General features: G+C 49.9%; 2 protein-coding genes across 5 annotated transcripts in view; one reads left to right on the top strand and one right to left on the bottom strand.

Annotated features, from left to right (window-relative positions):
- The window catches only part of LOC123762740 (leucine-rich melanocyte differentiation-associated protein), a 292,506-nt gene extending 276,189 nt beyond the window's left edge, over positions 1-16,317 (top strand). The window contains exon 9 of the mRNA XM_069332276.1: positions 11,668-16,317. Within this exon, the coding sequence (XP_069188377.1) occupies positions 11,668-11,747 (80 nt within the window). The 3' untranslated portion in view covers positions 11,748-16,317. The remainder of the gene's footprint in view (positions 1-11,667) is intronic.
- Positions 16,318-18,895: 2,578 nt separating this feature from the next.
- On the bottom strand, positions 18,896-44,100 carry LOC123762737 (cyclin G). Of its 4 annotated transcripts, none has more exons than XM_045749469.2 (6): positions 43,393-44,100; positions 32,359-32,537; positions 25,744-25,884; positions 24,264-24,740; positions 23,797-24,011; positions 18,896-21,579 (listed from the first exon to the last, which is right to left on the bottom strand). In XM_045749469.2, the coding sequence occupies exons 2-6, from the start codon at positions 32,479-32,481 to the stop codon at positions 21,375-21,377; spliced, it is 1,161 nt and encodes a 386-aa protein (XP_045605425.1). In that variant the 5' UTR covers positions 32,482-32,537; positions 43,393-44,100; the 3' UTR covers positions 18,896-21,374. The 4 variants fall into 4 exon arrangements, with proteins under 4 accessions (XP_045605425.1, XP_069188376.1, XP_045605424.1 ...); XM_069332275.1 differs by having other exon boundaries at positions 43,598-43,844; XM_045749468.2 differs by lacking the exon at positions 43,393-44,100 and adding an exon at positions 32,903-33,245.
- Positions 44,101-72,089: the final 27,989 nt, after the last annotated feature.

The following is a 72,089-nucleotide window of genomic DNA, read 5'->3' as shown; positions in this document are numbered from 1 at the left end:
TTCTCTGATGTTCTCTGCTCTTTACTGGTTCTATTCTGCATTTTCTTTGATGTTGCTGAGACCTTGCAGGGTAGTGAAGGTAGTAACGATCTTGATGATCCTGGAGCGACAATCCATCCATTTCAACATTCAAGCTCTGGATTGGGAGTGAACAAAAGGCACCAGAGCTGAGGTGCATCCCAGCAGGGTGCAGAGCATCAAGACGGTGAAGAATCGAAGGAGAACGAGAGGCGTGTGCAGGGCAGCCATAATCCAGTTTAGACAGTATGAGAGAAGAGCATAAATAAAGGAGTATGTGTCTATCAGCTTCCCAGGAAGTGTAGGACAAGACTTTAAGTAAGATAAAGGCTTTAGAGCATTAAAATTGGAGATAAGAGAGATGGGATGACCAAGATAAACAAATTTAAAAAATTAACCCCAAAAGTTTAGCAGAATCTTTATACAGAAGGAGACTACCATAGGGCGACAAAGGGAGATGAATGACCTGCCTCCCAGTAAAAGTCATAGCACAAGTCTTAGTCGAAGAGAACTTGAAGCAATGATCGGTGGCCCAGAACGACACGGCATCAATCACAAGTTGAAGCTGATGTTGTAAGAAAGGGAAGTCATCACCCCGACAGCAGAGGGTGAGATCGTTAATATAAAGGGACGAGAAAATGCCAGAGGGGAAGGCAGGAAAAAGACCATTCTTGAGGTTATCTTGAGATAATTTCGGGGCTTAGTGTCCCCGCGGCCCGGTCCTCGACCAGGCCTCCACCCCCAGGAAGCAGCCCGTAGCAGCTGTCTAACTCCCAGGTACCTATTTACTGCTAGGTAACAGGGGCATCAGGGTGAAAGAAACATTTTGCCCATTTGTCTCCGCCTCCACCGGGGATTGAACCCGGAACCTCAGTGCTACGAATCCGAAGCGCTATCCACCCAGCTGTCAGGCGCCCATTGAGGGCAACCATGAAGAGATGTTCAGAACACTACCTTGGGGAACACCACCATATTGTCAAAAAGAGTTGGAGGAAGTGCTACAAAGCATTACTTAAATGAACAGTTAGAGGAGAAACCTTGAAGAAAGAGACGGAGATTGTAACGATGGACAAAAGAACAGATGGGATAGAATATGATACCTCCAGGCAGTGGGCAGGTTGTTAAATTGTGCAAAAGATCAAGGGTCCTGGTAGTACAGTCAGGCTTGTCCTCAACGCACAATTGAGAATTCCGAATTTGAATCTCGGGGTGAGACAGAAATAGTTGGGTACATTTCCTTTAACCTAATGGGTCTGTTCACCTAGCAGTAAGTAAATACTCAGGAGTTAGTCATTTTGTTGTGGGGGTTGCATTCTGGGCAGGTTCATTAATTTGACCTGGGGGGGAGGGGGGGGGAAGAGCTACTATAAAAGCCTAATGTATATGAATACACTCTGGCTTCCTGTCCGCAGACACAATAAATTATTATTAAAAGCCTTTTCAAGGTCAAAAAGGACGGCAACAATGGAGGTTTTCACAGCAAAGATAGAACATATGCAGACCTCTTAAGGCCACTAAAACATCAGTTGTGCTGCGGCACACTGAACGCCAAATTGAGGAAGGGAGAGGTGGTGGTAGTGTTCTAGAAGCCACATCAGACATACATTGACCACATGTTTGAAAGGCTTCCAGATATGGAAATGGGATGGAAATCTTCAGGGTAAAATCCCGAGTACTGGGTTTCAGAATAGGAAGAACTTCAAGTCAATCCTCGGGACCTGACCCCTCCTCCCAAATACGGATATAAATATTCAGCAAACACTGAAAGGTGCATTTAGGCAGATGGCAAAGCATCTCATAATGAATGTCGTTTGTGCCCGCCATTGTACAACTGCAAAAGATCAGGGTGGACTGGAGTTCTGATAGAAGGGATCATTATAGTGGAACTGTAGATGGCTGTGAAATTCTAAGGAACAAGATTCAATAAGGGGCTTATGAGCACGAAAAGTAGGAGGAAGATGAGAACTGAAGCTAACATAAAAAAGTGAGAACCCAGTTCATTTGTGACTGACATTGGATCCGCCACAACAGAACCATGAAGGTGAAGGACAAGTGAGATATCAGGAAAAAACTTACCAGCTATCTTGAGAATTTTTCTTTCACATCTGAGGGAGAGAGGTGTCAAGCTGTAAGGGTGGAGACAAGATTTCCACTGTCATGCTTAGCTGTAAGATGGCCTTCTGGGCCACCATAATCGCCTTCCAAGACAAAATAAAGGAAACAGGCGTGTGTTAGTGCCAGTTTCTTTCCCAGACTGCATGCCGACAGTGGACAGCCCGGACACAGTCCGAATCCTATCACTTTCATGTGCCTCGAGAGGTAGAATAGGAAATAGAGAGGGATGGGGGGGGCTGCATTGAATAAGGCATCATAAAAAAAGGAGAGCTCAAGGAAGAGGCAGATCAAATAGGTGGGAAAGAGTAGCATGGAGGGTAAATAGATTCCGGTCAGCCTTATCAAACTGTCACTTGGGGAAAGAGAGGGGAGGGTGGAAAGAAAAGGTGGTTATGAGGATAGGGAAATGATTACTGTTATGGAGGTCATCAATGACCCTCCAGGTTAGCTCTAAATAATAGAACAGAGAGAAAGATTAAGACAGGATAGCGTGCGAATGTGCACGTCAACACGAGTTGACTCACCGGATTTCAGAACAGATAAAGAAGAGAGGACGAAAGGTTCCAGAAGGCAGCCTCAGATATTTGTCAGATCATCACCCCAGAGGGTTGATGAGCCAAGGAGAATAGAGGAGAGAAAAAATAAGAGCCAACATGTGCTTAAGAACAGAAAGAGAACGTAGAACATTTGGGGGTAGATAAATGCAACAGACTGTGTACCATTTACTCACAAAGATACTTAACGTCTGCACTGTGCAGAGCGCCTTGAGGTGCTGGATCGAGGTGCACAGAGCACCATGTGTCGTTTTTAGGCATAGGGAGCGATTCAAAACTCCCGCGGGTACACTGGGCTCACATCCTGTGCAAATTCCAGGTCACAGAGGGAAGGTGGGGGGGAAGCAAAGGAACCACAATAGCAGGGGGAAGGACTCAAGGGCGCGGACTGAACCAAGGCCGAAGTGACCAAGTACGACCCAATAAAAATGGGACAGCCCCAGGCCATTGGAGCAGGCAATCAACCTAGTGCATTGCATCAACCAAAATCGACAATGAAATGCAGACGCTGCCTGGCCCCTAAGAACTTTCGAACAAGAATGGGTAAATTGGAGTACGCGCTGGGAACACGTCTCGCAAGACTCAGAGTCGTAGGCGTCACCGATCTAACATGCAGAAAGATGGGCAAATGCTGGGTCACACTGGAGGAAAACACCAAGGGCCTCCCAAACCTCCACAGGGGAAACCCGAAAGGAAGAAAAACCCTCCAAAACGCAACCGAAGAAACCAAAGGAACCTGGAAACGAACCTTGGGGGGGGGGGGAGGCCAAACCACCACATTTGCCAGCGGAAAACTCCACAGAGAGGAAGGGCCAAACACATGACCCTGAACAAATCCCTGGCGAAAATTGCCAGAAAATGGACCAAAACCCGAGGACTGAAGGCGTGGAAGCCAGCGGAGCATGCATCCCACAGCAGACACGGGGCCCAAAACTAGAGGCCCAAATTCAAAAACACAAAACACAAGACCGGGTAAAAAAAAAAACCTTCCCAGAGGAGCAAAACAGGGCAGAAAGACCCTAAAGAAAGAACTAAACTGAGACGGCAACGGGAGGATAAAAACTCCTGACAAACGAAAAATGACCCCCCCCCCCAAATGCGAGCTCACATGCCCAGCAGTCATAATTTAAACAAACCGCAGCACCACCCTGCTGGCCAGACAGGAAAGCCACCAGGGTGGTGGCCGAAAAGCAAAATGATCACCAAAATGAAAGGAGAATCGTCCAACGAAAAGTGGAAAGCACGTCAGCAAATGGGGGGGAAAACAAAGCAGATGGGGAGGGTGAGGTTCAGCCTACAGGAAGTCCAAGCAATGGTGCTGCAAAGCCGATTGAGCCCTTGTATGTTAACCAGAAGGAATAGGGCTATATCTGGACAACTGAGAGGTGTACAAGCGCAGGCACTTAGAGGAGGAGGACCACCAAAATACCTTAGGGGGGGGGGACTAATAGTCAAATCAGGCAGACCTCAAAGCAAGAAACAAAAAGAAAAATCCAACAAAAACACAATCGCAACAGAAGGAAGTGGCCAGTCAAAATCAACGGAATCTTACAATATAAGAGTTGGACATGAACAGCCAATGCAGTCTGATATGCAGCAACACCAACAAAGAACTATTGAGCAGCAGAGATGCACAGGTTCCAGTAACAAAAGAAACGGGCATGAGCAATCAATGTAGTCCGATGTGCAGCAATACCAACAGCGAAGTGATAGACAAGAGAGAAGCACCATGAGAGTTCAACCATGCAGGAGATGAACACGAGCAATGAATGCCGTCTGATTTGCCTCGGCACTACTTACAAAGTGGAGAATATAGAGGTTGATTTCAAAGAGGAGTTCTAGTAGGACAGGCAACACCAACCACCATCTGGCTATTACGAATATTGCAGGGAAACATATAAGGTCTTGGAAATAAAAACCACACCCCTCAGGTAGCTCAATTAGTACGAAAGCAGATATCATTGTTTTGGAAGAAACACTTTCCCAGCCAAAGAATCCTTCAAATTAGCTGGATATCAGCAATACAGTATATTATACCGTATGAACAGGGGAGACAAAGAGGGTTAATGACCCTAGTCAGGAACACCATACCCAGTCAGAAAATAGACCCAGTTTCATGTGGGGATGGAGTAGAGGCATTAGCAGTAACAGTGAATATGGCTAATGTTGAGCTCCTCATATTACACATGCCTTGGTTACACACAAAAATGTAATTATTGCTGGGGATTTTAATGCTCATCATCAAGAGTTAGGTGTGATTGGGCCTGCCAATGCAGATGAGCACCATTTAGCAAGTTCTGCGAGAAATACCTGATTACACTTCCCAACACTAGGGAACCCCAGTTGTTGAGAGCCGGGACCAAAGAACCAGAGCTCAACCCCCGCAAGCACAACTAGGCGAGTACACATTCAAGGAAATTCTCTTGATCTTATGTTCATCTCAACAGCACTCAAGCAACAGACGAAGTGGGAAGTAGACCCGGTGATCACTATGCTAATATCACCATACTAAACTTAGAACAATCTCCTACACCACCTAGTTGGAATTTGATAAAGGCCAACTGGAATATATACCAAGTGGAAATTGAAAAATGGCATGCTATGCCAGCTAAGGATTTGAACATACACGAGACCAATCTCCAGGAAGCCATTGCAGCCACTGCTGCAAACAAAGCTATTCCAATCATCATTCTGGGAAACACAAAATGAAAGAACTATTGGTTCTACAGTAAAGTCAACATCTTCATAACACATCTGAAGAGAAACCCCACACCAGAAGGAAGAATTCTGCTAAGAGCAATGATATCTGAAGCAAGATAAGTGTCTATAGAGGTTAAGGAGGCAAAATTGTTCGAGTAGTTTCAAACTCTAAATGAACATAGTGTAGTCTTGACAAGATATGGGGTCAGATTAAAACCATATCAGGTCGACCAGCCCGACCACAGGCATGTATTCAACCATTGCAGGAGGGCGAAAGACTTGCTGTCCAATTTGCAGAAAGAGCGGCTTCATATCAGCTTCCTGCAATGGTCAAAAGGCAGCAAGAACAATTAAAACAGGAGAGGTTGACAGCCTTTCATGAAAGCATACCTACAAATGACGAACGTGATTGTTCCTTCACCAAACATGAACTAATCGGAGCCAAAAAAGGAGAGGACATTGCACCAGGTGCTGATAACATTACATACTCAATAATTGCAAATGCAATCCTGACAATTTCATACAAGCCTGACATTCCTACAATTTCCTGACTAACAGAACCCAATATGTAATAGTCAACAAAATTTATCCAGTCCATCAACCATGAAGAGCTCGGTCCCCCCCCCCCCCCCCCCAGGAACTGTGCATGCTCCAGTACTTTTTTCTTATCCTCATATCGGACATAGACAAGGACACAATCTATAGTACCGTATCATCCTTAGCAAATGATACTAGGATTTTTATGAGAAGACAACATAAAGGACACAGCAAACCTCCAATCAGATGTAAATCAGGTCTTTCTATGGGCTACAGAAAATAATATGGTGTTTAACGAAGATAAGTTCCAGCTCCTGCGGTAAGGAAAAAATGAAAATATAAAAACGGAAACCATGTACAAAATGCTGTCAAATCATAACAGAGAACGAAAAGGCAATGTAAAGGATTTGGGTGTACTCATGTCGGAAGACCTTACCTTCAAAGAACACAATAAAGTAGCCGTCACATCTGCAAGAAAAATGAACGGTTGGATAACAAGAACCTTTCACACTAGAGATACTATACCGATGATGATACTTTTCAATATGCTAGTGCTCTCTAGAGTGGAATACTGTTGCACAAGATGACAGCCACTTTCAAAGCTGGAGAAATTGCTCACATGGAGAGTGTGCAGAGATTCTTTACTGCTAGAATCCACTCAGTAATACTTCTAAACTACCGGGACCGACTGAAATGCCTAAATCTGTATTCTCTTGAGTGCAGGCGGAAGAGATACCTAATAATTTACGCATGGAAAATAGTAGAGGGGCTGGTCCCAAACCTGCCCACACAAATAACACCGCATGAGACCAGAAGATATGGCAGGATGTACAGAATACCCCCGTTGAAAAGCAGAGGTGCAATATGTACTCTGAGAGAGAACTCTATCATCATCAAAGGCCCAAGACTGTTCAACATGCTTCCACTACACATAAGGGGCATAACTGCCCGACTCAGTTATGAGTCGTAAGAGTTCAAGAGAGAACTTGATGAGCACCTCCAAAGGATACCTGATAAACCAGGCTGTGACTCATACATCAGGCTGCGAGCAGAGACATCCATCAGCCTGGTTGACCAGTCCATTAACGAGGAGGCCTGATTGAGGACTAGGCCTCGGGGACGCTAAACCCCGAAATCATCTCGAGGTACCTCAAGGTAAGGTATGCAGGTCATGCTGGAGAACAAGGAAAATTGGACATTATCACTGCACTTTGGGAGCTAGGCAAACTAGCTACCTCTTTGAAGAAATCAACTTCATTCTGATTTCAAAGCCAAAAGAACCTGTCAATTACAAGCCCATTTCATTAACATCATGCATTAGTAAACCTACAGAACGGATGGTCTTAAATAGGCTCCTGTGAAAGACTGGAAGCCTGCACAAGCACATATTTGGCTTCACTAGGGGAGTAGGATCTGCCAACTACATAGCAACATTACTAGGAACAGTTAACTCAGGTCGGGCTATAGTGATCTTCCTTCATCTAGAAAAAGCATTCAAACTTGCAAGCCCGCAAGCAATTTTCGCACATTAATAAGAAAGGTGTTAAGGGATAAATGCTAGCATGGATTCAAGATTACCTTTGGCACAGGTATGCCAAAGTAAATCTGCAAGGGCAAGTGTCAAACTACCACTTGCATGAGAATGAGACTCTACAAGGAGGAGTCCTCAGTTCTAGTCTTTTTTAACATCTTTATGGAAAACCTCGTTTCCATGACATTTGCATGACACTCTTCCTCCTGGCCAGGGGGCAAAGGTTGAAGTTATTCAAAATGATGCAAGGCGAGTCATAATAGGGGCTCTCAGATGGACTAAAATACTGAATCTAAGACTAGAAACCAAAGTAACGTGTTAAAAATAATGGTAAAAGGGATTGCTGCCTGCATGCTAACCAAGATATTGACTAGACCACGAATCATTCACTTAAAAGATACAATATCTGGTGCACTAGCTCGAGACAGAAGTGCTTCCAACAAATGGGCCCATTGTGCAATAAACACTTATCAAGTTCACAAATTACATTCTAGATCACAAAAACAATCACCGAGAAGGGTGTTAACGAAATACATGCAGACTTCGTTATGCAAGCCCCTTGGGAATCTCTGCCAACAGACTAAGATTATGGCTCTTGAAGGAAAAAAGAACCAGACTAATCCTAATCTGCTAAGTAATATTGCACACATGCATATAGAAGCAAACTTGGCATCTGACAGCTTCACATACTTCACAGATGGATCAGTAGACCAGCAGGGACAAGAATCTGGAGTTTCAATTAAAGCGGGAAATTCTGTAGTTATTTGGAGACTCTCAAACGGGTGTTCAACTTTACAGAGATGCTAGCCATTCAATATGGCTTTGGAACATGCTCTTGCTGAACACCGACATGTTATCATACATACATATTCAAGAGCTGCCATTGAAACCTCGCAACAAGAACACATACCTGACAACATCCATCTGATCACTAATAATAATTTACCGTGTCAGAAACAGGAAGCCAGGTTATACATACAGTACATACTAGGCTTATATCAAGTTCCCCCCTTCTCCACCAGGTTGAATAATTGACCCACCCCAGGATGCAACCCCACAAGCTGACTTGGTAATTTACCAATACATAGGTACCTGTGTACTTATTTACTGCTAGCTGGACAGGGGTATGAGGTGAAATTAAATGCACCCAACCAAATGCACGCAACTGTGACGTCTGGGATTCGAACCCGGAATTCTTGATTTTGAGTCAAGAACGAACCAGACTGTACTACCAGGACCCTAATAATGTCATGACATTAATGCAAACACTCAGACTCAGGTTCTTGGATACTTATCAACTGGGTGACAAGCCATGTAGGAATAAATAAATAATAATGACAATGCAGATGAAGCTGCAAAACTTGCAACTAAGAGAAGAAATTAGACATTTACATACACAGTCTATCACAGATTAAGCAAGTAATTAGAAGTAGAGCAATGAAGAAGATATATAGTGACCACAACACAGCAACTACATCAGGATCTGCAGGTTGGTACAAAAATTCAACCAACTATGAACCACTCATTTTGATGAATGGAGCAGGAGAAAAACAGAAGTGCACTTGCATTGCATCAGGCTTGGATACCCATGTGCATGTGGGAAATAGGCTTACAGGTTCCAGAAGACGAGAGGAAATGTCAACACTGGAGAAATGCTCGACAGATGACTCGAACATTATCTAACACAGTGCAGTTACAAAACAAATAAGATTTCAACTACGATTCTACAGAGAAGTAGAACACATTGGGCATAATCTTACTGGTTATCTTGGAGATTATTTCAGGGTTTAGCACCCCGTGGCCCGGTCCTCGACCAGGCCTCCAATTTTGTTACACATCCCCAGGAAGCAGCCTGTAGCAGCTGTCTAACTCCTAGATACATATTTACTGCTAGGTGAACAGAGGCATCAGGGTAAAAGAAACTCTGCCCATTTGTTTCCGCCTCCACCGGGGATCAAACTCAAAACCTTATGACTACGAATCCCAAGCGCTGTGCAGTCAGCCGTCAGGCGCCCCCTGATTGAACATACGAACATACCTACTGAAGCGAATATAAGAGTCAAAAACACTGCCAAAGTCAGACAGAAACCATTAACACATAGTGGATCAGCCAGAGGCTTAGGACCTGAACAAGAATATCCCTGCAGAAAAAAAAACACAAGGGAGGGGTCAAATGAACGTATCAGACTGCAAGATAGAATGGCCTTGGGTCTTGAGGATATATTTAATATCCTCGTGGGAGTCTTTCATGTCCATATCACCAGTCACAACATGGTGCGGGAAAATAACTGTGCCAATGCTGACATTTAACCGGGCATTTCTGGAGACCCAGCCAGACTGGGCGGGGTTAAAAGTGACATAGGTGTCCCCTGTATCAACTGGGTGTTTTATGGATGTGTAAATTATCAGGAACTGTGTGACCATCGTGACAAAAGATCAAAATACTTAGCGCACTTAGCAGGACAGGGCACAGTTACAAACCCAATAAGATTTCAACTTTGATTCAACAGAGCAGAAGTTATTAAACACATTGGACAAAATCTTACTGAAGCAACCATACGAGTCATAAATACTCATACTCTGCCTAAGTAAAACAGAAACAAGCAACACTTAGTGCGCCAGCTAGAGGCTTAGGGCCCACACAAATTTCCCTGCAAAATAAATCCTGGAATTTAGATGAGTGTGTTCATCTACACTCATCATCTTTAGTTCATTAGTTTCGTTCATCATCTTTATACGAGTTCAGGAATCATGCGTTCGAGTGGGGGGGGGGGGAAGGGGTTATGGAGCTGAGCCCCCCAAGTGAAGAGGGGGTTAAAAGGCACAATTGTCACAATGAGAACGAAGTCACTTCAGGTGACGAGGAGGTCACCACTGGGGGCTTGGGACTCGATCCAGCCACTGAAGTGGGAGGGGAACAGAGAGAGTCAGTTGGGAGAGTCAAAGCAGCAGCTTGGTCTGGGCCAAATGTAGTCCACCTTCCATCACTGGCTAACTCAGCAGCCTGGTCATGAGTTAGATCCTCTCTTAGAGAAGTCAGTTCAGTGTCCATACAGCATTAATTTCAAAAGTCTCGGTCTTGGAGCCACGGGACACCACCTACGAGGGCAGCCAGGGAGGGCAAGCACTGGCCAGTACAGGAAGGGGTACAGTGTCCCAACCTGTGCTCCCCCGAAACGGAAGTCCAACTGCATCGTATATTCTTCCATACTGGTGCAAAGATCTCCTTTTTGCCTCAGCCTGGGCACCAAAAACATCCACCAAGGCAGCCCCTCACAGGTGACCTTTTCAGTGGGGAATCCGTTGAACTGAACAAGATTTCTACAGGCGTGTACCTTTGCATGTACAATCCCTGGAGAGGAGGCCAAAGTACTGTAATCCCCATTGGCCCCAGGATGTCATATGTGAATTACCTCACCATGACAAGGTGACAATCTGGAGGGAGATGTATTCTCTAAGCTGGTTTTCTTTCTGGCTTTCCACAAAGGAACACATTTCAGACAGACTTTATATGCTTTGGCAGTCAGTTGTTTCAACTGGGTCATAACATAACTTTTCCTTGCATGGTATTTTTATTTTTAGAAGTTTTCCATTGAATGCTGGCAAGTTTCTTGTTTTTTTCCATTCTGTCCTTTAAGCATTAAAGCTAAACTTATTGAACAACCCCTCTCAATTTTTATCTTTTTTTTTTAGATTTATTACAAGTAATAATGTTAGTTTGCACTTCAGCGAGCTTGTGATCTGAAAATGTGGACATCTGAGATTGTCCTTGGCAATCGTGAAGGCATGTCAATGACATGCCTTCATGTCATTGTCTATGTCTTCACACTGTTTGGCTAGTGACTAGCCCCACACTCTTCTCCCAACTCCTACCTCTCCTCATCTAAATTGAATTTTCTCCAGCTGCCATAGCTCCACATTCTGGCACTCATCCTCCCAACTCTGCCACCATTTTCCCCATTTTCACCCCTATTGGATACCCTCCTTTTGTCCACATTCCTTTAAACAGTACCCTTTCCCCACATCACCTGCCTTTTCCTGGTGCAGTGCCTCTGCATCGATGGTGGGTTTTGCAGTAAACATGTTTACAATTATTCTATGCCCGTAGTTAATGTACAGTACTGTATATTAGTTACTGTATGCCTACAGTAAGTATTCATTAGACAAAAAATGTGGCACAAGTGTAAACTTATTGTAAATTTCTACCGGCAGGAGCATACGGAATGCGGCGATACCGGTACTTGGGTCAACATTCCGAGGGCAACCGCTTCATCAGAAATGAGGCACTCTGAATATTCCTTCACTAGACGGTCATCGTGTCGCCTTTAACAAGAAAATGAAGGATGACCTATAATCCTAGTAACATTTTTGTATCATGCTACCCTCGCACTGCACACCTTTTATAATGACATTCCCGTGGTGCGCCGAAAATAAATTGTTCCAAAAACATAATTTTTAATTTTGATATTGTTAATTAGCATCTAGGAAGCACAAACATCCAAGTAAAATGTCTCTACCTCTTGTAGTTTAGCTGTAGTGGCCGGGATAAATTGCACTTTTTTTTTTTTTTTTTTTTTTTTTTTTTTTTTTTTTTTTTTTTTTTTTTTTTGGTCAAAATGAGGCGAGTTGCCGCATGGAAATAACTTTGTCAATTTATTTTCAATGTTTCTCACTTAGTTTTTTTCACTAACATTCAACATTCATAACATTCTAACAATCATTGGTTATTTAATTTCAACAATAGGTGGATCGACTGGGAAAAAATATAGCCCTTGCAAACATTGAATAGGAAACGGTCTTAAGCGACAAAACTCCCACACAGGGAAAAGTCCAACTGACAGCTGAAGCATACATGATCTGTTTGAAGCATGTGCCTGTAAGAAGGGTCAGCAAGAGGACCACTCTAAGAAAGAGAACGCAGACAACTCTACATTAGGGGAAAAAATCACGGAAATACTTAACACTTTCGCTGCCTATATGCCACATATTGTCATAAAACCAAAATACCGAGTATGCGGCATGATGCAAACGGTGTCATGCCAAAATTTTTGCAATTGCTTATGAATTAAGTATAAACATTGTGGGTGAGTGAGCTTAATACTGGGTTGTGTGCTCACTGGGAATGCTCAGCCTACCTTCCAGTGCGATTTGGGTGCCCCACCGGGCCCACGAAAGTGTCAGACAGACACGATTATCACAAGAAAAAAGAAATTTAAACAGGGAGAACGAAGAATTAGAGCAGATGCTGAAGCGATCATATGAGTTTGAGGAAATGGAATTGGAACATACAAGAGAAGGAAAAATCCAAAATATTTTTTTACATATGCAAAATCAAAATCAAAAACCCTCCATTAGTATTGGACCTTTACTTTCAACTGAAGGTTTGTACACACAGGACAACAAAGAAAGTACTGTAGTGAAATTCTAAAATGCCAGTATGAGGTTTAGCACCCCAATAAACAACCTGAAAGTTGAGGATTCAGACAGTCTTTATGAATGACATCCAAGCTGCAGATAATATAACCGATATTAACATTAACTCGGAAAACTTTGAAAAAAAATTAACATGCCCATGCACTCAGCCGCTGAATCCTGACTTGTGGAGTTCAGTACAATATTCAGAGAAATGTGAAGTACCAGTAGCATGAGCACTCAGTGTAATATGAAGAAAATACAGGGGAGATACCAGCAGCACTTAAATCAGCAGATATAGCTCCTTTGTGCAAGGGACGTAGTAAAGCTCTGGCAAAAAATTATAGACCAGTTACATTAACATCATATGTAATAAAAGTCTTTGAAAGTGATTAGGAATAAAATTTCCAGTTTTATGGAAAATAATGAACTTCACAACCCAGGACAACAAGGATTTAGAGTGGGAAGATCCTGTCTGTCAGTTACTCAACCATTATGACAGAATCACAGAAGCCTTAGAGGAAAAGCAAAATGCAGATGTTGTATGTACAGACTTTGCAAAGGCTTTCGATAAATGTGACCATGGAGTAATAGCCCATAAAATTAGATCAATAGGAATAATGGGCAAAGTGGGGCATTGGATTTTAACTTTTTGTCAAACAGAATACAGAGAGTAACAGTCAATCGAGTAGCATCAAGCCCAATTGTAGTGAAAAGCTCTATACCGCAGGGGACAGTCTTGGCACCACTGCTATTTCTCATTCTTATCTCTGATATAGACAAAAATACTAGTCACAGCTTTGTGTCATCCTTTGCAGATACAAAATCAGCATGAAAATTGCCACTGTAGAATACACTGAAAAAACTACAAACTAAACTAAATAGTCTTCAATTGGGCAACTGAAAAATAGCATGATGTTTAACAGTGATAAGTTCTAGATACTTGGGTATGGGTGGAAACGAGGAACTTGAATGAAATACACGGTACAGGACACAATCAGACCTACTCATAGATGGAAGGTAACAGGTAAAAGACCTGGGAATTATGATGTCTGGCATACCAGGACCCGGATTCATGAAGCAGTTATGTAAGCGCTTGCGAACATGTACATCCTTTCTCAATCTTTGGCGGCTTTGTTTAAAATTATTAAACAGTTAATGAGCTCCGAAACACCAGGAGGCTGTTTAAAACAATAACAACAGTTGATTGGGAAGTTTTCATGCTTGTAAACTTTAATAAATGTAAAAAAAGCTGTCAAAGATTGAGGAGAGATGTCCACGTTAGTAAGTACATGTACTGTACTTGCATAACTACTTTATGAATCTGGGTCCTAACATTTATTAAACATAACCGAGCAAATATAGCGGCGGCCAGGAAAATGATAGGATGGATTTGAGAACATTCAAATCCAGAGACCCACAGCAATGCTGATTAAATTATTAGTGCTGTCCTGCCTTGAGTATTGCTTGGTACTCATTTCCTCTTTCAGAACAGGAGAGCTCTCCAAATTAGAGGGAATCGAGAGAACATATATGGCAAGAACAGAAAAGATTAAGCATCTAAATTACTAGGACCATCTTAAAGCTCATAATATGTACTCTCTGGAAAGGAGACGAGAAAGTTATCAAATTATACATGGAAGATACTTAAAGGCCAGGTCCCAATTTTGCACAGTGAAACAACAACATACTGGAGCAAAAGATACGGAAGGAAATGCAGAATAGAACCATTGAGTAGAGGTGCCATAGGCACCATCAAAGAACACTGTCTGAACATCAGAGGTCCACAGCTGTTCAATACTCTCCCAGCAAGCATTAGAAATATTGTCGGAACAAAGGTAGATGTATTCAAGAGGCACTTTGACAGGTTCTTGCAAGAAATGCCAGACCAACCAGGCTGTAGTGGATATGGTTGCTCAAAGCAACAGCCTGTTGGATCAAGTTATCACAAGTTGAGCCTGGCTTCGGGCCGGGCTCAGGGAGCAGAACTACTCCCGAAACCCTCTTCAGGTATGCTCTAGGTAACAAGTTGTATCTATGCTTCAAAGATGGTGTTCATTATATATAACTGAAAATATATATTTATATGTGTATAAATATATGCACACCATTGGACATGACACACATTTTGCCTGAAATATATAATGATAATCACTCACAAGCCACTTTTAAAATTTCAGTGGCTCATAGTATGGCTACCCTGTACGTTCCTAAGGCCTTAGGAACGTTAGGTAGGCCTTAGTAGGGCCACATTACTAAGGTTATGGAAGGAAAGTGAGGGACTCTTGTATTGTTGTTAAAGATGGGGGGACAGTTACTGGAGGCCTGAGGAAGCAAACTTGAGCCCTTTGTATGCCTGGAGGTTTTGAATCTTATGATATACTAACCATCACATGTTGGCTGGTGCACCACCACACCCCTTAATGTGTGGGGTTGTGCAGTGCAGGTGTTAATGACAGTGCTCCTCACTTTAAAATATATACATTTTCTGTAGAAATAGCTTTTTTTTTTTTTTTTTTTTTTTTAAGAATTATCTATGGCTTTGTTTTAAAATACATTCAAGCTAGTTTTATCAAATTTTATTATATTATTTTGTGATTTGCATATGTATATGAAATGGGAAAAGGCTTTCATGTATATGTAATATCAAAGGCAGAGAACTTAACCATAAAACAGATAAGATTCTTGCAGCATAAACAATGAAACTGTCTACTTGCACATTCCCCTGGTGGTTGGTGGTTTAACAATGTCACTAACATGGATACCACAAGTTTTTCATTTAACAAAATGATATTTCAACTTCTAGAATGTAACTTTTGTAGTTTAAGTCCATTTTTAGCTTCTGAATGCCTAGTTTGAATTACGTTTTAGAATACAGATTCATTGTGTATAATACCTTCAGCAGTTTACCCCTGGCAAACTGCTGAAGATATTTAAGTTCACAAAATACTAAAGTATGGAGTACGTATCAAACCACAGTATTGCAGTTATATTATGAATTGTTCAATTGGGCACAAATTATCTCCCTGTGGATCTTGATAATATTAAACTGCAGTGCACAGCAAAATATATAAACTTGATTGACTGTATATACCTGGTCAAAACCTAGGAAACTATTCATTTAACCAGAAAAAATATAATGAAACCTATTTTCACTTTCTACATTATTGAAGGTTAATGGACAACAATTTCATTCCATGGATACTGGTAGCATTAGTTAGGTGAGCACTGTAAGAGGATGTGTGTACGTGTTGTGTTATTAATAGCATAATATCCTTTGATCTTTTATACTAAGCATTTTACATACCTGAACTGTATATCTTTAAAGGTGGTATGGTAATAGTTATAGCCTTGGTATCATTTTCAGTAGGTGTTAACAATTATTTGGAAAGAAATATTCATATGTCAAGTACACTATTTATATTTTTAGATAATAAAAATACAACATTATTATGTTTCACCAAACCTCAAAATACATTTGCAGTGTCTTAAATGTTTTAGCTTCCTCCTTTTTCTACTGAAACATTTCTTTTTTTGATTGACCTTCCTCTTCACGATAACCTTCCCTCCTCTTGTTTAACTTTCCCTCTCTTGGTTCTTTTGACCCTTAACTTTCATCTTCTAATTGTAGGTGTCAAGCCAGCACACTTGACAATGGGACGCGCGCATGTGCTAAAAGTACTGTAAAACGTGAATTGCGTGTGGCCTCAAACTTGAGAGTTCTCATCAATTTGAAGTTTCTACATATTGTCTGGCAATAAATGCAAAGCAAATCCAATGTGAAAATACCGAAATATCTCAAATGGCAATTAAGAAAGTAAAAACATTTTAGTTCCCAAACAAAATCCAAGAAAGTTAAGTAAAACTAACCATTAATAAATTACAGAAATAAATAAGTGCCGTGTTGTGTGCCATTATGACTGACCGCAGTCTTTGGCAAGATATACAGAGTGCTTTTTACTGGCATACCCATAACATCGTACTAATGACAAGCATTCCAGCCTTCCAGGTACTCAAACAAGCATGCTAGGTTAGGGAGCATGCTAGGTTAGATAACCCTATAACCCTATAAGATAACCCTAATCCAGGTGCTTTAACCCACTGGACCAAAATATGCTATTAGTAATTTAACCTGGAAGCCTACTGAATTCAATGAAGTAATTATCGATAGAAGGCACCAAACCGGGAAGGCTATGTAGCACCAAATGAAGTCTTGATGCACTGAGCTGATGTCAAATTTGCTTTTACGAATTACCCCGCACACACACTGGTGTGGGTATAGGAGGATCTGGGACAGGGCAGAGGGAAGAACGGTGCCCAACCACTTGGACCATCGGGGATTGAGCACTGAGCTGCAAGAAGCGAGGCCTCTGCTGTTTGACTGGTTGGGTTAACAGATACAAGTGCAATGCAGAGAGCAGAGCACACATGACAAGCCTTTGCCCTTCTCATTAATGCAAGCAACGTTACAAATTAGCACATCCAATTTACTATATTGTATGCTTGATTGCAAGAAATTATTGTAAAGCTAGAAAATAGAACAAACAGCTCAGTTGTGACCAATTTTGTCAGCCAAAGCAATCACTTTGATTTGCAAGCTACTATGACATGCATTTACCAAACACACTGAAGTCAGAAAAAGCAGTGCATTGCAAACCATGGTAAAACTTGCCTGTAGAACAGCAATTCAGGGGACACACACAAGCTTTTTGTTTTTCTCTTCCCTAATGCCTTTAGTTACACAAACGTAGCTGCCTCTTTGCTAAGTACAGTATTGAGAATGCCTTCAACCTTCAGTCATGGGAGTGTTAGGATTACTGCCGTTTACGTGATCTGTAAAACACATTGCATAAACATTACAACTCATTGTTAATCTTTATTATTGTTTCACTGCTGTTCTCGGGAATGAATATGGATTTACATTAATCTACAATATCTACAACTGCCATGGCTAGTTGTAACTCTCACTAGCATTCCAATTCACTTCCCACTGTACTCAAATTGTATCTATACATCAAAATTATAGAGTATATTACCAGCCCATTCTAATTGCCACAAAATGGTGTACTAAAATGATTGAACCTGACCTATCGATCATGCATAGAAATTGTGCATGCAAGAGCTGCTATGATTTATAGTACCCACTATTTGTCTGTTTAGGATTTTAAAGTCAAAATGTGGTGTACTATACAAGAGGAGTCCAAAGTAGAGTACTCTATGGGTTTAGAAACCTAAACAATTAGTTTTGCCTTGTAGCCATTAACACTTATACAAGATCTGCACCTTAAGAGAAACATTTGAATAATTAAACATACCTTTGGAGATCCATCCAAATCACAAATACTAGTCAATTGAGGCATCATCACGGTGAACACTGGTTAAGTTAACAATGTCACTTTCATAGGCTAGAACAAAGGATCAATTACTGCATCATATGTTTATCAAGCTACACTAAATTCAATCAATAAACCCAAACTATCTTAAATTATCAAAAGACACTAAGCTATGTAAATTACCAGTTAATTTCAAGACTTACTTTTGCAGCCTTTCCTGGGGACTGTGCGCGAGGCCCATCTGTCTCCATAACCCACAGGATCAAAGTTATCACAGTTATGCTATTCCAGTAACCTTAATTTTCTATTATTTTATTGTTGCAGGACACTGAAATCATGAGCAATGATGTTTACATTTAATTGTGCTTAATGGCACCCCTGACTTTACATTGGCCTGGTTTTGCATTTCCTACCCCCATCTCCCTCCAGTATGTTGTAATTTTATTGTGCAATTTGGAGACCATTCCTTCCCCTATCTTTCTTTCATATATCGAGATTTCTTCATTCAAAATGTAACTTGCCATGTAGATAATCCCACTATTGTGCAACTGGAAACACTATCCATAAAAATTTGCAATACTACATATACACAAAGCTGGATTCAAAACAAATTCACACTGCTTGAGAAATGGGGAAAAGGTTCAGAAATTTCCATTTGGACTTTTTGTAACTGGAAATAAAAATAAAACAAGGTATTACAAAAATATTTATCTTTTTATTTCATTTTGTTGTGGAGAGGCTAGACCACTTGAGTGTATGACACAATCAACTACATTTTTTATTTTTGGCTCTTTGGGTTGTTGTCAAATGCCCGAGGCTTTGATAAATCCTTCAAAATAACTTACACCTGTACATTGTACACTGTATGTACATTAAAAATATAATATAAATGACACGAGTGCCACAACTACATTGAGAACACAAATCCTCTTTCCACAGTCCAAACATTAAAATTTCCCCATACCATCTGCGTGTCTGAAGATTAATAAGTACCAACACATACCTGAGTGACAATTAGTGAAATTCAATCCATAAATCCCGTTTTCCCCAGTCTAACTGCACGACCAAAACCAATGATCAAACACACTACTACACATCTAGGAAATATGTAGGTTTTGCAGTTGTATAGACAACAAAATACACAGGTTGGTACATAACTAACACCATTCAAAACGGGATTTAAAAACAAAAAATAATAATGTTGGGACTGAGGATTTAAAGCTGTAGTTTGGCTAGGGGCACAAAACTAAATCCCCACTGGTCCAGTAGCACAGAAATCAAGCTTCATCCAATGATGATGATTATACCTAGTGACTGTTCAGGTGGTGGCACTACTCATTGGGCTCAAAATGCTGTTGGTTTCATAATAGCTTACAAATGAATTAACGTAATGTTAGCACTTTTCAAGGAAACTGGAATTTACAAACATAATATGCTGTTTATATAATCAAAGAATACATTTCATTATCAACATACAGTACACATTTATATCATTAAATAAATACAATCCATAAAGGATAAAAAACAATTATATGCACTCGGCTCCATGCCCGGAGCCCAGCACCAATAAACTTCTGACACGTCTATAATTACTGGCAGGTACAATATTTTATAAGAAAGGGGTCTTGCTGCATTGATAATATACAACATCCCCAAATAATACATACTCAAAGTATTTTTTTTAATATCAACAGCACTGATGCTGGTGCATTAGGGTGGGGTGGGGATGAGCCACCTCCGCGACTCGTCGCCTAGATAGGTGTCCATCGCTCGGAGGCGGCCCACCAGCACCACACGCCATCCTTCGCTGTGCCACACTACCAGAATCAGGCTCCCTAATGGGGTAATGACCACTTTCAATGCCGTACCACTTTGGCAGTTGCCTGTAAATCAATAACTACAGGCACCTTCAGTTTACAATAAAATGAAGTTCCACCTGATGATAATTTATTAGGCATTTTGTTCATGCAAGGGTACTACTCCCTGGATTAAGCATTAAGGTACTCATCCTGTAGGATCCACAAGGAAGGCGCTCACCACCCCTAACATCTCAAAACATACACTGTCTGAGGATATCACAGCCTTGTGTCCTGATAGAACACGTCAAGTGTTGCTCAACTGATTTTTGCCTTGCTATTTGCGGGCATTAAATTTAAAGTGCACGTGTAGCAACACTGCATGGGGAGCACTGTTCATGGCACAGAACAATGCTGACTAGGGACTAGTGTAGCTTCTTTTGTCAATGATTGGTAAACCTGTCCCATATACGAATCAGCCAGGAAAAAATCACCACCTTAAATTTTGGCTCTATGACCAGGCAATATACCCAAAGAGATTAGTGAATAAATGTAAAGAATGGTTATTACAATATAACCTTACTGTTAGTATGTTTTGTGATTTTATGATTTTTTTGTACTTTTTCTTGAAGGAGATGCTGAATAAAGCTACAATACACTTACATACATCCAATAAAATACTATTTTTTGCACGTTTTTTTTTTTCTATATTCAGTTTTTCACTAAAGATCATACAAGTAAAGATGGGGGGCACTGACCCCTCAGCAATGATGAAGCAAAATGACAGACACGTAAGGTCACTAGACCAGTCCGAGTGGCAACGGGATTTTTAGATTTTTTTGGCTTTTTAGATTTCTGCGTGTATCTTATCTATCAACGCTAAAATACACGTAGAGGAAAAAAAAAAAAAGATTAAACAAACTCCTCAGCTATTTCTACTCCTTCACAATATCACTTTTCGGTGGTCAATTAAGTCAGCTTATATTTAAAATACATTTAAATGTAAGACAACCATGCTAAGAAAAAAAAAAAGTGTCTTACAAAGAAAAACAGGAACACTTCAGAAGTGTTTGAAGAGGGTAAAATTAATTGATCTAGTGCTCTTAACAAGCTTTGTGCAGTATGAACTTAGGAAGTGATGTTCATCAAGAACAAGGCTACCAACATAATTCAGGAACCTCAACAATGAACAGGACAAGAAATTGCCCTACAGAGCATGCTGTGCCTAGGTATTTGATCCAATATGGCAACATTCAAAAACTGCACATTTAAGAACTGAACAAAATTTAAAACTTTTATGAACATTGATTGTGTTACCTTAATCTCTTGATTAAAACAAATCTTGCTTCACTTGGTGCATTACACAAACTTCAAGACATTATGCAATACGGTTATGTTTCCGGTTAAACTGTGGGTAGGGCAGGAAAGCGGGAGTTTTCTTATGTGGGGATTGGCTGGGTGATTTTCTTGGGGACTTCAGTGAAGCAGCTGGAGTTGGAAGAGGCGGAAACTCTTCATCATAATCATAGTCCATCTCCTCCTCGGATGAAGACAGGTACATCTCCGAGCTTTCGCTATCCATCCTGAGAATAAAATATTAGAAAAAATTAATCATTAACATTTATAAGCAATGGCCCCGTGTAGTACCGAGGTACCACAGTTCACATTTATGTATACTATAAGTATGGGGTGCATAATCAACTGACTAAACGGTATACTATACTGTAATTCACAAGCGTGAATATGTATGCACATGTCTAACAGAACTTTCCTACATATTGATACAGCGACGCAGACATGTTTTTGTCTATTCCATAAAAAGTCAGGGTTATCTTGAGAGGTTATCTTGAGATGATTTCGGGGCTTTAGTGTCCCCGTGGCCCAGGTCTCGACCAGGCCTCCACCCCCAGGAAGCAGCCTGTGACAGCTGACTAACACCCAGGTGTTACTGCTAGGTAACAGGGGCATAGGGTGAAAGAAACTCTGCCCATTGTTTCTCGCCAGCGCCTGGGATCGAACCCGGGACCACAGGATCACAAGTCCAGCGTGCTGTCCGCTCGGCCGACCGGCTCCCTCGTGTCTTTCACATAATAATGGCACGTTTGTGGATGATAATAGCACCAAGAATTCCACAAGAAATATAATTTTAACAGATTCAGAAAAATGAGTGTCAGAAGTGGAACTAAACATATCAGGCACCCAAAAATTCTAAAAACAGAAAACATGTATTCTCATTACCTGTACATTAATACCACACTCTACTAAGCATAAACAGGCGTGCACAAGACTAACTGAAACCAGGATGTAATACCTCTACGGCAGCATTTCTCAACCTTTGTCCCAGAAATAATTTCAGGTTGCACTTTAGATACACAAAGGATTTCATTGTCAACTGAAAGTAGACCATTTGTCTATTCTTCATACTAGTTAAATGAGAAAAATTAAACAAAAATGACAAATACATTTTCACATGATTAGAATTAGCCTATTTATCACTGTCTTGTGGAACTCCTAGTTACAGTACTTTGGGTTCAGCAGAAGCCCAGTTGAGAAACCCTGCTCTATGGTGTTAGCAATCAACCCAAATCTAATATAATTTTTATAAGTAGAACAAAATTGAAAAGTTAGAAACCCCGACCTTGTTCACCAGCGTTCAGGTGTAGAATTGGTAGCCAGGTTAGAAAGGTCCATTACAATATATTGTCAAACTTGTGTATCAGTGTTTTTTTGTTTTTGTTTTTTTAATGGCTGGGAAAGCCAGAGTTATTTTGAGTGACAGCCGATTCATTAGGAGAGGAAGGTGGGGTAGACACAAAAGGCGACAGCTTAGCTTTCTATTCCAAAGAACTTGGAAAAGATGGTGGGAGGAAGAAGGATGAGGAGGCAAAATTCTTTGGAGAGGATCCGGAGAGAGGAGGCCTGAAAGTTGGGTGGCCTATAGGCAACGGTGTTCCAGCTTTATGGATACTCAAGAGGGATGAGAGATGTCAGCAGCAGGCCTGGAAATGACCTGGTGACAAATCTCAGATTTCAAGGATTAGAGAGTAGGATCTGTGCGAGGGTGGAGAGAGGCAAGATAGTACTGTAGTAGTATAAGAAAAGCATGAGATAGTTCAACCAGTTGTGGTCCTAAGTGAGAGGGCTGATTACACTTGGCACAAAAATATGCCATGTAGTCTTAAGTCATGGAGGAGGAGTCAGGCATGAAACTTTTTAGTGGAGTATCTACCAGTACACGTGTTAGCCCAACACTATATTACACAACCAGTCGATTGTGGATTTTGTACTTGATAATTTCACTTCCGAAGCATAGTACGGTATATGTTAACTAGCAGTCTTAAGGAAAGTGACAGTGTGCTACTTAAAGTGTCTCACCAGTGGGTGAATAAACAGTGAAAGGTGTAGTACCTTTCCTTACATTTGAAAAAGATTTTCACCCAAGTATACAGCAACCAGGGTGGTGTCAAGATGAAGGGGACATACCCAAGTTGTTAAGACATCAAGTCTTAAGACACCAAGAGCCCAATGGGTAATGTGTTCATCTGGGATGACCTAGACTGATGTTTGACTTCACTATCCTGCTTCAAACATTTTCAGATATCATGCTATTGCAATTTCAGTGTGTAATTTTTTTGTGTGTGTATCAAGTGTTTGCAACTGAGACTACAAGAATTAATCCCAGGTATCAGGATGTGAATGCAGATATTTACCAACTAAAAACCAACTGCAGTGACAACCACAAATCCTAGAAATGTTTCTACATAAAAATATTTAACTGGAATGTCTAGCACATCACTCACCTTGGCCTTATGATAGGAGGATGTGATGGACCCTGCATTTCAACAATAGTTGGAAGTCGCGTAGTGAATTTGTCTGTGGGCCTAAGCTGCCGCAGGGTCCTATTGGAGAGTTTCCAAACCAGACGTTGGCGGTGAGGGGAGTGTCTCTGATTTTCATACTGATCCATTAATTCTGCCACTACCTTCTGGCACTGGTCAAAGGTGTCATAAGTCACCTGAGAAAAAGTAGAAGATATAGATATAAATGTGTTTTATTTTATTATTTATTACATTAATAAAAACCATTTTTATTACAAACAAATTAGATTTTACAAGCACCTGTAATAATAAAATATTTACAAAGTTAACTTATTTGCTATATAACAAAATGGTCAGTGTAAATTACTGTACAATACTTCAGTACCATATTTCATAGAGGTGCAACATTTAAAACTTGTATTTGTTTTTTATAGTAAATGGTTCTTTACCTTGCATATATTTTGCAAATGGTTGATACAGGCATGATGAATGTGTTTGTTAGCATTATCTTGACTGAATTCCAGTGCTAGAAGGGAGAGTGCCAGTTCCGATGGACGAAAAGTGGCAGCAGCCGAATCACACTCTACAATCTCGAGCTTGTGAATGAGGGTAGTGAGGGGAGGTGGTAAGGTGGGGTGCTGGAGGAGTGGGGCAGCCAGGTGGTTATGGGCAGCATAGAGGACGCGTAGTAGTGTCAGTGGTGTTACTGGTGGCTGGCAGCGCAGATCTGTGGCCAGCTTGTCCAGAATGATGCGTTCCATGCGGGTCACATCACCAGACGAGCATTTGCACTGCGAGATGGTGGTCAAATCTCTACTATCAGGAACCACCTGAGGTATATCCCTTAAGTGGCTATACCCCGGGGTAAACTGGCATGACAGATGGAATGCACTCACAGCGATGCAAGACAAATGCTTCGGTTGTGCCTGCAAAAAAATAATACAGTAAATAAATAATGCTCGGATCAATCTTTTGTCAAAGAAATAATTTATAGTGTAATGACTGGTATATGAAGTCTTGCTTTAATTGAAATGTTTCCTTTTACTTTGTTTTATTATTAATTTTTGTTCCATTTATAGGTGTTTGCAAATACAGTACTGTATGTTAACTTGAGCATTAGTAAATGTAGATGCTTCATGTACTCACCTATTTGTGCTTGCGGGGGTTGAGCTTTGGCTCTTTGGTCCCGCCTCTCAACTGTCAACTGGTGTACAGGTTCCTGAGCCTACTGGGCTCTATCATATCTACATTTGAAACTGTGTATGGAGTCAGCCTCCACCACATCACTGCCTAGTGCATTCCATTTACTCTCCCTCTGTCTGACCCTGTCTGTGTAGGGGGGAGGGCTCCCCCACACATTTTAGTAAAGCACCCCACGAAGACAGAGGGTCCTGCCGTGACAGGCTCGGGGTGTGTTGTTGGGTGAGCTGTGATGTGCCCAACCTCGTTGTGAGGGTGTTTACCTTGCTTTTCTGTGTGACTAGAGTAAAATAGTTGATCTGATGAGTGATATTATTCCCCGTTTTATTTTGTCCCATTCCCCATGTCCTTGAATAAATGTAACACACACACACTGGTGGTTAAGTTCCACCAATTCAAAATAGAATGTCAGGCCCCAAGTGTTTAGTTTCGTATTCGAGGCGTTTCTATACTGTAATTTTCAATTGTCTCATATTTCACATTTAAATTAACATACATATATGGCAACGAAGGAAGTAAAGAACGGATTTCTTTAGTTGTACTCCTGTTTATGGCTTAGAAGCTCTTGCTCCTTATAATAGTCCACTTTTATAAATTGTAAATACGATAGTATTAACAAACAAAAAAAAAAGAGCTTAAATTTTACAAAATTGATTACAAATTATAGCCCAAAATTTTACAGTCAACAAGCAAGATTAAAGTACCGTGCTATACAAATATAAGGATTACCTTCATTCGTGTGAGGAAGCGGTCCATGATATTAACTGCGTTGAAGAAGGTGTCTGGTGGGAGGTCATACCACACCTTCAGGCAACGTAGCACATGGGCCGACCCATTTCGCATCCTCATGCTGATCTCGCCACCATCCTGCTGAGATGTTTAAACGCACATTGTAGAAGTAATGTAGAAGTAATGTTTAAATGTTTTCTCTTAGTCTTAAAAATAATTAGGCAGTGATTTATTAATTATAAAATAAAGAAATTAAATTCTCAATTTGCTACATGTAATTTATTTGGTCAGCAAGATTTTACCTGCACTAATGACAATACTGGATTAACAATGCAAAAAACTTTCATACTGCTACAGTATGTGCAGAGGTTTATACACCTAAACATATTATGCTTGCACAGTTTACACTTTACTCTTCAATTAATATTTTGCCCTTATTGATACAATAAAATTATAGCAAGTTTTTTATTGTGCACATTTGTGACCAAACCTTCAGGAACATTCCATGTACTCATTATGTTAATAGAACTTAACCCTTAAACCGCGCATATTGGCGGCCCGGAAGTGAAAAATATTCTAATTGAGTAAAAAAAAATTAAAAATGTTAAACACATCTCCAACTTATTGGCTTCAGCATCTTGAAATTTACATCAAAATATTTTCAAATTTTTTTTATAAAAATTTAAAAAACTAAGAACATTTTTGTTGGCAAGAACTATAACAGGAACTGATGGATAATGCAGTAATAAAGAGATGCAAGCACCTGTCCGACGCACAAAGAATAGTAGATAGAAGTGTCCACAAAGTGGACATGCAGCTGGTGCCTTTATAACATTGCCGAGTAATACATAATACAAATAATAATGAGTAACTTATTATGCTCTATTTTGTTATACTGTATATCAAATACATTTTTTCTCCTTTGTTTATTATCTAATTTTGTTGTAAGCTTCACATCCAGGAGAATCCATACCCTTCCCTAACAACGTGAAGACAGAATGAAACTGGTCAACAAATAACCAACTGAAATTCACTATTTTCAACTCCGAAGTCAACTCCCAGAACTTGGGACCAATTTTTTTTTTTGCCAAATTTTTTCTCATATTTCAAACTTTTCTTCGTCTCTTTAGGTTGTTTTGATGATTAGGGACCAGATTAGGGCTTTTTCACTTTTATAAAGTATACCCTAAATATATCACCTAAATCATTATAAATTATAATTATCCCAATATTTTGTTTGGGGGGTTATTTTTTCTTGACTTCATTTCAACACATTGACCTACAACTTTCACATATTTGATTACAAATGCCAAACAATGTTTATTACAACACAGTTAAATTAACGAATTAGAACTACCTTTATTCATTGTCGATAACTTCAATCGTCTCAAACTAGAATTTCAACTTTGAGTGGCTTCTAAAATTCCATTTTTTGACAGATTCTCACCATTTTGACATTGTGTGCTCAGCTGTCTATTCTACAGTCCCTTCAGGATGGATTTTTCATAAACCCTGTACATTTGGAGTTAAAAAAAAATTTGGGGGGGTCTAAATTTGCCGCATATTTCAAATGCCATATTGACGACTTTTTTTACAGCAAACTATACTGAAAGAATAGCAAAACCAAATGAATAATTGGCGATGGTTTATATTTTTGATTTTGATTTGAAAATCGGTGGTGATCAATATTCAATTTTAAAAAATTTTTATTCTCTTGTTTTCAAGTTACGTTGTGATCAGTTGGACAAAGTTGAAGCATTTGCCTAGAAGATTATGCACAAAAAATTGGAAAGCATTTGTGCAAGTTTTAAAAACTTGAGTTATGTCAAATTGTATGTGTTTGTTTAGCGCGGTTTAAGGGTTAAAAGTCCAGCACGAAAAAAAAAAAAAATCAAGGCAAATGGAAAGGGGGGTGGATGGACCTTTGACAAGCCACTGGTTTCCTATCATCCAGCATACTAATGTGTTAGTGGCTCTCAGGAAAATTCAGGCAAATATTTATGAATACCACAATCTGCTGTACCATGGAGTAGGTTCAAACAGACGTTACAAATACCAAATACTCATCTGTAATCCTTTCTCGATTTGACTTAAAATACATTGATTAAAGGCAACAGTCAAGGGTGGAGGCTATTATATGCAAGTTATACAGATTCCACAAGACTAAATTCGGATATGCATCTTGTACAATCTCTCACAATCTATCCATATCTCCATCCAGCCATAGCCATATTGCCAAATGTTTCTTTTCATCTAAGGTGTGTGTTCACCTAGTAGTAAAGGGTGGCAGAGAAGTTAGGGAATGGTTGGGGGGTGCACCTTGGGGAAGGTCAGTACCTAGTCAAGGAGAACTGAGCCTAATCTCCATCTGCATGCACACGCATGCTGTCATCCCTCCCTGCATGCACATGCTTGCTTGCTTCCTCCCATCCACAAATATTTACATCCATCCATATTATACTATACATCCATCCATACTGTACATCCATCCATACCAACCATCCATCCCGTACATCCATCCATACCAACCATCCATCCCGTACATCCATCCATACCAACCATCCATCCCGTACATCCATCCACCCATCCATACCGTACATCCATCCACCCATCCATACCGTACATCCATCCACCCATCCATACCATACATCCACCCATACAGTACATCCATCCATACCGTACATCCATCCATACCGTACATCCATCCATACCGTACATCCATCCATATCGTACATCCATCCATACCGTACATCCATCCATACCGTACATCCATCCATCCATACCGTACATCCACCCATCCATCCATACCGTACATCCATCCACCCGTCCATACCGTACATCCATCCATACCGTACATCCATCCATCCACCCATACCGTACATCCACCCATCCATCCATACCGTACATCCATCCACCCATCCATACCGTACATCCATCCACCCATCCATACCGTACATCCATCCACCCATCCATACCGTACATCCACCCACCCATCCATACCGCACATTCATCCACCCATCCATACCACACATCCATCCACCCATCCATACCGCACATCCATCCACCCATCCATACCGTACATCCATCCATCCATACCGCACACCCATCCACCCATCCATACCGCACATCCATCCAACCATCCATACCGTACATCCATCCATCCACCCATCCGTACCGTACATACATCCACCCATCCATACCGTACATCCATCCACCCATCCATACCATACATCCATCCATACCGTACATCCATCTACCCATCCATCCATACCGTACATCCATCCATCCACCATCCATACCGTACATCCATCTATCCATCTACCCATCCATCCATACCGTACATCCATCCAACCATCTATACCGTACATCCATCTATACCATACATCCATCTACCCATCCATCCATCCATACCGTACATCCATCCATCCATACCGTACGTACATCCATCCATCCATACCGTACGTACATCCATCCATCCATACCGTACGTACATCCATCCATCCATACCGTACGTACATCCACCCATCCATACCGTACGTACATCCACCCATCCATCCATCCATACCGTACATCCATCCATCCATACCGTACAGCCATCCATCCATACAGTACATCCATCCATCCATACAGTACATCCCGAACATCCATCCATCCATACTGTACATACTGCACATCCCACACTGCACATCCCATCCATATGTACACATTGCACATCCCATCCATATGTACACATTACACATCCCATCCATATGTACACATTGCACATCCCATCCATATGTACACATTGCACATCCCATCCATATGTACACATTGCACATCCCATCCATATGTACACATTGCACATCCCATCCATATGTACACATTGCACATCCCATCCATACATACACATCCATTATATATACTGCATTATACAATTCAACAATAATAATGAGTCGGAGGGACAGTTAGCCAGAGTATTTTTTTTTTTTTTTGAGATATATACAAGAGTTGTTACATTCTTGTACAGCCACTAGTACGCGTAGCGTTTCGGGCAAGTCCTTAATCCTATGGTCCCTGGAATACGATCCCCTGCCGCGAAGAATCGTTTTTTCATCCAAGTACACATTTTACTGTTGCGTTAAACAGAGGCTACAGTTAAGGAATTCCGCCCAGTAAATCCTCCCCGGCCAGGATACGAACCCATGACATAGCGCTCGCGGAACGCCAGGCGAGTGTCTTACCACTGCACCACGGAGACTGCTCCATCCATCCATACCGTACGTACATCCATCCATCCATCCATACAGTACATCCATCCATCCATACCGTACAGCCATCCATCCATACAGTACATCCATCCATCCATACAGTACATCCATCCATACCGTCCATCCCGAACATCCATCCATCCATACTGTACATACTGCACATCCCACACTGCACATGATGGCCATCATGCTATATTGCTATATTTACACACATTAGGCTTGTATCAAGGCTAAGGTCGAATTATTATACCCTCCCCCCCCCTCCCCTCGATGGAATAATACAACAAACTGACTAATTCCTAAGTACCTATTTACTGCTAGATTAACAGAGGCATTAGGTGATAGGAAATGCGCCCAACCATTTCTGTCCTGCCCGGGGATTCGAACCCGGAATTCTGTTGAGTCAAGAATGAAGCCGCCTGTACTACCGGGATGCTATCCATACATGTATCCCGTATAGATCCATTCATACATATACACACACACAAATGCAGACAACAAGTGCCACTCTCGTGGCTGGAAGTGCAAGCTCACCACTTAAAACATACTATAATACCTTCAGCAATAGTTACTTGTGTAAAGGAGGAAATGTATATGTTTCTCTCTCAGAATGTTCGGTAATATGTTTATTGTTTGTGATGTGTGTATTAACATGATGTACTGAACGAGGTGAGAATAGCTTGAGCTACCTCATCCCTTTGTGTGTATTTGACCTCAATAAACTTATTTCAATTCAGCCATAGTCATTTATTGAGTATTGAGGCAGCGTCATTATCCTTACTGCCTCTTCACAACTACGCCAGGGCCTCAAATCACATCAATATCCACCATCACAAACACACCTCGGCTAGTTTCCAGAATGTTCCAGAGAAGGATCGTAAAAACCTGTCCTTGTCCTCAATATTCAAATGTATTTACAAATGGTGTTAGAACAAGGCTCTAAAAATATCAGACTACGTCACTGGGCGGGGCGAGTGTACAGTTGGCAGCCCTGACAAGATGGTAATCCAGGTCCCCACGGGACAACAACTCTTCTCTAATGTAACTACCTTCTCTGCCTACATTCTAAGCCTGCAGGCATAGAAGGCAAGGACTAGGGTTTAGGAACTATGCTTGGAAATACTGCTAAATTACTATGGTTGAGCAGGAATGGAGGAACATTGTGAGAGGAAGGACGGAGGGGAGGGGGGGAGGGAGGGACGAGTAAGCGCATCAACTGTAGCTTATCAATTTTTGCAATGATTATTTCACATTACAGAATGAGTGCTGTAACTATAAAACATTACGTTATTCAAACGAGGCGAGACATCGCGACAGGATCGATCAGAACCATGACAAAGGCGGCGAGGAGGAGGAGGGAGAGAAGCCATAGATAAGGGCCCTGCGCACCGCTGGTAACCCAGGCCCTCCCTCCCTTTAATTTTAAAAAGTACCTAAGATTTCGACCCTGAACCATAATGTGTTCTGTAATACAAGAATCTATACAAACTGTTATATACCAAGTAGCCAAGTATTATCAAGTACAAGGCAGACGCCCCTCGACATGACTGTTGCTGTGGCTGACGCAATCACCACCAATGTCTCAACTCACTACTACTAACGTTATAACGTTATAACGTAACGTTAATAACGTTACCAAATTATAAACGCCCACAATTTTTTAAGATTTTCTTCGCCTTGACTCGGAGCCTCTGAGTGGGAGGATACTGGCTAGAGTAATTTTGATTACATCGCAAACAAAGCATTTGAACACTTGTCTGCAATGGCCAAGGTTGCTACTCGTCCATCACACGCATGCCTGGAGCATACCTGCAAGGCGTTTCATTTTCAATGCAATTCCAACTCCGAGCCCGGCCTGAGGCCAGCGAGATATAATGGGAGGTGTAGCTACACCTTTGGGTAATTAAATAGATACAAAGCCCTCCTTCCTATCTCCCGGGACAATTCCTAAGCTTCTACACCTCAATTTCCAGAACAATTGACGTATTAGTGAGGCCGTTGGAGTTCCCACTTCCGGCCCTGTAAGCCAGGATGACCACCTAGTGTTGACCTCGACTCCAGAACTCAGAAAAGCTCCTCCAGAATTTATTGACCGCTACAAATATCATTTGGCGTAATGTGTGTGTGGGGGGCCCGTGTTAAGGGGCGTCCTCCCCGCCCTAGTGACAAGACACCTGTGTTACCTGTGTATTACCTGTGTATTACCTGTGTATTACCTGTGTATTGCCTGTGTATTGCCTGTGTATTGCCTGTGTATTGCCTGTGTATTGCCTGTTTATTGCCTGTGTATTACCTGTGTTTTTCCTGTGTTTTTCCTGTGTGTTACCTGCCTGAAGCACTCAAGCCAGGGTCGAGTGGGTGTACTGACCTTGGCAGTGTGCGGGAGTGCCAAGGAGGGCTGGTACTTGGGCTCGAGGGCCAGGGCCTCCAGGAGGGGTGACAGCAGGTCCTGTCCCCTGTCCATGACGGCAGGAGAGTGTACACTCGCCATCTGCCCCACCACCACCAGCTGGCTCTACCACCACCCGCGCCACACAGCTGCACCACCTGTACCAAAAAAAAATAATTACATCACTATACCTCATCATCACATCACCAAATATCATCATTCTCCCTCACAATATCATCCACCATAAAGTGTATATAGATGCTCCAGCCTCACAATTGCATATATATATATATATATATATATATATATATATATATATATATATATATATATATATTTATATATATATATATCAGCCTCCACTACAAGCCCAAATACAACACAAACTATCTACAGCAAGACGGGGGCTCGAACCCTGGAAACATTACAGAATGTCTTACAAGATTGAAGATTGAAAAAGTCGATATATTCATTAAAAGGCGAGAGTTAAGAGAGACAAAGAGTGGTGCTGGCCAAGACCTACCTGCCAAATGTTTACTAGTTACTGCATCTTGTCGTGTTGTTTGGTCTGGCTTAACAAAGAGGGAAATAAAGGAATTCGTTGCCAGAGACACGGAGCTCCGTCGACGGCATAGAGACAAAAGGTCGATAACAAGAGAATAATGCACACAAAAAAAATCAACTCGATTTATAATGCTCCTTTCGAGTGGCCTCTCATGGCACAAAGGAGAGGTCTAGATATGTTGTTTCATGAGAGATCTAGAGGCGTTCGGCCTTCCAATATCACAGACAAAAATTTGTACACTACGAGATCTGGGCTCGCGTCCTTCCCCCTCCGAGTCTTTGTTTACACTGAGCGTCGACGGCCTGGGCCGCCGCCTGGGCCGGCCGCCGCGCTCCCCCACCCAACACCCTCCGCGCACCCAACAAGTTCCTCCCAATAACCCCACTCTTCTCCTCAACTCTTACGCTTTATATACTAATATACCAACGAAAATGACTCAAATTCAGTGGACGTCCGCACACTTGGCGTGGAACTAATCGTTCGAGCAAGTCAAGAAGCTTTTCAGGAAATGCTTTGTTGGCCAGCAAAGTGCTATTGGCGTTTTAAAGGTTGGGTGTCGCTGGCGGAGACCAGACCTGCCGTCTCTCACACACACACACGTAAACACACACGCACGCACACACGCACACACACATATACACACGTAAACACACACACACGTAAACAGGTGTACAGATTCCTGAGCCCAATAGGCTCAGGAATCTGTACACCTGTTGATTGACGGTTGAGAGGCGGGACCAAAGAGCCAAAGCTCAACCCCCTCGCAAGCACAACTAGGTGAGTACACACTCACACTCCCCACTATAAAGGCCACCCTCACACAGCGACCATAACAATTATTACTGGAGAGGAGGTAAATAGGTCCCCCAGAGTCAGTCTTCAACCACAGTCACATCTGCTCCAGGGCCGTGTACGTGACGCCCCACACCCCACTCCCAGTATTTACCACACACCCATTGTAACGTACATAATACACAAATATACATACATATATACATACATTACACACACATGTAATATACATATATAAACCAGGCATAACATATTGGACATATACAGATAATAACGTGCCTAAAAGAAATAATCAAACGATGCTAGATGACAGAATTCCCCTTTAAATATCATTACCATTCACTCTGTGTCATTACAATGTAGGTGATCTGCCGTGCTGAATACAACTTATGGAAAATGAATGAGAAATGTGGAGTATTTGCATGTTATCAACCAACATGGTCGCTTCTGCTCCACACACAGAGAAGACAGGAGTAAACATGCCAATATAATGCTAATTACCTCACATAACTAGTATCATTGAAGCCCTTTCAGCTTGACGCTTAACGAGCCCCAATGTTGGACCCGTAGGGCAATTAACCCACCAAATCCTTCACCTTTGGAAGCCATAAATGCCAAGACATTACTTCAGTATAAAATCCAGCTGGAAAAATTACTCAGGAACAATGAGTGACCTTAGACAAGCCGCCGGCTTTCTGTTCTCGTCGTAGCCACTAGAGATCGTGGCCCTCGGGTAAATGTAAACAATTTGTATGGTGATACAGATCCCTTGGTGAAAGGCATGGGAAGGGTGGCCCAGGCATGAGGGAGGGTGGCCCAGGCATAGGGAGGGTGGCCCAGGCATGGAGAGGGTGAGCCAGGCATTGGGGAGGGTGGGCCAGGCATTGGGGAGGGTGGGCCAGGCATTGGAAGGGTGGCCCAGGCATGGGGAGGGTGGCCCAGGCATGGGGAGGATGGGCCACGCATAGGGAGGGTGGCCCAGGCATGGGGAGGGTGGCCCAGGCATGGGGAGGATGGCCCAAGCGTGGGTAGGGTGACCCAGGCATGGGGAGGGTGACCCAGGCATGGGGAGGGTGGCCCAGGCATGGGGAGGGTGGCCCAGGCATGGGGGAGGGTGGCCCAGGCATGGGGGAGGGTGGCCCAGGCATGGGGGAGGGTGGCCCAGGCATGGGGGAGGGTGGCCCAGGCATGGGGAGGGTGGCCCAGGCATGGGGAGGGTGGCCCAGGCATGGGGGAGGGTGGCCCAGGCATGGGGAGGGTGACCCAGGCATGGGGAGGGTGGCCCAGGCATGGGGAGGATGGCCCAAGCATGGGGAGGGTGACCCAGGCATGGGGAGGGTGGCCCAGGCATGGGGAGGGTGGCCCAGGCACGGGGAGGGTGGCCCAGGCACGGGGAGGGTGGCCCAGGCATGGGGAGGGTGGCCCAGGCATGGGGGAGGGTGGCCCAGGCATGGGGAGGGTGGCCCAGGCATGGGGAGGGTGGCCCAGGCATGGGGAGGGTGGCCCAGGCATGGGGGAGGGTGGCCCAGGCATGGGGAGGGTGGCCGAGGCATGGGGGAGGGTGGCCGAGGCATGGGGGAGGGTGGCCCAGGCATGGGGAGGGTGGCCCAGGCATGGAGGAGGGTGGCCCAGGCATGGGGGAGGGTGGCCCAGGCATGGGGGAGGGTGGCCCAGGCATGGGGGAGGGTGGCCCAGGCATGGGGGAGGGTGGCCCAGGCATGGGGGAGGGTGGCCGAGGCATGGGGGAGGGTGGCCGAGGCATGGGGGAGGGTGGCCCAGGCATGGGGAGGGTGGCCCAGGCATGGGGGAGGGTGGCCCAGGCATGGAGGAGGGTGGCCCAGGCATGGAGGAGGGTGGGCCAGGCATGGGGGAGGGTGGCCCAGGCATGGAGGAGGGTGGGCCAGGCATGGGGGAGGGTGGGCCAGGCATGGGGAGGGTGGCCCAGGCATGGGGAGGGTGGCCCAGGCATGGGGGAGGGTGGCCCAGGCATGGGGGAGGGTGGCCCAGGCATGGGGAGGGTGGCCCAGGCATGGGGAGGGTGGCCCAGGCATGGGGAGGGTGGCCCAGGCATGGGGGAGGGTGGCCCAGGCATGGGGAGGGTGGCCGAGGCATGGGGGAGGGTGGCCGAGGCATGGGGGAGGGTGGCCCAGGCATGGGGAGGGTGGCCCAGGCATGGAGGAGGGTGGCCCAGGCATGGGGGAGGGTGGCCCAGGCATGGGGGAGGGTGGCCCAGGCATGGGGGAGGGTGGCCCAGGCATGGGGGAGGGTGGCCCAGGCATGGGGGAGGGTGGCCGAGGCATGGGGGAGGGTGGCCGAGGCATGGGGGAGGGTGGCCCAGGCATGGGGAGGGTGGCCCAGGCATGGGGGAGGGTGGCCCAGGCATGGAGGAGGGTGGCCCAGGCATGGAGGAGGGTGGGCCAGGCATGGGGGAGGGTGGCCCAGGCATGGAGGAGGGTGGGCCAGGCATGGGGGAGGGTGGGCCAGGCATGGGGAGGGTGGCCCAGGCATGGGGGAGGGTGGCCCAGGCATGGAGGAGGGTGGGCCAGGCATGGGGGAGGGTGGGCCAGGCATGGGGGAGGGTGGCCCAGGCATGGAGGAGGGTGGGCCAGGCATGGGGGAGGGTGGCCCAGGCATGGGGGAGGGTGGCCCAGGCATGGAGGAGGGTGGGCCAGGCATGGGGGAGGGTGGCCCAGGCATGGGGGAGGGTGGCCCAGGCATGGGGGAGGGTGGCCCAGGCATGGGGGAGGGTGGGCCAGGCATGGGGGAGGGTGGCCCAGGCATGGGGGAGGGTGGGCCAGGCATGGGGGAGGGTGGGCCAGGCATGGGGGAGGGTGGGCCAGGCATGGGGGAGGGTGGGCCAGGCATGGGGGAGGGTGGGCCAGGCATGGGGGAGGGTGGGCCAGGCATGGGGAGGGTGGGCCAGGCATGGGGAGGGTGGGCCAGGCATGGGGGAGGGTGGGCCAGGCATGGGGGAGGGTGGGCCAGGCATGGTGGAGGGTGGCCCAGGCATGGGGAGGGTGGCCCAGGCATGGGGGAGGGTGGGCCAGGCATGGGGAGGGTGGCCCAGGCATGGGGGAGGGTGGCCCAGGCATGGAGGAGGGTGGGCCAGGCATGGGGGAGGGTGGGCCAGGCATGGGGAGGGTGGCCCAGGCATGGGGGAGGGTGGCCCAGGCATGGGGGAGGGTGGCTAAGGCATGGGGAGGGTGGCCCAGGCATGGGGGAGGGTGGCCCAGGCATGGGGGAGGGTGGCCGAGGCATGGGGGAGGGTGGGCCAGGCATGGGGAGGGTGGCCCAGGCATTGGGGAGGGTGGCCCAGGCATGGGGGAGGGTGGCCCTGGCATGGGGAGGGTGGCCCAGGCATGGGGGAGGGTGGCCCAGGCATGGGGGAGGGTGGCCGAGGCATGGGGGAGGGTGGCCCAGGCATGGGGAGGGTGGCCCAGGCATGGGGGAGGGTGGCCCAGGCATGGAGGAGGGTGGCCCAGGCATGGAGGAGGGTGGGCCAGGCATGGAGGAGGGTGGGCCAGGCATGGGGGAGGGTGGCCCAGGCATGGAGGAGGGTGGGCCAGGCATGGGGGAGGGTGGGCCAGGCATGGGGAGGGTGGCCCAGGCATGGGGGAGGGTGGCCCAGGCATGGAGGAGGATGGGCCAGGCATGGGGGAGGGTGGCCCAGGCATGGAGGAGGGTGGGCCAGGCATGGGGGAGGGTGGCCCAGGCATGGGGGAGGGTGGCCCAGGCATGGAGGAGGGTGGGCCAGGCATGGGGGAGGGTGGCCCAGGCATGGGGGAGGGTGGCCCAGGCATGGGGGAGGGTGGGCCAGGCATGGGGAGGGTGGCCCAGGCATGGGGGAGGGTGGCCCAGGCATGGGGGAGGGTGGGCCAGGCATGGGGGAGGGTGGGCCAGGCATGGGGGAGGGTGGGCCAGGCATGGGGGAGGGTGGGCCAGGCATGGGGGAGGGTGGGCCAGGCATGGGGGAGGGTGGGCCAGGCATGGGGGAGGGTGGGCCAGGCATGGGGAGGGTGGGCCAGGCATGGGGAGGGTGGGCCAGGCATGGGGGAGGGTGGGCCAGGCATGGGGGAGGGTGGGCCAGGCATGGTGGAGGGTGGCCCAGGCATGGGGAGGGTGGCCCAGGCATGGGGGAGGGTGGGCCAGGCATGGGGAGGGTGGCCCAGGCATGGGGGAGGGTGGCCCAGGCATGGGGGAGGGTGGCCCAGGCATGGGGGAGGGTGGGCCAGGCATGGGGGAGGGTGGGCCAGGCATGGGGGAGGGTGGGCCAGGCATGGGGAGGGTGGCCCAGGCATGGGGGAGGGTGGCCCAGGCATGGGGGAGGGTGGGCCAGGCATGGGGGAGGGTGGGCCAGGCATGAGGGAGGGTGGCCCAGGCATGGGGGAGGGTGGGCCAGGCATGGGGGAGGGTGGGCCAGGCATGGGGGAGGGTGGCCCAGGCATGGGGGAGGGTGGCCCAGGCATGGGGGAGGGTGGGCCAGGCATGGGGGAGGGTGGGCCAGGCATGGGGGAGGGTGGGCCAGGGAACCCACTATCTCCACCTGGTGGCACTTCCCATACACTTATCTTACCCCAAGATAACAAAACTCACCTATACTAACTGGAGGGAATAAGTAAGGTATAAGAGCTGAAGAAACTCTCTCTCTCTCTACCTCATGTCTGCTGCCCTACACCTTAGCCTCTAGTACCCTTACTCTTGGAGAAGAGAACAAATGACATCCCTGTGATCCATTTTAGACCCAGGGAATGAGCCCTTCACTCGAGTCATGTTTTATCACCGCAAATCACGCCAGTGTTCTATGCTAGACAAGCTATACAGAAGTAGTATTGCGTATGAATGTTTGTATATTTGCTTATTCGTCACAGGATAGTTGCATGGGAAGGAAGGTGCGTGATTCAAGGAAGGTGACCCAGGTGTAGTGGGCAAGTTGCCCGCTAGAGAGCAGGGACCCCCACCCAGGTATTTCACAAGTCAACCCATTCTTGCGTACGAGGAGATAGCAAGACTTACAGCCCTCATGATTGTGATTTGTAATGAGTGATTCATATTAGTTATAGATAACCATACGTGCGCACACACACACACACACACACACACACACACACACACACACACACACACACACACACACACACACACACACCACGCTGGGAAGGTGCGCCATGATAGGCTTCACATTAACCTAGGTATGTTTTGATGACGCGATCAAGAGAGGCAGGCAGAGAGGGACACACTCAGCACATGACGTAAACATGTGTTGTCTGCACAACACCAGGTGCACCACCTTCCTCAACCACACTAACCCACACAACACCAGGTGCACCACCTTCCTCAACCACACTAACCCACACAACACCTGCTGCACCACCTTCCTCAACCACACTAACCCACACAACACCTGGTGCACCACCTTCCTCAACCACACTAACCCACACAACACCTGCTGCACCACCTTCCTCAACCACACTAACCCACACAACACCTGCTGCACCACCTTCCTCAACCACACTAACCCACACAACACCAGGTGCACCACCTTCCTCAACCACACTAACCCACACAACACCAGGTGCACCACCTTCCTCAACCACACTAACCCACACAACACCTGGTGCACCACCTTCCTCAACCACACTAACCCACACAACACCAGGTGCACCACCTTCCTCAACCACACTAACCCACACAACACCTGCTGCACCACCTTCCTCAACCACACTAACCCACACAACACCAGGTGCACCACCTTCCTCAACCACACTAACCCACACAACACCTGCTGCACCACCTTCCTCAACCACACTAACCCACACAACACCTGCTGCACCACCTTCCTCAACCACACTAACCCACACAACACCAGGTGCACCACCTTCCTCAACCACACTAACCCACACAACACCAGGTGCACCACCTTCCTCAACCACACTAACCCACACAACACCTGCTGCACCACCTTCCTCAACCACACTAACCCACACAACACCTGCTGCACCACCTTCCTCAACCACACTAACCCACACAACACCTGCTGCACCACCTTCCTCAACCACACTAACCCACACAACACCTGCTGCACCACCTTCCTCAACCACACTAACCCACACAACACCAGGTGCACCACCTTCCTCAACCACACTAACCCACACAACACCTGCTGCACCACCTTCCTCAACCACACTAACCCACACAACACCAGGTGCACCACCTTCCTCAACCACACTAACCCACACAACACCAGGTGCACCACCTTCCTCAACCACACTAACCCACACAACACCAGGTGCACCACCTTCCTCAACCACACTAACCCACACAACACCTGCTGCACCACCTTCCTCAACCACACTAACCCACACAACACCTGCTGCACCACCTTCCTCAACCACACTAACCCACACAACACCTGCTGCACCACCTTCCTCAACCACACTAACCCACACAACACCAGGTGCACCACCTTCCTCAACCACACTAACCCACACAACACCTGCTGCACCACCTTCCTCAACCACACTAACCCACACAACACCAGGTGCACCACCTTCCTCAACCACACTAACCCACACAACACCAGGTGCACCACCTTCCTCAACCACACTAACCCACACAACACCTGCTGCACCACCTTCCTCAACCACACTAACCCACACAACACCTGCTGCACCACCTTCCTCAACCACACTAACCCCCACACACCTGCTGCACCACCTTCCTCAACCACACTAACCCACACAACACCAGGTGCACCACCTTCCTCAACCACACTAACCCACACAACACCTGCTGCACCACCTTCCTCAACCACACTAACCCACACAACACCTGCTGCACCACCTTCCTCAACCACACTAACCCACACAACACCTGCTGCACCACCTTCCTCAACCACACTAACCCACACAACACCTGCTGCACCACCTTCCTCAACCACACTAACCCACACAACACCTGCTGCACCACCTTCCTCAACCACACTAACCCACACAACACCAGGTGCACCACCTTCCTCAACCACACTAACCCACACAACACCAGGTGCACCACCTTCCTCAACCACACTAACCCACACAACACCTGCTGCACCACCTTCCTCAACCACACTAACCCACACAACACCTGCTGCACCACCTTCCTCAACCACACTAACCCCCACACACCTGCTGCACCACCTTCCTCAACCACACTAACCCACACAACACCAGGTGCACCACCTTCCTCAACCACACTAACCCACACAACACCTGCTGCACCACCTTCCTCAACCACACTAACCCACACAACACCTGCTGCACCACCTTCCTCAACCACACTAACCCACACAACACCAGGTGCACCACCTTCCTCAACCACACTAACCCACACAACACCTGCTGCACCACCTTCCTCAACCACACTAACCCACACAACACCAGGTGCACCACCTTCCTCAACCACACTAACCCACACAACACCAGGTGCACCACCTTCCTCAACCACACTAACCCCCACACACCTGCTGCACCACCTTCCTCAACCACACTAACCCACACAACACCAGGTGCACCACCTTCCTCAACCACACTAACCCACACAACACCAGGTGCACCACCTTCCTCAACCACACTAACCCACACAACACCTGCTGCACCACCTTCCTCAACCACACTAACCCACACAACACCAGGTGCACCACCTTCCTCAACCACACTAACCCACACAACACCAGGTGCACCACCTTCCTCAACCACACTAACCCACACAACACCTGCTGCACCACCTTCCTCAACCACACTAACCCACACAACACCAGGTGCACCACCTTCCTCAACCACACTAACCCACACAACACCAGGTGCACCACCTTCCTCAACCACACTAACCCACACAACACCTGCTGCACCACCTTCCTCAACCACACTAACCCACACAACACCTGCTGCACCACCTTCCTCAACCACACTAACCCACACAACACCTGCTGCACCACCTTCCTCAACCACACTAACCCACACAACACCAGGTGCACCACCTTCCTCAACCACACTAACCCACACAACACCAGGTGCACCACCTTCCTCAACCACACTAACCCACACAACACCTGCTGCACCACCTTCCTCAACCACACTAACCCACACAACACCTGCTGCACCACCTTCCTCAACCACACTAACCCACACAACACCTGCTGCACCACCTTCCTCAACCACACTAACCCACACAACACCTGCTGCACCACCTTCCTCAACCACACTAACCCACACAACACCTGCTGCACCACCTTCCTCAACCACACTAACCCACACAACACCTGCTGCACCACCTTCCTCAACCACACTAACCCACACAACACCAGGTGCACCACCTTCCTCAACCACACTAACCCCCACACACCTGCTGCACCACCTTCCTCAACCACACTAACCCACACAACACCAGGTGCACCACCTTCCTCAACCACACTAACCCACACAACACCAGGTGCACCACCTTCCTCAACCACACTAACCCCCACACACCTGCTGCACCAACTTATCAGTCTCCATGGGAGTTTTTTCAATGACGTGATGAGTCGTGCTGTGCTAGACGGAAGTACAGGGGGTGGGGGTGAGAAATGAGGGGGTGGGGGTGAGAAATGAGGGGGTGGGGGTGAGAAATGATGGGGGTGGGGGTGAGAAATGATGGGGGTGGGGGTGAGAAATGAGGGGGTGGGGGTGAGAAATGAGGGGGTGGGGGTGAGAAATGATGGGGGTGGGGGTGAGAAATGATGGGGGTGGGGGTGAGAAATGAGGGGGTGGGGGTGAGAAATGAGGGGGTGGGGGTGAGAAATGAGGGGGTGGGGGTGAGAAATGATGGGGGTGGGGGTGAGAAATGATGGGGGGTGTGCGAGGAACGTTGCTGTAGCTTTAGAGTTAGCTACTCAGAACGAAATGTGCATGTAGCACGGTCTATGGCGAGCCCGTAATACTTGCGAGGGAGGAAAAGCACTACAATAAATGTCAACAAAGTGAGGTGAAGCGGAGTTAATAAAAGCAGTCCAGGGTAAACTGTAAAGAAAGGTAAACTAATGTGATATATGTCGAGGTAAACTCGTACAAGAACTATGGGAGAGCGCAATAGGCTTACTGCTGCTGCTTCATACCAGTTTTCTCCAATTTAACCCCCCCCCCCCCTCCCCCCTTCCTCCATACCCCCCACCCCCTCCCCCCCCTTCCTCCACACCCCCCACCCCCTCCCCCCCTCCCCCATTATCTCACGCTCATTTTCCTGTCAAATCCTGAAACCAGTTTAAGCAATTGTGTTAATAATAAACTGGCAGTCGACGCCACTGCCCCGCGCCCTCTGGGGCCAGATTCACGAAAGTACTTACGAACGTGTACATCTTTCCTCAGTCTTTGACGGCTTTGGTTACACTTATTAAACAGTTTACAAGCATGAAAACTTCCCATTCAACTGTTGTTATTGTTATAAACAGCCTCCTGGTGCTTCGGAGCTCATTAACTGTTTAATAATTGTAAACAAAGCCGCCAAAGATTGAGAAAAGATGTACAGGTTCGTAAGTGCTTTTGTGAATCTGGCCCCATCTGACTGCGTAGTTTAGCGACGTAGTGTAGTTAAATCCTAGTGTAGGAAACATGCCATAAGACTACACTCTAGTTAGTCTCACTCACCTTAACACAAATTGGTCACGTCTGCGGCAGTTAGCGGAGCATCGTTAGCGGGCTTAGATAACACGACATTACATGTTCACTCAGGGTATGATAACACCGTTACTCATTGTGCGTCAGGTAACGCACAGGGCTGCCAACTGTCAACTCACAGCTCATGATAACCTCATCAAGTTGACCTCTTTCACAAAGTGCAGTATTTATGTACCGTATTTAATGATGGACACTGTAACACAGCAGGGCTTCTTATAGGGCTTGAGTGCCACACAGACGAGTGCCTCAGAGACGAGTGCCCCAGAGACGAGTGCCACAGACGAGTGCCACACAGACGAGTGCCTCAGAGACGAGTGCCCCAGAGACGAGTGCCACAGACGAGTGCCACAGACGAGTGCCACAGACGAGTGCGTGCTTCTAAGCGTGCAGGAGAGGGTGCACTCAGCGGACGCCGTCAAGGATAACTGACTCGGTGTTCAAGATACACCCAACAGCTCAGCGCGTGCCTGTGTCCTCACCTAATTGTGCTTGCGAGGGATTGAGCTCTGGCTCTTTGGTCCCGCCTCTCAACCGTCAATCAACTGGTGTACAGGTTCCTGAGCCTATAAGGCTTCTATCATATCTACATTTGAAACTGTGTATGGCGTCAGCCTGCCTGTGTGTGTGTGTGTCACAGGTGACCTTGAGGGACGCCGTGTGCACCCTGCTGCCATTTAGACGTTAACTGAGGCCACTGGTGGTGCCACCATGATTCCCGTGGCCAGACTCGTGTAGCAGGACCCCAGGGGACCCCAGGAGGACCCCAGGGGACGCCAGGGGGACCTTAGGGGACCCCAGGAGGACCCCAGGGGACGCCAGGAGGACCCCAGGGGACGCCAGGAGGACCCAAGGGGACGCCAGGAGGACCCAAGGGGACGCCAGGAGGACCCAAGGGGACGCCAGGAGGACCTAAGGGGACGCCAGGAGGACCCCAGGGGACGCCAGGAGGACCCAAGGGGACGCCAGGGGACCCTAGGACCCCAGGGGACGCCAGCAGGACCACAGGGGACCCCAGGAGGACCCCAGGAGGACCCTAGGGGACGCCAGGAGGACCCCAGGGGACGCCAGCAGAACCACAGGGGACCCCAGGAGGACCCTAGGGGACGCCAGGAGGACCCAAGGGGACGCCTGGAGGACCCAAGGGGACGCCAGGAGGACCTCAGGGGACCCTAGGAGGACCCTAGGGGACGCCAGGAGGACCCAAGGGGACGCCAGGAGGACCCAAGGGGACGCCAGGAGGACCTCAGGGGACCCTAGGAGGACCCTAGGGGACGCCAGGAGGACCCAAGGGGACGCCAGGAGGACCCCAGGGGACGCCAGGAGGACCCCAGGGGACGCCAGGACCCCAGGGGACGCCAGGACCACAGGGGACGCCAGGACCCCAGGGGACGCCAGGAGGACCCCAGGGGACGCCAGGAAGACCCCAGGGGACGCCAGGAGGACCCCAGGGGACGCCAGGAGGACCCCAGGGAACCCTGGAGGACCCCAGGGGACGCCAGGAGGACCACAGGGGACGCCAGGAGGACCCCAGGGGACGCTAGGAGGACCCCAGGGAACGCCAGGACCCCAGGTGACGCCAGGAGGACCCCAGGGGACGCCAGGAGGACCCCAGGGGACGCCAGGAGGACCACAGGGGACGCCAGGAAGACCCCAGGGGACGCCAGGAGGACCCCAGGGGACGCCAGGAGGACCCCAGGGGACGCCTGGAGGACCCCAGGGGACGCCAGGACCCCAGGGGACGCCAGGAGGACCACAGGGGACGCCAGGAGGACCCCAGGGGACGCTAGGAGGACGCCAGGGAACGCCAGGACCCCAGGTGACGCCAGGAGGACCCCAGGGGACGCTAGGACCCCAGGGGACGCCAGGAGGACCACAGGGGACGCCAGGACCCCAGGGGACGCCAGGAGGACCCCAGGGGACGCCAGGATCCCAGGGGACGCCAGGACCCCAGGGGACGCCAGGAGGACCCCAGGGGACGCCAGGACCCCAGGAAACGCCAAGAGGACCCCATGGGACGCCAGGAGGACCACAGGGGACCCTAGGACCCCAGGGGACGCCAGGAGGACCCCAGGGGACGCCAGGAGGACCCCAGGGGACGCCAGGAGGACCCCAGGGGACGCCAGGACCCCAGGGGACGCCAGGAGGACCCCAGGGGACGCCAGGAGGACCCCAGGGGACGCCAGGAGGACCACAGGGGACGCCAGGAGGACCACAGGGGACGCCAGGAGGACCCCAGGGGACGCCAGGAGGACCCCAGGGGACGCCAGGAGGACCACAGGGGACGCCAGGAGGACCACAGGGGACGCCAGGAGGACCCCGGGGGACGCCAGGAGGACCCCGGGGGACGCCAGGAGGACCCCAGGGGACGCCAGGAGGATCCCAGGGGACGCCAGGACCCCAGGGGACGCCAGGAGGACCCCAGGGGACGCCAGGACCCCAGGGGACCCCAGGAGGACCCCATGGGACGCCAGGAGGACCACAGGGGACCCTAGGACCCCAGGGGACGCCAGGAGGACCCCATGTGACACCAGGAGGACCCCAGGCGACCCTAGAACCCCAGGGGACGCCAGGAGGACCCCAGGGGACGCCAGGAGGACCCCAGGGGACGCTAGGAGGACCCCATGGGACGCCAAGAGGACCCCATGGGACGCCAGGAGGACCACAGGGGACGCCAGGAGGACCACAGGGACGCCAGGAGGACCCCAGGGGACGCCAGGAGGACCCCAGGGGACGCCAGGAGGACCCCAGGGGACGCCAGGACCCCAGGGGACGCCAGGACCCCAGGGGACCCCAGGAGGACCCCATGGGACGCCAGGAGGACCACAGGGGACCCTAGGACCCCAGGGGACGCCAGGAGGACCCCATGTGACACCAGGAGGACCCCAGGCGACCCTAGAACCCCAGGGGACGCCAGGAGGACCCCAGGGGACGCCAGGAGGACCCCAGGGGACGCCAGGAGGACCCCAGGGGACGCCAGGAGGACCCCAGGGGACGCCAGGAGGACCCCAGGGGACGCTAGGAGGACCCCATGGGACGCCAGGAGGACCCCATGGGACGCCAGGAGGACCACAGGGGACCCTAGGACCCCAGGGGACGCCAGGAGGACCCCATGTGACACCAGGAGGACCCCAGGGGACCCTAGAACCCCAGGAGACGCCAGGAGGACCCCAGGGGACGCCAGGAGGACCCCAGGGAACGCCAGGGGACACATGGAGTGGGACCAGGACTAGGGGACACATGGAGTGGGACCAGGACAAGAAGACACATGGAGTGGGACCAGGACTAGGGGACACATGGAGTGGGACCAGGACTAGGGGACACATGGAGTGGGACCAGGACTAGGGGACACATGGAGTGGGACCAGGACAAGAAGACACATGGAGTGGGACCAGGACTAGGGGACACATGGAGTGGGACCAGGACTAGGGGACACATGGAGTGGGACCAGGACTAGGGGACACATGGAGTGGGACCAGGACAAGGAGACACATGGAGTGGGACCAGGACAAGAAGACACATGGAGTGGGACCAGGACTAGGGGACACATGGAGTGGGACCAGGACTAGGGGACACATGGAGTGGGACCAGGACTAGGGGACACATGGAGTGGGACCAGGACAAGAAGACACATGGAGTGGGACCAGGACTAGGGGACACATGGAGTGGGACCAGGACTAGGGGACACATGGAGTGGGACCAGGACTAGGGGACACATGGAGTGGGACCAGGACAAGGAGACACATGGAGTGGGACCAGGACAAGAAGACACATGGAGTGGGACCAGGACTACGGGACACATGGAGTGGGACCATTATTAGGGGACACATGGAGTGGGACCAGGACAAGAAGACACATGGAGTGGGACCAGGACTAGGGGACACATGGAGTGGGACCAGGACAAGAAGACACATGGAGTGGGACCAGGACTAGGGGACACATGGAGTGGGACCAGGACTAGGGGACACATGGAGTGGGACCAGGACAAGAAGACACATGGAGTGGGACCAGGACAAGGAGACACATGGAGTGGGACCAGGACAAGAAGACACATGGAGTGGGACCAGGACTAGGGGACACATGGAGTGGGACCAGGACTAGGGGACACATGGAGTGGGACCAGGACTAGGGACACATGGAGTGGGACCAGGACAAGAAGACACATGGAGTGGGACCAGGACAAGAAGACACATGGAGTGGGACCAGGAATAGGGGACACATGGAGTGGGACCAGGACTAGGGGACACATGGAGTGGGACCAGGACAAGAAGACACATGGAGTGGGACCAGGACAAGAAGACACACATGTTGGAAATTTCCAACAGTTATTCTCATCCCTAATACAATACGATGTATTTCCTGTATTAGGCTTCATGATCATTTAATACTCATTTAGTAATCCTTATTACAATGGGATGTATTTCCTGTATTAAGCATCATAATTAACTAACATTACTAATCCATAGTTTAGTATCACAGAATTCATTGTATTAGGTTGTGGAACATCATGTAATTTCTCCTAGAATTGTGACAGTGTTGCGTCAGCCACCCACGGAGAATAAATTTTCACATATCTGTAGATCTAATAGAAGTCCAACCATTTACTTTCCTTTACTAAGGATAATTATTTATTAATAGGTTTACTTTATTTAATATACTACAGTTTACTGGAGTTTATTTACCCAGCTAGATAGCTGTTCTAATATCATAATCTAAAATAATTTTCACCTCCAAAGATTTTTGTTTTGTTTGTGCAGTCTACATTAAGTGACTAGCACTACGAAAATCTCTATTATCACATAATGCATTTATATATGACGTAAATATTCGTCATAAACATTTCCTTCCCTATTTAGAATTTAATGAATCAATATAATTTATGCTCGGGCCCCCTACTGGGAACTATCGCGCATGCGCGCCCCCGAGAGGGAAGGAGGAGACTCGCGCCATATTAGATTCACTGGCAGCAATTAAGGTTTTCTCAAACTTTCTTTTTAATTCTCACAATCCTGCAAGCATCCATACATCATCGGGCTTCAGATTGAGGACGCAGCTTACCAGAATCACGAACGTGCCAAAGTACGATTCAGAAAAGTGTACTTACGAAGATTTCAAGCAGTTCACCCAGGTCTCGCTAGATGTCACTAGGGTTTTTCGTTTGGCCAGTCAGAGAGGAGGCAACATTCTTCATCTTAAAGATTTTAGCCAATCACGACACTGGCTTATCGGAGCTCACTTGCCATCTATATACGTCAAATTTTCTTATAAAATTAGTATATTTCGAAGTAAAACTATGTATTTTTTCAACTTCTTCAGTCAGCACCGACATTGTTGTAAAGAAATATGTTACAATTGTTACAATTTTTATTTACCTATGTAATTCTAAGAGATATTGTGTAGCTTTCCTTGTTGCTCGGGAGATTGAGGAACTGTGCTGACAATTATTGTATATATTTACCTGAATTTACCCAAGGGCCACTAATTATCTAGTGGCCTCGACGAGGACAGAAAGCCGGCGGCTTGTTCAGAGTCCCGCAATTGGCCTCATTATATTTTCTAGCTGGATTTTGTCATTTACGGCTTCAGCGGGTAGGCGGTTCCATGGGTTTATAACCCTCTAGGTAAAAAAAAAAAAATCTATTTTCAGTCCTACTTGAGAGGGCATACTCTCCAACACTATATCTGTGATTGTCCTGTTATCAGTGACTTCATACCCAATGGTGTGAGGTACTTTGAGCTCTGTAATTACTTCATACACTCAGGAATATTGGAAGATATTCTTGTGCTGTACCCAGATTTTGCCAGTGGAGGCTAATAGATCAGCCTTACATTTCTTGTTCTCTCCTGATGCCATGTATGACTGGCCGTCCTGTGAGGTGAGGATGTTGGATGAGCTTGTAGCTGGTTTATGATCTACACTGTAATCTTTCATATAGAATAGAGTAGCAGCACATTGCTGTGTATACCTAAGCTTGTTGATTAAAAGAAATCAGTAATAAAGGTCTTAAATTATAGCTTGTATTATTATTATTACCATTATTATCCTTATTAAATGGATCATTTAGATCTCATATTGATATGTAATGTTAGTAATGTTGACCAAATCACACACTAGAAAATGAAATGACGACAACAATGTTAATAATTCTGCACTATATTTCTTTTGAATAATTAAATAGTGCAATATGTCTCAATTTTTCACTTCTTTGGATATACGGCAGAAAAGATAGTTTAAACAACCCATAAATATTTGTTTCATTATATTTGTTATTTAAATAACTGGATCAATATTTTTACAGCTGATAAGATTTGTTTTACTCACAGGTGCATTATCTGTTAAAAAATTAGGTTTATTGTTACACACAATACTGCTACACAGCCTTCCCGGCTTGGTGCCTTCCTTTGATAATTATTGTTACACAGCCAAATTGTGTAACAGGAAGGGGTCTTGGACCCCTACTTTCCCCTCTCCTTTTTTAACAGGCCATAATAGTCCATATAGTCATAATTATAGGCCTAAGTATTCAATGACAAGAGTTTTAAAGTTTTTACCCTTCTCCTAACCTAACATCATTTGTGCAGAATACTTTTCTTTTATGTCTCGCCCAGATTTAATTTAAAAATAAAACCAAACAAAATAAATTAAAAATGGGTATGTATAGCTAAGGTACACCCCCTAGCTATACTTATTGCTAGGTGAACAGGGGCATTTGGTGATAGTAAATGCTCCCACCAGACCGGGATCATCACCTTCTCTCATATTTTATGTTCACCAGTGTTTATTTACTTAATAACTACTGGTATAATATCTTGCTATTATAAAACCAATTCTAATATCATAAAATACATATTTACTACAAGTGTCAAGCAGAGAATGCATATATAGTTAACACGAAGGACTCCGTCTTGAAACTCGCCAGCTAAAATGTTTGTTTATAAGAAAATCGATCCTCCCATTTGTGTAGTAGAGAAAAATTGAGTTATATCCAGTTTATGTAAAGCTACGAGTGGTCGAGACCGCTCTTAGAGTGAAGCTGTTTACTTACGGAGATTTTCACATTTAAATGCCTATCTGAATACCGACGTAGCCGTTACGAAGATGCTAAGAAGGAAAACGTTCCTAAGTACGTGCGTAAGTGCTTCGTGAATCTGGCTCCAGAACAAGATGGCAGACTAGGAGTGGAACCAGGACAAGGGGACACACAAGAGAGTGGGACCAGGACAAGGGGACACACAAGAGAGTGGGACCAGGACAAGGGGACACACAAGAGAGTGGGACCAGGACAAGGGGACACACAAGAGAGTGGGACCAGGACAAGGGGACACACAAGAGAGTGGGACCAGGACAAGGGGACACACAAGAGAGTGGGACCAGGACAAGGGGACACACAAGAGAGTGGGACCAGGACAAGGGGACACACAAGAGAGTGGGACCAGGACAAGGGGACACACAAGAGAGAGGGACAAGGACAAGGGGACACACAAGAGAGTGGGACCAGGACAAGGGGACACACAAGAGAGTGGGACCAGGACAAGGGGACACACAAGAGAGTGGGACCAGGACAAGGGGACACACAAGAGAGTGGGACCAGGACAAGGGGACACACAAGAGAGTGGGACCAGGACAAGGGGACACACAAGAGAGTGGGACCAGGACAAGGGGACACACAAGAGAGTGGGACCAGGACAAGGGGACACACAAGAGAGTGGGACCAGGACAAGGGGACACACAAGAGAGTGGGACCAGGACAAGGGGACACACAAGAGAGTGGGACCAGGACAAGGGGACACACAAGAGAGTGGGACCAGGACAAGGGGACACACAAGAGAGTGGGACCAGGACAAGGGGACACACAAGAGAGTGGGACCAGGACAAGGGGACACACAAGAGAGTGGGACCAGGACAAGGGGACACACAAGAGAGTGGGACCAGGACAAGGGGACACACAAGAGAGTGGGACCAGGACAAGGGGACACACAAGAGAGTGGGACCAGGACAAGGGGACACACAAGAGAGTGGGACCAGGACAAGGGGACACACAAGAGAGTGGGACCAGGACAAGGGGACACACAAGAGAGTGGGACCAGGGCAAGGGGACACACAAGAGAGTGGAACCAGGACAAGGGGACACACAAGAGAGTGGGACCAGGACAAGGGGACACACAAGAGAGTGGGACCAGGACAAGGGGACACACAAGAGAGTGGGACCAGGACAAGGGGACACACAAGAGAGTGGGACCAGGACAAGGGGACACACAAGAGAGTGGAACCAGGACAAAGGGACACACAAGAGAGTGGGACCAGGACAAGGGGAAACACAAGAGAGTGGGACCAGGACAAGGGGACACACAAGAGAGTGGGACCAGGACAAGGGGACACACAAGAGAGTGGAACCAGGACAAAGGGACACACAAGAGAGTGGGACCAGGACAAGGGGACACACAAGAGAGTGGGACCAGGACAAAGGGACACACAAGAGAGTGGGACCAGGACAAGGGGACACACAAGAGAGTGGGACCAGGACAAAGGGACACACAAGAGAGTGGGACCAGGACAAGGGGACACACAAGAGAGTGGGACCAGGACAAAGGGACACACAAGAGAGTGGGACCAGGACAAAGGGACACACAAGAGAGTGGGACCAGGACAAAGGGACACACAAGAGAGTGGGACCAGGACAAAGGGACACACAAGAGAGTGGGACCAGGACAAAGGGACACACAAGAGAGTGGGACCAGGACAAAGGGACACACAAGAGAGTGGGACCAGGACAAAGGGACACAAGGGGTGGAACCAGGACAAGAAGACATGAGGGGGGTAGGACCAGGACAAGAAGACATGAGGGGGGGTAGGACCAGGACAAAGGGTGTTATGACCCCACGAAGCCTGATGAAGCGAGTCTACCAGGTGAGAGTTATCCTACACACCTGACCAGAGATACAATGTCAGAGGAAGGAAATATATTAAGTAAATGTCAGTGAGTAACTTAAAAGCATACAAGCAGAGGATGAGCATCTTATGATAGTGGGAATAAGATGACATTTTGTGATGTAACGTGACGCTGGCGGACATTGTAACACATCAATTGAGTTACCATAGTCAGGAATGGACGTGTGTCACTGTGTCCTGGGAAGATAGAAGAATAAAGTTCTGGATAAAGTGTTTAAGTGAAGGCTACAGCGTATAACTGGTGAGGAAGCTGCCGAGGATGCGACACACATCATTTCTCAGTGATTATGAAAATATTAGAAACGACCTAGAGCCTAGTGGGTAGTCGTGTGGGAATCTAATGTCTTATATCCTCGAGTGGAGGAGAGTAAGCAGGTATTTCTGTGTGGAGCCTGCCAGGCGACTTTGTGTGCTCAAGTCAGGAGGAGTGGAGCTGTGAGAGGAAGTCCTAAAATGATTTTGTTGGGTGGCCAACGCCATCTTGAAGCGCCCTCACATCCCGAATTCTGTGGCAAGCTCATTTAATTAGTTGATAGAATATTCGCTAGTATTCGATATGGACACATTGAGATGTTTGAGGGGAGTACTTGATTGCATATTGGCATGAAAGGCACAGTGTTAGGTGAGAGATTGATTTATTTTTCTTGTTGGAGATAGATATACATATATATAGTTGTACCAGGTATTTCAACCCCAAACAGTAGGTTGTGACCTGAAGATTGAGCAGCAGCCTAATATGGTTATTGGATTGAGACCAAAGGGAATATTGGAGTGTTATCGGTTGGTAGCAGCCTAGGGTGGCTGCACGGTAGTACTATCTTAATATATATATATAAATATATATATATATATATATATATATATATATATATATATATATATATATATATATGTCGTACCTAGTAGCCAGAACGCACTTTTTGGCCTACTATGCAAGGCCCAGATTTGCCTAATAAGCCAAGTTTTCCTGAATTAATATATTTTCTCTAATTTTTTTCTTATGAATTGATAAAGCTACCCATTTCATTATGTATGAGGTCAATTTTTTTTATTGGAGTTAAAATTAACGTAGATATATGACCAAACCTAACCAACCCTACCTAACCTAACCTATCTTTATAGGTTAGGTTAGGTTAGGTAGCCGAAAAAGTTAGGTTAGGTAGGTTAGGTAGTCGAAAAACAATTAATTCATGAAAACTTGGCTTATTAGGCAAACCGGGCCTTGCATAGTAGGCTGAGAAGTGCGTTCTGGCTACTAGGTACGACATATTATATATATATATATATATATATATATATATATATATATATATATATATATATATATATATATATATATATATATATATATATTTTCTTGTATTTGTTTGCATGTAATAAATGTTTGTATGTTAACAGCTGATTTTTGCCTTTGTCCTGGTGAGGCTTCCTGGATAATGAGAGAGAGAGACGGTTGCAAATTGGGTAACAGTGGACAATAACTCATAAATGGAGATTTAGGAGATCATTCCATATTTAGGAGAGTATGGGGGAGTCACGGTGTCTCGAGTGGGGTGTACAATCATGACCACTTAGGTCAGTTTGAAGCCACACCATTGAATAAAGGTGGAACTGAGACCCTCTCCGAGAACAACAGCGATCTTCCATCAATTTGCAAGCACTCCAGTGTCCATTGCTGGTCGACTGACGGTGGAGGAATTGTGGATGCCGCGGTCAGTCATATTTTTATTAAGGAGTGGTTGGGATCGCCTCGTTGGTAAGCAAGTATCAGTTTGGTTCAGTAACCAAGTTTTATAAAATCCCCAACCCCCTGATAGAGGACACACGAGGGGTGGGACCAGGACAAGGGGACACACAAGGGGTGGGACCAGGACAAGGGGACACACAAGGGGTGGGACCAGGACAAGGGGACACAAGGGGGGGGGACCAGGACAAGGGGACACAAGGGGGGGGACCAGGACAAGGGGACACAAGGGGTGGGACCAGGACAAGGGGACACACAAGGGGTGGGACCAGGACAAGGGGACACAAGGGGTGGGACCAGGACAAGGGGACACACAAGGGGTGGGACCAGGACAAGGGGACACACAAGGGGCGGGACCAGGACAAGGGGACACACAAGGGGTGGGACCAGGACAAGGGAACACACAAGGGGCGGGACCAGGACAAGGGGACACACAAGGGGGACACATAAGGGGCGGGACCAGGACAAGGGGGACACACAAGGGGTGGGACCAGGACAAGGGGACACACAAGGGGTGGGACCAGGACAAGGGGACACACAAGGGGTGGGACCAGGACAAGGGGACACACAAGGGGTGGGACCAGGACAAGGGGACACACAAGGGGTGGGACCAGGACAAGGGGACACACAAGGGGTGGGACCAGGACAAGGGGACACACAAGGGGTGGGACCAGGACAAGGGGACACAAGGGGGGGGGACCAGGACAAGGGGACACAAGGGGGGGGACCAGGACAAGGGGACACACAAGGGGTGGGACCAGGACAAGGGGACACAAGGGGTGGGATCAGGACAAGGGGGACACATAAGGGGCGGGACCAGGACAAGGGGACACAAGGGGTGGGACCAGGACAAGGGGACACACAAGGGGTGGGACCAGGACAAGGGGACACAAGGGGTGGGATCAGGACAAGGGGGACACATAAGGGGCGGGACCAGGACAAGGGAGACACACAAGGGGTGGGACCAGGACAAGGGGACACACAAGGGGGACACATAAGGGGCGGGACCAGGACAAGGGGGACACACAAGGGGTGGGACCAGGACAAGGGGACACAAGGGGTGGGATCAGGACAAGGGGACACACAAGGGGGACACATAAGGGGCGGGACCAGGACAAGGGGGACACACAAGGGGTGGGACCAGGACAAGGGGACACACAAGGGGTGGGACCAGGACAAGGGGACACACAAGGGGCGGGACCAGGACAAGGGAACACACAAGGGGTGGGACCAGGACAAGGGGACACACAAGGGGTGGGACCAGGACAAGGGGACACACAAGGGGTGGGACCAGGACAAGGGGACACACAAGGGGTGGGACCAGGACAAGGGGACACACAAGGGGCGGGACCAGGACAAGGGGACACACAAGGGGTGGGACCAGGACAAGGGAACACACAAGGGGCGGGACCAGGACAAGGGGACACACAAGGGGGACACATAAGGGGCGGGACCAGGACAAGGGGGACACACAAGGGGTGGGACCAGGACAAGGGGACACACAAGGGGTGGGACCAGGACAAGGGGACACACAAGGGGTGGGACCAGGACAAGGGGACACACAAGGGGTGGGACCAGGACAAGGGGACACACAAGGGGTGGGACCAGGACAAGGGGACACACAAGGGGTGGGACCAGGACAAGGGGACACACAAGGGGTGGGACCAGGACAAGGGGACACAAGGGGTGGGACCAGGACAAGGGGACACACAAGGGGTGGGACCAGGACAAGGGGACACACAAGGGGTGGGACCAGGACAAGGGGACACACAAGGGGTGGGACCAGGACAAGGGGACACACAAGGGGCGGGACCAGGACAAGGGGACACACAAGGGGTGGGACCAGGACAAGGGGACACAAGGAGTGGGACCAGGACAAGGGGACACAAGGGGTGGGACCAGGACAAGGGGACACACAAGGGGGACACACAAGGGGTGGGACCAAGACAAGGGGACACACAAGGGGTGGGACCAAGACAAGGGGACACACAAGGGGCGGGACCACGACAAGGGGACACACAAGGGGCGGGACCAGGCAAGGGGACACACAAGGGGGACACACAAGGGGCGGGACCAAGACAAGGGGACACAGAGAGCTGTACCTCAGAGCTCACAGGGAAGCAGAAGAGAGTCACAGAGGACAAGACATTCCCCGAGTACTGGACCTCCGCCAGAAAGGTCTCCTGATGTCCGTATAAATAGACAACGCGAAAGAGATCGTGATGTCGGGCCCCCGTAGAGGACCAGCCTATCCGGCCCCAGTGACGCGGGCCCCCGTAGAGGACCAGCCTATCCGGCCCCAGTGACGCGGGCCCCCGTAGAGGACCAGCCTATCCGGCCCCAGTGATGCGGGCCCCCGTAGTGGACCACCCTATCCGGCCCCAGTGACGCGGGCCCCCGTAGAGGACCAGCCTATCCGGCCCCAGTGATGCGGGCCCCCGTAGAGGACCAGCCAATCCGGCCCCAGTGATGTGGGGCCCCGTAGAGGACCACCCTATCCGGCCCCAGTGATGCGGGCCCCCATAGAGGACCACCCTATCCGGCCCCAGTGATGTGGGGCCCCGTAGAGGACCACTCTATCCGGCCCCAGTGATGTGGGGCCCCGTAGTGGACCAGCCTATCCGGCCCCAGTAATGTGGGTCCGTAGAGGACCAGCCTATCCGGCCCCAGTGATGTGGGTCCGTAGAGGACCACCCTATCCGGCCCCAGTAATGTGGGTCCCGTAGTGGACCAGCCTATCCGGCCCCAGTGATGTGGGTCCCCGTAGTGGACCAGCCTATCCGGCCCCAGTGATGTGGGTCCCCGTAGTGGACCAGCCTATCCGGCCCCAGTAATGTGGGTCCGTAGAGGACCAGCCTATCCGGCCCCAGTGATGTGGGTCCCGTAGTGGACCAGCCTATCCGGCCCCATTGATGTGGGGCCCCGTAGAGGACCAGCCTATCCGGCCCCAGTAATGTGGGTCCGTAGAGGACCAGCCTATCCGACCCCAGTGATGTGGGGCCCCGTAGTGGACCAGCCTATCCGGCCCCAGTGATGTGGGTCCCCGTAGTGGACCAGCCTATCCGGCCCCAGTAATGTGGGTCCGTAGAGGACCAGCCTATCCGGCCCCAGTGATGTGGGGCCCCGTAGTGGACCAGCCTATCCGGCCCCAGTGATGTGGGGCCCGTAGAGGACCAGCCTATCCGGCCCCCAGTGATGTGGGGCCCGTAGAGGACCAGCCTATCCGGCCCCAGTGATGTGGGGCCCGTAGTGGACCAGCCTATCCGGCCCCAGTGATGTGGGGCCCCGTAGAGGACCAGCCTATCCGGCCCCAGTGATGTGGGGCCCGTAGAGGACCAGCCTATCCGGCCCCCAGTGATGTGGGGCCCGTAGAGGACCAGCCTATCCGGCCCCCAGTGATGTGGGGCCCGTAGAGGACCAGCCTATCCGGCCCCAGTGATGTGGTTCCGTAGAGGACCAGCCTATCCGGCCCCAGTGATGTGGGGCCCCGTAGTGGACCAGCCTATCCGGCCCCAGTGATGTGGGTCCCCGTAGTGGACCAGCCTATCCGGCCCCAGTAATGTGGGTCCGTAGAGGACCAGCCTATCCGGCCCCAGTGATGTGGGGCCCCGTAGTGGACCAGCCTATCCGGCCCCAGTGATGTGGGGCCCGTAGAGGACCAGCCTATCCGGCCCCCAGTGATGTGGGGCCCGTAGAGGACCAGCCTATCCGGCCCCAGTGATGTGGGGCCCGTAGTGGACCAGCCTATCCGGCCCCAGTGATGTGGGGCCCCGTAGAGGACCAGCCTATCCGGCCCCAGTGATGTGGGGCCCGTAGAGGACCAGCCTATCCGGCCCCCAGTGATGTGGGGCCCGTAGAGGACCAGCCTATCCGGCCCCCAGTGATGTGGGGCCCGTAGAGGACCAGCCTATCCGGCTCCCAGTGATGTGGGGCCCGTAGAGGACCAGCCAATCCGGCCCCAGTGATGTGGGGCCCGTAGAGGACCAGCCTATCCGGCCCCCAGTGATGTGGGGCCCGTAGAGGACCAGCCTATCCGGCCCCCAGTGATGTGGGGCCCGTAGAGGACCAGCCTATCCGGCCCCCAGTGATGTGGGGCCCGTAGAGGACCAGCCTATCCGGCCCCAGTGATGTGGGGCCCGTAGTGGACCAGCCTATCCGGCCCCAGTGATGTGGGTCCCCGTAGTGGACCAGCCTATCCGGCCCCAGTGATGTGGGTCCCCGTAGTGGACCAGCCTATCCGGCCCCAGTAATGTGGGTCCGTAGAGGACCAGCCTATCCGGCCCCAGTGATGTGGGTCCCGTAGTGGACCAGCCTATCCGGCCCCATTGATGTGGGGCCCCGTAGAGGACCAGCCTATCCGGCCCCAGTAATGTGGGTCCGTAGAGGACCAGCCTATCCGACCCCAGTGATGTGGGGCCCCGTAGTGGACCAGCCTATCCGGCCCCAGTGATGTGGGTCCCCGTAGTGGACCAGCCTATCCGGCCCCAGTAATGTGGGTCCGTAGAGGACCAGCCTATCCGGCCCCAGTGATGTGGGGCCCCGTAGTGGACCAGCCTATCCGGCCCCAGTGATGTGGGGCCCGTAGAGGACCAGCCTATCCGGCCCCCAGTGATGTGGGGCCCGTAGAGGACCAGCCTATCCGGCCCCAGTGATGTGGGGCCCGTAGTGGACCAGCCTATCCGGCCCCAGTGATGTGGGGCCCCGTAGAGGACCAGCCTATCCGGCCCCAGTGATGTGGGGCCCGTAGAGGACCAGCCTATCCGGCCCCCAGTGATGTGGGGCCCGTAGAGGACCAGCCTATCCGGCCCCCAGTGATGTGGGGCCCGTAGAGGACCAGCCTATCCGGCCCCAGTGATGTGGTTCCGTAGAGGACCAGCCTATCCGGCCCCAGTGATGTGGGGCCCCGTAGTGGACCAGCCTATCCGGCCCCAGTGATGTGGGTCCCCGTAGTGGACCAGCCTATCCGGCCCCAGTAATGTGGGTCCGTAGAGGACCAGCCTATCCGGCCCCAGTGATGTGGGGCCCCGTAGTGGACCAGCCTATCCGGCCCCAGTGATGTGGGGCCCGTAGAGGACCAGCCTATCCGGCCCCCAGTGATGTGGGGCCCGTAGAGGACCAGCCTATCCGGCCCCAGTGATGTGGGGCCCGTAGTGGACCAGCCTATCCGGCCCCAGTGATGTGGGGCCCCGTAGAGGACCAGCCTATCCGGCCCCAGTGATGTGGGGCCCGTAGAGGACCAGCCTATCCGGCCCCCAGTGATGTGGGGCCCGTAGAGGACCAGCCTATCCGGCCCCCAGTGATGTGGGGCCCGTAGAGGACCAGCCTATCCGGCTCCCAGTGATGTGGGGCCCGTAGAGGACCAGCCAATCCGGCCCCAGTGATGTGGGGCCCGTAGAGGACCAGCCTATCCGGCCCCCAGTGATGTGGGGCCCGTAGAGGACCAGCCTATCCGGCCCCCAGTGATGTGGGGCCCGTAGAGGACCAGCCTATCCGGCCCCCAGTGATGTGGGGCCCGTAGAGGACCAGCCTATCCGGCCCCAGTGATGTGGGGCCCGTAGTGGACCAGCCTATCCGGCCCCAGTGATGTGGGGCCCGTAGAGGACCAGCCTATCCGGCCCCAGTGATGTGGGGCCCGTAGAGGACCACCCTATCCGGCCCCCAGTGATGTGGGGCCCGTAGTGGACCAGCCTATCCGGCCCCAGTGATGTGGGGCCCGTAGAGGACCAGCCTATCCGGCCCCAGTGATGTGGGGCCCGTAGTGGACCAGCCTATCCGGCCCCCAGTGATGTGGGGCCCGTAGAGGACCAGCCTATCCGGCCCCAGTGATGTGGGGCCCGTAGTGGACCAGCCTATCCGGCCCCCAGTGATGTGGGGCCCGTAGAGGACCAGCCTATCCGGCCCCAGTGATGTGGGGCCCGTAGAGGACCAGCCTATCCGGCCCCAGTGATGTGGGGCCCGTAGTGGACCACCCTATCCGGCCCCCAGTGATGCGGGCCCCCGTAGAGGACCAGCCTATCCGGCCCCCAGTGATGTGGGGCCCGCAGAGGACCAGCCTATCCGGCCCCGGTGAAGTGGGGCCCGTAGAGGACCAGCCTATCCGGCCCCAGTGATGTGGGGCCCGTAGTGGACCAGCCTATCCGGCCCACAGTGATGCGGGCCCCCGTAGAGGACCAGCCTATCCGGCCCCAGTGATGTGGGGCCCCGTAGAGGACCAGCCTATCCGGCCCCAGTGATGTGGGGCCCGTAGTGGACCAGCCTATCCGGCCCCAGTGATGTGGGGCCCCGTAGAGGACCAGCCTATCCGGCCCCAGTGATGTGGGGCCCGTAGTGGACCAGCCTATCCGGCCCCAGTGATGTGGGGCCCGTAGTGGACCAGCCTATCCGGCCCCAGTGATGTGGGGCCCCGTAGAGGACCAGCCTATCCGGCCCCAGTGATGTGGGGCCCCGTAGAGGACCAGCCTATCCGGCCCCAGTGATGTGGGGCCCCGTAGAGGACCACCCTATCCGGCCCCCAGTGATGTGGGGCCCGTAGTGGACCAGCCTATCCGGCCCCAGTGATGTGGGGCCCGTAGAGGACCAGCCTATCCGGCCCCAGTGATGTGGGGCCCCGTAGAGGACCAGCCTATCCGGCCCCAGTGATGCGGGCCCCCGTAGAGGACCAGCCTATCCGGCCCCAGTGATGTGGGGCCCGTAGTGGACCAGCCTATCCGGCCCCAGTGATGTGGGGCCCGTAGTGGACCAGCCTATCCGGCCCCAGTGATGTGGGGCCCCGTAGAGGACCAGCCTATCCGGCCCCAGTGATGTGGGGCCCCGTAGAGGACCAGCCTATCCGGCCCCAGTGATGTGGGGCCCCGTAGAGGACCACCCTATCCGGCCCCCAGTGATGTGGGGCCCGTAGTGGACCAGCCTATCCGGCCCCAGTGATGTGGGGCCCGTAGAGGACCAGCCTATCCGGCCCCAGTGATGTGGGGCCCCGTAGAGGACCACCCTATCCGGCCCCCAGTGATGTGGGGCCCGTAGTGGACCAGCCTATCCGGCCCCAGTGATGTGGGGCCCGTAGTGGACCAGCCTATCCGGCCCCAGTGATGTGGGGCCCCGTAGTGGACCAGCCTATCCGGCCCCAGTAATGTGGGTCCGTAGAGGACCAGCCTATCCGGCCCCAGTGATGTGGGGCCCCGTAGTGGACCAGCCTATCCGGCCCCAGTGATGTGGGTCCCCGTAGTGGACCAGCCTATCCGGCCCCAGTAATGTGGGTCCGTAGAGGACCAGCCTATCCGGCCCCAGTGATGTGGGGCCCCGTAGTGGACCAGCCTATCCGGCCCCCAGTGATGTGGGGCCCGTAGTGGACCACCCTATCCGGCCCCCAGTGATGTGGGGCCCGTAGTGGACCAGCCTATCCGGCCCCAGTGATGTGGGGCCCGTAGTGGACCACCCTATCCGGCCCCAGTGATGTGGGGCCCCGTAGTGGACCAGCCTATCCGGCCCCCAGTGATGTGGGCCCCGTAGAGGACCACCCTATCCGGCCCCCAGTGATGTGGGGCCCGTAGTGGACCAGCCTATCCGGCCCCAGTGATGTGGGGCCCGTAGTGGACCAGCCTATCCGGCCCCAGTAATGTGGGTCCGTAGAGGACCAGCCTATCCGGCCCCAGTGATGTGGGGCCCCGTAGTGGACCAGCCTATCCGGCCCCAGTGATGTGGGTCCCCGTAGTGGACCAGCCTATCCGGCCCCAGTAATGTGGGTCCGTAGAGGACCAGCCTATCCGGCCCCAGTGATGTGGGGCCCCGTAGTGGACCAGCCTATCCGGCCCCCAGTGATGTGGGGCCCGTAGTGGACCACCCTATCCGGCCCCCAGTGATGTGGGGCCCGTAGTGGACCAGCCTATCCGGCCCCAGTGATGTGGGGCCCGTAGTGGACCAGCCTATCCGGCCCCAGTGATGTGGGGCCCCGTAGTGGACCAGCCTATCCGGCCCCCAGTGATGTGGGCCCCGTAGAGGACCACCCTATCCGGCCCCCAGTGATGTGGGGCCCGTAGTGGACCAGCCTATCCGGCCCCAGTGATGTGGGGCCCGTAGTGGACCAGCCTATCCGGCCCCCAGTGATGTGGGTCCCCGTAGTGGACCAGCCTATCCGGCCCCCAGTGATGTGGGTCCCCGTAGTGGACCAGCCTATCCGGCCCCCAGTGATGTGGGTCCCCGTAGTGGACCAGCCTATCCGGCCCCCAGTGATGTGGGGCCCGTAGTGGACCAGCCTATCCGGCCCCCAGTACCTCCAAGTTTGTGTCTCCACAAGTTATTTTCCTAGTGAGGTGTGTGTACTCACCTAGTTGTGCTTGTGGGGGTTGAGCTCTGGCTCTTTGGTCCCGCCTCTCAACCGTCAATCAACTGGTGTACAGGTTCCTGAGCCTATTGGGCTCTATCATATCTACACTTGACACTGTGTATGGACAGACGGGAGACATCTCCCGTCACGTAGGGTGCAGTCGCACCTCCACAGATCTCCAGTATCAGCTCTTGATACTGGTAATGGCTCAAAAGGGCCACCACTTACGGGCTATTCATGCCCGTGCCACCTTTTGGATGGCTTCATCTTCATCTTCTGTGTATGGAGTCAGCCTCCACCACATCACTGCCTAATGCATTCCACCTGTTAACTACTCTGACACTGAAGTAGTTGGCGGTATGTAATCCTTCCGTGACAACTACGGCTGAATCTAGTCATCACCACGCCACTTGGGCTGAACGGTAGAGCGACGGTCTCGCTTCATGCAGGTCGGCGTTCAATCCCCGACCGTCCAAGTGGTTGGGCACCATTCCTTCCCCCTGTCCCATCCCAAATCCTTATCCTGACCCCTTCCCAGTGCTATATAGTCGTTAAAGGCTTGGCGCCTTCCCCTGATAATTCCTTCACCCCCCCCCCCCAAAAAAAAAAAAAGTTATTTGCATCACTTAGCCGCTTTTATCCAACACCACAATAGTTTAATTGACCAACGGTTTATTGCCGCTTGATCTTTGTAATCTAATGTGCCAACTACATAATTAGCCAACTTAACTAACTAGCTTAGGGGCCACCCCCACAAGGGACCACCCCCACAAGGGACCACCCCCACAAGGGACCACACTGGTGCCCGCCCAACCTCGTCAGGTGACGCAACATTCCGCTGGGATACGAACCCTGCGTCACAGGTACCGGCTTGAACAGTATGTCGTCACACCTCTAAACCATAAAAATTCGTCATCTCTTATTTTCGTTAGTTTAGAGTAGGTTAGGTTAGGCTACAGTAGGTTAGTTTAGAGTAGGTTAGGTTAGGCTACAGTAGGTTAGTTTAGAGTAGGTTAGGTTAGGCTAGGCTACAGTAGGTTAGTTTAGAGTAGGTTAGGTTAGGTTAGGCTAGAGTAGGTTAGTTTAGAGTAGGTTAGGCTAGGCTAGAGTAGGTTAGTTTAGAATAGGTTAGGTTAGGCTAGGCTAGAGTAGGTTAGTTTAGAGTAGGTTAGGCTAGGCTAGAGTAGGTTAGTTTAGAATAGGTTAGGTTAGGCTAGAGTAGGCTAGTTTAGAGTAGGCTAGATTAGGCTAGGTTAGGCTAGGCTAGGCTAGGCTAGGATGGGTCAGGTCAGGGCTGCCAACCGAGTAGTGACGGTGTAGAGGGCAGCGTGCACCTCTCACCGTCTGAGGCCCAACCTGTTCTGACGGGTCCACGCGGCTTTACCTCTTACCTAAGGTGACCATATTTGTGACTCAAACGTAACCCCCCCCCAGTCACTATAACCAACGGCTACTCAACTCTCAGCGTCCACTCATCCTGTGAGTGAACACACCACCATAGTGACAGTATTGGGCAGCGCCACTCATCCTGTGAGTGGACACACCGCCATAGTGACAGTATTGGGCAGCGCCACTCATCCTGTGGGTGGACACACCGCCATAGTGACAGTATTGGGCAGCGCCACTCATCCTGTGAGTGGACACACCGCCATAGTGACAGTATTGGGCAGCGCCACTCATCCTGTGAGTGGACACACCACCATAGTGACAGTATTGGGCAGCGCCACTCATCCTGTGGGTGGACACACCGCCATAGTGACAGTATTGGGCAGCGCCACTCATCCTGTGAGTGGACACACCACCATAGTGACAGTATTGGGCAGCGCCACTCATCCTGTGAGTGGACACACCGCCATAGTGACAGTATTGGGCAGCGCCACTCATCCTGTGAGTGGACACACCGCCATAGTGACAGTATTGGGCAGCGCCACTCATCCTGTGAGTGGACACACCGCCATAGTGACAGTATTGGGCAGCGCCACTCATCTTGTGAGTGGACACACCGCCATAGTGACAGTATTGGGCAGCGCCACTCATCCTGTGAGTGGACACACCGCCATAGTGACAGTATTGGGCAGCGCCACTCATCCTGTGAGTGGACACACCGCCATAGTGACAGTATTGGGCAGCGCCACTCATCCTGTGAGTGAACACACCGCCATAGTGACAGTATTGGGCAGCGCCACTCATCCTGTGAGTGGACACACCGCCATAGTGGCAGTATTGAGCAGCGTCACTCATCCTGTGAGTGGACACACCGCCATAGTGACAGTATTGGGCAGCACCACTCATCCTGTGAGTGGACACACCGCCATAGTGACAGTATTGGGCAGCGTCACTCATCCTGTGAGTGGACACACCGCCATAGTGACAGTATTGGGCAGCGCCACTCATCTTGTGAGTGGACACACTGCCATAGTGACAGTATTGGGCACCGTCACTCATCCTGTGAGTGGACACACCGCCATAGTGACAGTATTGCGCAGCGCCACTCATCCTGTGAGTGGACACACCGCCATTGTGACAGTATTGTGCAGCGCCACTCATCCTGTGAGTGAACACACCGCCATAGTGACAGTATTGAGCAGCGTCACTCATCCTGTGAGTGAACACACCGCCATAGTGACAGTATTGGGCAGCGCCACTCATCCTGTGAGTGGACACACCGCCATAGTGACAGTATTGAGCAGCGCCACTCATCCTGTGAGTGGACACACCGCCATAGTGACAGTATTGGGCAGCGCCACTCATCCTGTGAGTGGACACACCGCCATAGTGACAGTATTGAGTAGTGCCCAATTGCTTTGGTTCGCGACAAACAGTTGCATTTGTCACGAAGCGGCAAATTGAAAGAACAGGCTGTATAGTAATCTCTCCTATCGCAGTGCCTAAGATATAATTAACTCTAGCCCAACACATTACCTAAATCATCTGCACCACAGGAGGGAACAGCCTCCTGTAACACAGGAGGGAACAGCCTCCTATAACACAGGAGGGAACAGCCTCCTATAACACAGGAGGGAACAGCCTCCTATAACACAGGAGGGAACAGCCTCCTGTAACCCAGGAGGGAACAGCCTCCTATAACACAGGAGGGAACAGCCTCCTATAACACAGGAGGGAACAGCCTCCTATAACACAGGAGGGAACAGCCTCCTATAACACAGGAGGGAACAGCGTCCTGTAACACAGGAGGGAACAGCCTCCTGTAACACAGGAGGGAACAGCCTCCTGTAACACAGGAGGGAACAGCCTCCTGTAACACAGGAGGGAACAGCCTCCTGTAACACAGGAGGGAACAGCCTCCTATAACACAGGAGGGAACAGCCTCCTATAACACAGGAGGGAACAGCCTCCTGTAACACAGGAGGGAACAGCCTCCTGTAACACAGGAGGGAACAGCCTCCTATAACACAGGAGGGAACAGCCTCCTACAACACAGGAGGGAACAGCCTCCTACAACACAGGAGGGAACAGCCTCCTACAACACAGGAGGGAACAGCCTCGTACAACACAGGAGGGAACAGCCTCGTACAATTAAAAATATTGTAGAATGTCCCATATTGACTGACTTTGGCCCTCCTGGGCTAAGGTATACTCAACTCTGTAACTACTATATGAGTACTGGAACACTTGATGTTATATTGGACTTATACCCAAGACTATATAACGCATCAGTTATACAATATATGTGATATAACTTTAACCTGAACCTGTGAATGTACCTTTATCTCTCTCTGTGGTTAACTGCTTAATAACACAATGCTTTCTATAGCAGCTATCTTTCCTTGTCACAGTAGCAGAGACATTAAATATATATATATATATATATATATATATATATATATATATATATATATATATATATATATATATATATATATATATATATATATATATATATATTATGTACGTGTTTATTTCACCTCATCTTTTAAATATATACGTCTTTCCTACATAGGAGCACTCTAGTCTTCACACAGGCAGACAGGTACACAGGCAGGCAGACAGGTACACAGGCAGACAGACAGGTACACAGGCAGACAGACAGGTACACAGGCAGGCAGACAGGTACACAGGCAGACAGGAACACAGGCAGACAGGTACACAGGCAGACAGACAGGTACACAGGCAGACAGACAGGTACACAGGCAGACAGGTACACAGGCAGACAGGTACACAGGCAGACAGACAGGTACACAGGCAGACAGGTACACAGACAGACAGGTACACAGGCAGACAGACAGGTACACAGGCAGACAGACAGGTACACAGGCAGGCAGACAGGTACACAGGCAGACAGGAACACAGGCAGACAGGTACACAGGCAGGCAGACAGGTACACAGGCAGACAGGTACACAGGCAGGCAGACAGGTGCACAGGCAGGCAGACAGGTACACAGGCAGACAGACAGTTACTCAGGCAGACAGACAGGTACACAGGCAGACAGACAGGTACACAGGCAGGCAGGTACACAGGCAGACAGACAGGTACACAGGCAGACAGGTACACAGACAGACAGGTACACAGGCAGACAGACAGGTACACAGGCTGGCAGACAGGTACACAGGCAGACAGGTACACAGGCAGACAGGTACACAGGCAGACAGGTACACAGGCAGACAGACACACAGGCAGGCAGACAGGTACACAGGCAGACAGACATGTACACAGGCAGGCAGACAGGTACACAGGCAGACAGACATGTACACAGGCAGGCAGACAGGTACACAGGCAGACAGGTACACAGGCAGACAGGTACACAGGCAGACAGGTACACAGGCAGGCAGACAGGTACACAGGCAGACAGGCACACAGGCAGGCAGACAGGTACACAGGCAGACAGACAGGTACACAGGCAGACAGACAGGTACACAGGCAGACAGACAGGTACACAGGCAGGCAGACAGATACACAGGCAGACAGGTACACAGGCAGGCAGACAGGTACACAGGCAGACAGGTACACAGGCAGACAGGTACACAGGCAGACAGGTACACAGGCAGACAGACAGGTACACAGGCAGACAGACAGGTACACAGGTAGGCAGGCAGACAGGTACACAGGCAGACAGACAGGTACACAGGCAGACAGGTACACAGGCAGACAGGTACACAGGCAGACAGACAGGTACACAGGCAGACAGACAGGTACACAGGCAGACAGGTACACAGGCAGGCAGACAGGTACACAGGCAGGCAGACAGGTACACAGGCAGGCAGACAGGTACACAGGCAGACAGGTACACAGGCAGACAGACAGGTACACAGGCAGACAGACAGGTACACAGGCAGACAGACAGGTACACAGGCAGACAGGTACACAGGCAGGCAGACAGGTACACAGGCAGACAGGTACACAGGCAGACAGGTACACAGGCAGGCAGACAGGTACACAGACAGACAGGTACACAGGCAGGCAGACAGGTACACAGGCAGACAGGTACACAGGCAGGCAGACAGGTACACAGGCAGACAGGTACACAGGCAGACAGACAGGTACACAGGCAGACAGACAGGTACACAGGCAGACAGACAGGTACACAGGCAGGCAGACAGATACACAGGCAGACAGGTACACAGGCAGGCAGACAGGTACACAGGCAGACAGGTACACAGGCAGACAGGTACACAGGCAGACAGACAGGTACACAGGCAGACAGACAGGTACACAGGTAGGCAGGCAGACAGGTACACAGGCAGACAGACAGGTACACAGGCAGACAGGTACACAGGCAGACAGACAGGTACACAGGCAGACAGGTACACAGGCAGACAGGTACACAGGCAGGCAGACAGGTACACAGGCAGGCAGACAGGTACACAGGCAGACAGGTACACAGGCAGACAGACAGGTACACAGGCAGACAGACAGGTACACAGGCAGACAGACAGGTACACAGGCAGACAGGTACACAGGCAGGCAGACAGGTACACAGGCAGACAGGTACACAGGCAGACAGGTACACAGGCAGGCAGACAGGTACACAGGCAGACAGGTACACAGGCAGGCAGACAGGTACACAGGCAGGCAGACAGGTACACAGGCAGACAGGTACACAGGCAGACAGACAGGTACACAGGCAGGCAGACAGGTACACAGGCAGACAGGTACACAGGCAGGCAGACAGGTACACAGGCAGGCAGACAGGTACACAGGCAGGCAGACAGGTACACAGGCAGACAGGTACACAGGCAGGCAGACAGGTACACAGGCAGACAGGTACACAGGCAGACAGGTACACAGGCAGACAGGTACACAGGCAGACAGACGACAGACAGGTACACAGGCAGACAGGTACACAGGCAGACAGGTACACAGGCAGGCAGACAGGTACACAGGCAGACAGACAGGTACACAGGCAGACAGACAGGTACACAGGCAGGCAGACAGGTACACAGGCAGGCAGACAGGAACACAGGCAGGCAGACAGGTACACAGGCAGGCAGACAGGTACACAGGCAGGCAGACAGGTACACAGGCAGACAGGTACACAGGCAGACAGGTACACAGGCAGGCAGACAGGTACACAGGCAGACAGGTACACAGGCAGACAGACAGGTACACAGGCAGGCAGACAGGTACACAGGCAGGCAGACAGGTACACAGACAGACAGGTACACAGGCAGACAGGTACACAGGCAGGCAGACAGGTACACAGGCAGACAGGTACACAGGCAGACAGACAGGTACACAGGCAGGCAGACAGGTACACAGGCAGGCAGACAGGTACACAGGCAGGCAGACAGGTACACAGGCAGGCAGACAGGTACACAGGCAGACAGACAGGTACACAGGCAGACAGACAGGTACACAGGCAGACAGGTACACAGGCAGGCAGACAGGTACACAGGCAGGCAGACAGGTACACAGGCAGGCAGACAGGTACACAGGCAGGCAGACAGGTACACAGGCAGACAGGTACACAGGCAGGCAGACAGGTACACAGGCAGGCAGACAGGTACACAGGCAGGCAGACAGGTACACAGGCAGGCAGACAGGTACACAGGCAGACAGACAGGTACACAGGCAGGCAGACAGGTACACAGGCAAACAGACAGGTACACAGGCAAGCAGACAGGTACACAGGCAGGCAGACAGGTACACAGGCAGGCAGACAGGTACACAGGCAGGCAGACAGGTACACAGGCAAGCAGACAGGTACACAGGCAGGCAGACAGGTACACAGGCAGGCAGACAGGTACAAAGGCAGGCAGACAGGTACACAGGCAGGCAGACAGGTACACAGGCAGGCAGACAGGTACACAGGCAGGCAGACAGGTACACAGGCAGGCAGACAGGTACACAGGCAGGCAGACAGGTACACAGGCAGGCAGACAGGTACACAGGCAGACAGACAGGTACACAGGCAGGCAGACAGGTACACAGGCAAGCAGACAGGTACACAGGCAAGCAGACAGGTACACAGGCAGACAGGTACACAGGCAGACAGACAGGTACACAGGCAAGCAGACAGGTACACAGGCAGACAGGTACACAGGCAGGCAGACAGGTACACAGGCAGGCAGACAGGTACACAGGCAGGCAGGCAGACAGGTACACAGGCAGGCAGACAGGTACACAGGCAGACAGACAGGTACACAGGCAGGCAGACAAGTACACAGACAGGCAGACAGGTACACAGGCAGGCAGACAGGTACACAGGCAGGCAGACAGGTACACAGGTACACAGGCAGGCAGATAGGTACACAGGCAGGCAGACAGGTACACAGGCAGGCAGACAGGTACACAGGCAGGCAGACAGGTACACAGGCAGGCAGACAGGTACACAGGCAGACAGACAGGTACACAGGCAGGCAGACAAGTACACAGGCAAGCAGACAGGTACACAGGCAAGCAGACAGGTACACAGGCAGACAGGTACACAGGCAGGCAGACAGGTACATAGGCAGACAGACAGGTACACAGGCAGGCAGAGAGGTACACAGGTACACAGGCACACAGGCAGGCAGACAGGTACACAGGCAGGCAGACAGGTACACAGGCAGGCAGACAGGTACACAGGCAGACAGGTACACAGGCAGACAGACAGGTACACAGGCAGGCAGACAGGTACACAGGCACACAGGCAGGCAGACAGGTACACAGGCAGGCAGACAGGTACACAGGCAGGCAGACAGGTACACAGGTACACAGGCAGGCAGACAGGTACACAGGCAGGCAGACAGGTACACAGGCAGACAGGTACACAGGCAGACAGACAGGTACACAGGCAGACAGGTACACAGGCAGGCAGACAGGTACACAGGCAGACAGACAGGTACACAGGCAGACAGGTACACAGGCAGGCAGACAGGTACACAGGCAGGCAGACAGGTACACAGGCAGGCAGGCAGACAGGTACACAGGCAGGCATACAGGTACACAGGCAGGCAGACAGGTACACAGGCAGACAGACAGGTACACAGGCAGGCAGACTGGTACACAGGCAGGCATACAGGTACACAGGCAGGCAGACAGGTACACAGGCAGACAGACAGGTACACAGGCAGTCAGACAAGTACACAGACAGGCAGACAGGTACACAGGCAGGTAGACAGGTACACAGGCAGGCAGACAGGTACACAGGCAGGCAGACAGGTACACAGGCAGGCAGACAGGTACACAGGCAGGCAGACAGGTACACAGGTACACAGGCAGGCAGACAGGTACACAGGCAAGCAGACAGGTACACAGGCAGGCAGACAGGTACACAGGCAGGCAGACAGGTACACAGGCAGACAGAAAGGTACACAGGCAGGCAGACAGGTACACAGGCAGGCAGACAGGTACACAGGCAGGCAGACAGGTACACAGGCAGGCAGACAGGTACACAGGCAGGCAGACAGGTACACAGGCAGACAGGTACACAGGCAGGCAGACAGGTACACAGGCAGGCAGGTACACAGGCAGGCAGACAGGTACACAGGCAGGCAGACAGGTACACAGGCAGGCAGACCGGTACACAGGCAGGCAGACAGGTACACAGGCAGGTACACAGGTTTAACAAGACACAATTGGTGGTGGAGCCTCACACAAAGGTGACTCACCCGTCCTCCTCTCCTGGTGAAAGTTGTTCACTGCTCACCTACCACTGCTCACCTACCACTGCTCACCTACCACTGCTCACCTACCACTGCTCACCTACCACTGCTCACCTACCACTGCTCACCTACCACTGCTCACCTACCACTGCTCACCTACCACTGCTCACCTACCACTGCTCACCTACCACTGCTCACCTACCACTGCTCACCTACCACTGCTCACCTACCACTGCTCACCTACCACTGCTCACCTACCACTGTTAACCTACCACTGCTCACCTACCACTGCTCACCTACCACTGCTCACCTACCACTGTTAACCTACCACTGCTCACCTACCACTGCTCACCTACCACTGCTCACCTACCACTGCTCACCTACCACTGCTCACCTACCACTGTTAACCTACCACTGCTCACCTACCACTGCTCACCTACCACTGCTCACCTACCACTGCTCACCTACCACTGCTCACCTACCACTGCTCACCTACCACTGCTCACCTACCACTGTTAACCTACCACTGCTCACCTACCACTGCTCACCTACCACTGCTCACCTACCACTGCTCACCTACCACTGCTCACCTACCACTGTTAACCTACCAC

This window comes from Procambarus clarkii, chromosome 27 (assembly GCF_040958095.1).
Source record: "Procambarus clarkii isolate CNS0578487 chromosome 27, FALCON_Pclarkii_2.0, whole genome shotgun sequence".
NCBI lineage: Eukaryota > Metazoa > Arthropoda > Malacostraca > Decapoda > Cambaridae > Procambarus > Procambarus clarkii.
The sequence above is the reverse complement of the archived record's forward strand: the minus strand, read 5'-3'. Positions and strand labels throughout refer to the sequence as shown.

Bases quoted from the DNA above. Each gene is read 5' to 3' on its own strand.
- LOC123762737 (XM_045749469.2), bottom strand. From the start codon at position 32,481: ATGGCGAGTGTACACTCTCCTGCCGTCATGGACAGGGGACAGGACCTG. The intron at 25,885-32,358 runs GTCAGTACACCC...TAAACATCTCAG, and splicing joins CACTCCCGCACACTGCCAAG to CAGGATGGTGGCGAGATCAG. The intron at 24,741-25,743 runs GTAATCCTTATA...ATTTTTTTGCAG, and splicing joins GCTTCCTCACACGAATGAAG to GCACAACCGAAGCATTTGTC.